We start from the raw sequence: 60948 nt of genomic DNA on the forward strand, positions 1-60948 counted from the left end.
AACAAAATGCCTCATATAAAGGCCTCATAAAACCCGAGTTGAATTCTTCAGGCAAACTCGGATAGCACCTCCTCCATGACCCCTTCCCTGTTCCACCCACCAGGCACATTTGCTGACCATATCCCCTCTCCAGAGCACATGGTACTTTCTACATGGTATCTACACTTAGACTGTAATTGAATACCTACGGTCATGGACTTTACAACTCATTTCGTGACTCCCACTACAATTGTCCTGCATCAGGACACTAATAAATGTTGGTGGGACACTTTGAAGCCTCAGAAATCTAAGTAGTCATTCCAACATCACTAATCCTTTTTCAAAACATTTTGGAAGTTCTTTTGGAACTATTTTTCATATTTTTAAAGTATTTCCAGTAATAGCATATCTTGACCTTCAAGTTAGATCTTATTTTATTTTAGAAACTGTCAAAAGTCAAGCAAAGTCAAGCCTGTAGCTCTATACTTTCTCTCTTCTTTCCTCCCTGATGCTAAAGAATGGTCCCTTTTCCTTCCCAGGGCAACCATTCCACAAATAAACGTGTAAAATGAATGAAAAAGTGAATAAGAGAAGTGGGAGATAAGAGTGCATAAGGGTATATTTGTTCAAAAGTCAGGGATGTGATTATCAAACTACTATAATCAGGTTCTATCCTAACCTTGGCAACCCACATCTTTGACAATGAAGAGGAAAGAGTACCAGGCCCCTACGTGCCCCCAGGTACACTAAAACTTTCCCATTTGCCCCAAGAAGATGCCTTTGCAGATGAGAAATGATGGTGCAGAGACCTGATCATAAATGTCAGAAAAACTTGAATTGCCCATGAATTTGATCGAGACAGAAGAAATTAATCTAGGCTTAACAGGAAACAGAAGTTACTGGACTCTTGACAAGCCAATAACTACCATCCATCTTTTATGTCTGCTACTACCTCAAGCTCCAAATAAGTCAGAACTAGAAACACCTTGAGCAAAGATCCCAGTCTAATGCTTAAGTGGCCTTCAAAAGAATCACTTCCCTGATCTGCCTCGCTTTCCTCCTAGATTTCCAAGGGCCTCTGGCATCATGAATACCATTCCCTGGTTCCCTAACACCCATCTTGCTCATTATTTTCTAGTAAGCGTCAAGCTTGATTGTGTGTCTAACCTTTGAGAGGTCAGACCTCATAGTAAGCCTTGATGAGAAATCAGGATCAGGGAAGAGAGAAGGAGGGATAGAATATACTACACTGGATTTATGTACATTAACACATGTAATCCACACAACAACCCTATAAAGTCTGTATTGTACCAGAAAACTCAGGCTCGGAGAGCTTAAATATCTTGTCTAAAACTTCACATCTCTACTGAGGGCAGAGCCTGGATTCTAGACAGTTATGGGACTCTGAAGTCCATGTTAGTTCCACTCTATGTGACCCTAAATGTAGCTTACACCAGTAAGATCAACTTCATCATAGGGCTTATCACTAGCTTTGAAGACCAATTCAGTAGAATTTTCAAAATGCTTTATGAGCAATTATAGTGTCATGAGAATAATTTGATAAATTTTCAGGGTCACTATTTGAGAGTCATTTGAGTTTCTTCTCTATATATATGGAGTCTGAGTAAGGGAAAAAAAGATCTAAAAGGGTGGGGGCAGGGGTGCTAACAGGGCTGAACCTTACACATGTTGACCAGAACAGATAACGTTAGAATTTTATTTCTCTTTTTCCAGACAAATCCAATAAAGATGTCTGTATCTGTTATCTAAAATCACCTTGAAAGGTTTGCCCCCTCCCACCTTAAGTGACTTTGTACAGAGCACATAATTCAACTTTAGTTCTGACAGCAAAGTTATTTTCTTTCAATGTTTTTATAATATCATTCAAAGCAAGTTTTTTATTTTATCCTTGGCAACTATAAGCAGAATGTCAACAATGCTCAACGTATTAGGTATATTAAAGAGAAAACACAATGAAACTCTAAAGACCTTGATTATTGGGGCAATGAAAAATTCATGCCCTGCTCTGGTGGAGCAAAGCTTTGGCAGGGTTAGTAAGATGCCTTCAAAACATACCGATGAATTTTCCAACCTGCTGTTTCAGATAAGTGTTTTTCATTTTTCTGTTTACTTGTGTTTGATAAGTTTACTGCATTGATTCCAGTTGTTTGCAACACCTTGAAGGCAAAGGGTGTTACAGCATCCAGGGTCCTCCTGACTCACTATTGCTTTTCTAAGGAAGGTTCTGGTCATAATACATCAGATAGCAACAGAAAATATCCCACTCTGTATCATATATTAACTCTTCTCTGGAATAAGTAAATATACCTACCAAAAATGCCCGATGAGAGAGGGGCCTGTGTGGCTCAGAGAGTTAAGCATCTGACTTTGGCTCAGGTCATGATCTCATGGTTCACGAGTTCGAGCCCTATGTCGGGTTCTGTGTTGACAGCTCAGAGCCAGGAGCCTGCTTCAGATTCTATGTCTCCCTCTCTCTCTCTGCCCCTCCCCTGCTCACACTCTGTCTCTCTTTCAAAAGTAAACATTTTTAAAAAAATAAAAGGTATGAAATCAGAAAAGGAAATATGTGGCATTGGCATATTCAACAGCAAACACTAAGCAAACAGAGTAAAACAGTTACAGAAATATGAAGGGGGAAATGGTTCCTTTGCCTCAGGAGTTTAAAAACTAGAGTTAGAAACTAATATATAAATTCTGAGTGTATTCCAAAAAGAGCAAAAACAAACATGAGAGAAAAGATGAGACACCAGAACTTGGAAAAATATTTCAAGGTGGACAAAGCAGTTCTGCCATGAGAGATCTCTGGAGCTTTTCAGCTTCTTATACAGGCTCCAGTACATGGCCTTTTCCCCTCACTGGTGAGCCCTCCGTGTCACGTCATTTTCTTTTCCCAAACCCTTCCACCTAATTCATTCAAACAGAATATATAGAAAGCTCAATAGAAGCCAGGTATTGTTTTAAGCAATGAAAATGCAGCAAAAATATAAAACAAAGTATTTAAGAATGTGTATAACAAAAATATTTACCCTCATTCAGATTACATTCTCATGGGTGAAGACAGACCATCAATAAAATAGCTATAAAGTAGACAGACCATCAATAAAATAGCTTCATATTCTAGAAGGTGGTAAGAGGTTTAGAGAAACAATAAGCTGGGAAGAAGGACAGGAAATGCTGGGAGTGAATAGGTACAAAGTCAAATAGAATGGTCAAGGAAGGTCAAGTAGGCAGAATGATGGCCCCAAAACATGGCTACATCCTTATATAACAAAAGGGGTATTGCAGATGTGATTAACTTAAGGGTCAGGAGATGGGGAGATTATCATGGATTATCTAGGTGGGTTCAGTTAAATCACAATGTCCTTATAAGGGAAAGAAATAGGTAGAAGATTCAGAGGCAGGAGATATGACACTAGAGGTTGGAGTGACAATTGCTGGCTAGAAGTGCCATGAGCCACGGAATATGAGCATCCTCTAGAAGCTGGAAAAGGTAAAGAAATGGATTCTCACTGAAAGAAAATGTGCATTCTTTTAAGTCACTGAATTTGTGTTAACTGGTTAGAGCATTAATAAGAAACAAAAACAGAAAATCTCCCTGAGAAGATGACTGAGGCAGACTCTGCAGATGTCTGGGGGAAGGAGGCAAACAGCAGAAAAATGCCCTCAGGAGAATCATGTCTAGCCATGTTCATGGAGCACAGCAACACTAGGAGTGGGGTGAACAGGAGGAGACAGGTCAGAGGGTGGGTTAGGTCAGCTCATTTAGGGCCTTACTGGCCAAAGCACTTGGGCTTATTCTGAGTGAGACAGGGAGTGTAGGGATGGCTATGAATATTTATAGAAATTCTGAATACTTACAAGAAGAATAAAAGTGACATGCTGGTAAACCAATGGGGGGGTGGTGGGTGGATTTGTACAATTTGCTGACTCCTGTGATGTAAATACTCTCACCATGCTTCTTTTCAAGCTACCAATAGTTATCAACTAGTAATCAAATATATAAGAAAGGATTCAATAAAAATCAGTGAGAAGATATCTGAGTTTGACAGATGCCAGATTCTAGACTCTAATTTTGCCTTACTTGCTCTGCCCAGTGATTAAATGATGATTTAAAAAGAAGCACTTGTACTCCCTTATCAGAACATTGCCACCAAATAAATAGGAGACATACTTTAACTAAATACAGTCTTGTCTATTTTTCATTATGCTCAACAGAAACATTATCTGAGACTAGCTGCATGAAAGGATATAGTGGGTAAAAAAAAAGTTTAATATATATTGGATCAATCAAAAGGAAAAAAGTAGAAGGAGAGGAAAGAAAGGTTTGGCCAAGCCAATGAAGAAACTACACCTAGCAGGCCCCAGAGAAAAAGAAATTCTGACATAAAAATATACAACCTTAGGGGCACCTTGGTGGCACAATCAGTTGAGCATCTGACTCTTGATTTTGGCTCAGGTCCTGATCCCAGGGACAAGCCCCATGTTGGGCTCCATGCTGAGCATGGAACCTTCTTAGGATTCTCTCTCTCTCTGTCTCTCTCTCTCAAATAATAATTTTTAAAAGCATACAATCATAGTTTAAAGAGACTCCCTATTCTATGACTATATTTTACACAAGAGGAAAGTGGAATGTATGTCAAATGCTGTGATGGCCTGAATAGAAATCATATGTAGGTTGTGTCCTAGGAAAACATGATCCATGATGGCTCCTAGTGACATATCCATTACAGTCATACCCCTTCTTTCTCTGGCAGCCAATATGGTACAAATCGTGATTCTTGAATTAATATAACTTAATACAGCTCAGCACCCTGACTTAAACCTTGCTTCTTCATTCAAGAGGTAGAAGGTAGATGATTAGAATTGAGGATGGCTCAGGACCGAGGACTGCAGGGGAAGCTGCAGGGGACAAAGGGGAGAATAGAAGCAATAAAGGAGAAGAAAGAACATAAAAACCATCAATTTCCCTCACTGCATCTGGCCCTTGGAGTTACGAGCCCAGAGGTCTTTTATAAGGTCTTGAAGTAGCTTCTGGCCTCTCTTCATTACTCTTTCCCCACCATAGATTTAGTACAAATAAATAAATTTTTGACATACAGATGCATGAGTAGGTGGTAGGATTTTAGGGATCCTTCAACCAGTCTAAATTCTATTTTCTATGGAGTCATATGGATTAATAACCAGTGATCTTTGACATTTTTGGTAGCCTACAGCAAAGTTTTAGTTATCTTGGTTTTCTCCTAGCTCCTAACTAAGGTTGAGTGTAGAGGGTTGAAGTGATAAGAGGAAGAAGCATTCCTGGATTTCATGTATGGACTTCTTAGGAGTTCTTCAGGCCTGAGTTGGGAACCAAGAAGGATCCTAGAATAGTGCTGAAAAGGACAGACTGAAAGCAGAGTGCCTGGGGAACACAAATGACCAGGTTCCACCCCAAATCAATCATTAAAGTGTATCTGATAGTGGAGCCCAAGCAATGTGTTTAACTGTATCACAAACAGCATAGAATTCACCATCTTAACCCTTTTTTAAGTGAACAACTCAGTGGCATAAGTACATTCACAATGCTGTGCAGCCATCACCGCCATCCAACTCTGGGACTTTTTTCCATCATCCCACACAGAAAAGTTCTGTACCGACTCAACAATAACTCCCCAGTCCCTCGTGACCTTTATTTTCTGTCTCTATGAATTTACCTATTATTGGCACTTCATGCAAGTGGAATCATATAATATTTGTCTTTTTGTGTCTGGCTTACATCACTTAGTACATATTGTCAAGGTTCATCTGTGTTGTAACAAGTATCAAAATATTCTTTTTGTGCATTCTCACCACTGTTATTCAAGATAGTACTGGAAGTCCTACCAACAGCAATCAGACAACAAAAAGAAGTGAAAGCATCCAAATTGGCAAGGAAGAAGTAAAACTTTCACTCTGTGCAGATGTCATGATATTCTCTATAGAAAACCCGAAAGACTCCACCAGAAAAATTACCAGAACTGATACACCAATTCAGTAAATTTGTGGGATACAAATTCAACATATAGAAATCTGTTGCATTTCTATACACCAAAAATAAAGCAGCAGAAAGAGAAATTAAGAATCGATCCCATTCACAAGTGCCCCCCAAACAATAAGATACATAGGAATAAACTTAACCCAAGAGGTGACAGACCTGTACTCTGAAAACTATAAAATACTGAGGAAAGGAACTGAAGACAACACAAAAAAATGGAAAGACACTTCATGCTGATGGGTTGGAAGAACAAGTTTGTTAAAATACTACCCGGGACACCTCGGTGGCTCAGTCAGTTGAGGGTTTGGCCCTTGATTTCTGCTCAGATCATGATCTCAAGGTTTTGGGATCGAGTACCACATCAAGCTCTGTGCTGAGCATGGTGCGAACTTGAGATTCTCTCTCTCTCTCTCTCCACCTACCCGTCTCCCCTTCTCATGCTCTCTCTTTCTCTCTAAAATAAAATTTAAAAGAAATTAATGTCTACACTACCCAACGCAAACTACACATTTAATGCAACCCCTATCAAAATTAGCATTTTTCACCGAGCTAGAATAATCCTAAAATTCATATTGAACAACAAAAGACATTGAATTGCCAAAACAACCTTGAAAAAGAAAAGCAAAGATGGAGGCATCACAAGTCTAGACTTCAAGTTATATTACAAAGCTGTAGTAACCAAGACAGTATGGTATGGCACAAAAATAGACACATAGAACAATAGAACAGAATAGAAAACCCAAAAATTAACCCACAACTATATGGTTAATTAATCTTCAACAAAGCAGGAAAGAATATTCAATGAAAAAAAGAGTCTCGGGGCGCCTGGGTGGCTCAGTCGGTTAAGCGGCCGACTTCAGCTCAGGTCATGATCTCGCGGTCCGTGAGTTCGAGCCCCGCGTCAGGCTCTTGGCTGATGGCTCAGAGCCTGGAGCCTGTTTCCATTCTGTGTCTCCCTCTCTCTCTGCCCCTCCCCGGTTCATGCTCTATCTCTCTCTGTCTCAAAAAAAATAAATAAACATTAAAAGAAAAAAAATTTTTTAAAAAGAAAGAAAAAAAGAGTCTCTTCAACAAATGGTGTCGGGAAAACTGGTTAGCTACATGCAAAAGAATGAAATTGGACCACCTTCTCACACCATACATAAAAATAAATTCAAAATGGATGAAAGACCTAAATGTGAGACAGGAAATCATCAAAATACTAGATGAGAACATAGTCACCTCTGCCGTAGCAACTTCTTTCTAGATATGTCTGCTGAGACAAGGGAAACAAAAGCAAAAATAAACTATTAGGACTATATCAAAATAAAAAGCTTCTGCACAGCAAAGGAAACAACTAAACTAAAAGGCAACCTATAGAATGGGAGAAGACACTTGCAAATGACATAGCTGATGAAGGGTGAATATCCAAAATACATAAAGAACTTATAAAACTCAACACCCAAAGAATGAATAATCCAATTTAAAAATGGGCAGGACATGAATAAACATTTTTTTAACTTTTATTTATTTTTGAGAGAGACAGAGCATGAGCAAGGGAGGGGCAGAGAAAAAGGGAGACACAGAATCTGAAGCAGGCTCCAGGCTCTGAGCTGTCAGCGCAGAGCCCGATGCGGGGCTTGAACCCACAGACTGTGAGATCATGACCTGAGCCAAAGTCAGATGCTTAACCAACTGAATCCCCCAGGCGCCCCATGAATAAATATTTTTATAAAGAATACATATGGATGGCCAACATACACATGAAAAGATGCTCAACATCACTCAGTATCAGGGTTAAGGCAAATCAAAACTACAATGAAGTATCACTTCACACATGTTAAAATGGCAAAAATCAACAACACAAGAAACGATAGGTATTGGTGAAGATGTGGAGAAAGGAGAACCCTGTTGCATTCTTGGTGGGAATGCAAACTGGTGCAGCCACTCTGGAAAACAGTATGGAGGTTCCTCAAACAGTTAAAAATAGAACTACCCTACAACCCAGCAATTGCACTGCTAGGTATTTACTCAAAGAATAAAAATACTAATTCAAAGGGATACATGCACCCTAATGTTTATAGCAGCAATATCTACAATAGCCAAAGTATGGAAACTGCCTACGTCTACATTGACTGATAAATGGATAAAAAAGATGGTTTGTATAGAGAATGGAATATGACTCATCCATTAAAAAAAGAATGAAATCTTGCCATTTGCAACAACATGGATAGAACTAGAGAGTATAATGCTAAGTGAAATAAGTCAGTCAGAGAAAGACAAATGACATATGATTCCACTCATGTGGAATTTAAGAAACAAAACAAATCAGCAAAGGGATAAAAGAGAGAGAGAGAAGCAAGCCAAGAAGCAGACTCTTTTTTTTTTTTTTAATTTTTTTTTTCAACGTTTATTTATTTTTGGAACAGAGAGAGACAGAGCATGAACGGGGGAGGGGCAGAGAGAGAGGGAGACACAGAATCGGAAACAGGCTCCAGGCTCTGAGCCACCAGCCCAGAGCCTGACGCGGGGCTCGAACTCACGGACCGCGAGATCGTGACCTGGCTGAAGTCGGACGCTTAACCGACTGCGCCACCCAGGCGCCCCTAAATGAAAACTTAAAAAAAAATGTTCAGTCCTTTTTATGGATGAATAATATTCCATTGTGTGTATACCATCTTTTGTTTATTCATCTATCCATCAATGGACTTTTGGGTTATTTCTACCTTTTGGCTATTGTGAATAACACAGCTATGAACATGAGTATAAAGGTATTTGTTTGAATCCCTGCTTTCAATTCTTTTATGTATATATCCATTTATGAGTGGGATTGCTGAATCATATGGTAATTCTATGCTTAACTTTCTCAGTAACCAACATACTGTTTTCCACAGCTGTTGCACCATTTTACATTCCCATCAGCCATGCACAAGGGTTCCAATTCCTCCACATCTCTGCTAACCCTTGTTGTTTTCCATTTTTTCAATGATAGCCATCCTAATGAGTATAAAACGTGTTTTTTAAATGCCACTACTGTGAGGCTAATGTGTAACCAAGGGGGGAAAAAAACATGGGTCTGAGACTCAATTTTTCATCTGCATAAAATGAAACAAACAAAATCCATCTTGAAGAGTTTATATGATGATTAAATGAGTGCCCAATAAAAGGCAAAGAACAAATGTTGGTCCCTCTCTCATCCGCTTAGATTTTTACTAAACTTCCTCCCTCAAAGTCCAGAAAAACTCTGTGAAGTTTTAAACCATGTAGATTTGACATCGGGCTGATTTTAACCTCTGTTTACTTTATCTATAGATCTTGCGGCAGATGTCAAATATGTCCTCTGTTACATCTAAATGGCACTACACCTGCACCCAGCGTCCCTCTCAAATTAAGTACTCATCAGCTCTATTATTAAATAAACAAGGAGCAGCTGTAATGCTCATGGAACCAGTGGGAATACACTTTAAAATTATAACTCTGCCATGAATGTGAGTTTACTGAATAACTCAAACAAGTTGTCCAGCTAATTTAGTAGAATACTTTGGTACCGTAAAATCCCAACATACTTGGCAAATAGAGGCAAAACAATATTTGGCAAGTAAAGCCTATATGTATGACACCTTAGAAATACTTTCAGTGATAAGCGCTGAAGGTGTTTATTTTTAAGAGTGTGTTTTCTTTCATCTCTCAGTCACAACTGTGACTTAGTTCGTTGGTTGCACATTCATAGCACATCCTCTGCAAAATGCTGAAGATCTGCAATAATGTTATGATTGGGCATCTGATAGAAAGCCTAGAGGACCACAAACCAGTCAGCTATTCAATATCCAAAATGTTTGCAACAAAACACTAGACAATTGACTTGCAACAAAGCTAAAATCAAACTGCATTAAAGAATAGGTGTTCTAGCTGGACTTTCTACAAAGCACTCCACAACCATTGGTCAATGAAATATTGGAAAACCCAAACAGCTCGCCTGCTATGTGTTTATCCTATGATGTCACAATGTGGCAAACCAAAACAAAACAACTATATAAAGTGATTTTCGGGGTGAGGTCAAAAATTTGTTAACACAAAGAAAACCTCGTGCCATTTTCAATTTGCTCAAATTAAACAATTCACAGATTTTGCGGGCTCCTCTATATAAACCAAAACTTCCGTTAGGGTCAACCTTAGGTAAAGTTCAAAAGCAAACAGCTTCTGATCAGTATGCTTCACTTCCCTAGCCTCCCTCCCTTATCTTTCACTTCCTTTCCCTTCTGGGTGTCACAGATGCTGTGAATTAATACATTAGGTCACCTAATGTGTACTGGCCAGTTGGGGAAGTTCTCTGTAAGGAACTAACACTGGGGCACCTGGGTGGCTCAGTTGGTTAAGCATCTGACTCTTGATTTCAGCTCAGGTCATGATCTCATGGTTCAAGAGTTCAAACCCCATGTCAGGCTCTGTGCTGACAGCGTGCAGCCTGCTTGTGATTCTCTCTCTCCCTCTCTCTCTGCCTCTCCCCTGCTCATGTTAGTTCTCTCTCAAAATAAAGAAGTAAACATTTAAGAAAGAACTAACACTTAGGGGCTCCTGTGACTCAGTCAGTTAAGCATCTGACTCTGGATTTCAGCTCAGGTCATGATCTCACAGTCGTGAGATTGAACCCCACGTCAGACTCTGTGCTGATAGCATGGATCCTGCTTAGGATTCTCTCCCCCTCTCTCTGCCCCTCACCCATTCATGCTTTCTCTCTCTTTCAAAATAAATAAACATTAAAAACAAAAAAAGGCTAACACAGGCTGAAGTCTAAAGCAGAGCTTCTCAAACTTTCCTGTGTATGTGAATCACCTGAGTACTATGTTTTAGTGCAGATTCTGATTCATCAGAGCTGGAGGGGGAGCCCGAGTCCTAACAAGCATCTCCACAGGGCCATGCTGCTGGCCTTGGACACCACTTAGCATATCAAGGATACAGGTAAATGCTAGCCAACGAAGGGAGAGTGAGTTTATCACAGCACAGGCAGCCCAGACAAGGCCAGCTCACGGATCTGAGAGCAATGTGACCGAGACAGACGAGCACTATTGTGAGAGGTGAAGCCTGTCAGTGTGTGAAGTGCCTACTGGGTACTAGGCACGGGGCTAGGCTCTGGGTAAACAGCAATAAATAAGGAAATCCTAGTCCCTGTACTCTTAGAGCTTGCAATCTAGCAGAATTACCTTGCGGGTGGGAAGCCACTAAAGATTTTTAAACAGAAGAGACGTGATCTACTTGAAATCTTTAAGTGTCTGGATGCTCTGTGGGGAATGTAGTGGAGGGGCACAAAGTTGAAAAGAGGAGTTTACGTTTGCTGACCAAGTAGGAGGTGTCAACAGGGATGGCAGGAGATTACTTTAGGACGTGATTTTGAGGTAGAATAGCAAACAGTTACGGTGGAAGGGTGGCAGGAAGAAGGAAGCATCAAGGATTACTCCTCATTGCTGGCAGAAGCAGGTAGGTGATTTCTAGGAAGAATAAGACTGGAGAAGAAATAAACTAACAGGAAGGAATAGATACAGAAAGAGGCATAAGTTTGGGGGCAGAACTCAAGAGTTCTTGGTTATGAGATGCTTATAAAAATCCAAGTGGAAATTTTAAGTAAGGACTCGGACATAATGTTTAGGCACTTAACCGGAGAGGTCTATAGGACAGATTTCTAATTCAGCATTTACAGTTTGGAGGCACAGAAGGAGGAGATGGGGGGAAAGTCTGACTCGGCCAAAGAAAAGGAGCCAAGTGTAGAGTAAAAAAGGCACCCCCCTCCCCAAAGAAGAGAGTTTAAAACTAGAAGACGACTGCTCTACTGAATGTTCCTGAGATCCCACAGAACTTAAAAACAGGAAGGCTATTGGTGACTTATGGACTCAATTGTGTTCCCCCAAAATTCACATATTGATGTCCTAACCCCAGTACCAAAGAATGTGACTGTATTTTGAGACAGGGTCATTAAAGAGGTAATGAGGGTTAGATGAAGTCATGTAGATACGTGAGAGACCCAACCTACACACACCTTGATCTTGGACGTCTAGCCTCCAGAACTGTAAGAAAATAAATTTCTGTTGTTTAAGCCACCCAGTCTCTGGTATTTTGTTACAGCAGCCCAAGCAAACTAATTTAGTGACCTTAGCAAAAGTAGTTTAATGGACTTGGTGAAAGTGAAAGCCAAGTTGGTCTGGAAAGAAGAGTGAAATGAAAATGAGAAAGGGGAGATAGCAAAAGTGGAATATTCTCGAGGAAACTTCGTCATGGAGGGAGAGGATAGATGGCTTGGCAGCTGGAAAGGCACGCAGAGTCGAAGGAAAGGTCTCTCTCCCAAGATAGAAGACACCATTTTTTAGATGAAGGATTTATTTACGACAGAAAACATGGGGACAGCAAAAGATTGAAGATGTGCATGAGAAGTGGAAAAGCAATGAGCAGAATCCCTGAAAAGCCAGGAAAAGAAGGCACCCAGAGATCCTCTAGAAAGCCTATAGAGGCATCTTTCACCTGACAAAGGATACTTTCTCCATGGCCCCAGGACTGCAGAAGCTCATAAATGGCAGGTGATGTTATATGTCATTACAGAGCTTTATGCCTTTCAATAAACTTGGCTGTATGTGATCTAAGACGGTCACTCTGTGAATTAAGTGGGGCGAAGTTACCCACATCTTGCACATGAAGAAAGAAGGGGCAGAAAGAGGAAATGGCTCGCTTGAGGTCACACAGAGGGTTATTTACCCTGTCAGCTTTAGATCCCAGGGCTCCTGACATCATTTCATACCAGAAATGTAGACTGAATTAGAAACAATGTCAGTTATTATATTTTTAAATCTCAAAAATTAGAAAATTCTCGGTAAGATTTTTATTCATTAACAAAGTACAAATCAGGGGGTTAGCCCCTCAACACATTTTGTGACACAAATCACAAGACACAAGGGAGGTTCCCTTTTCAGCTTATTTGCAAGAATTGAATAGCTCTGGGTCAACCAGAGGAAACTCAAATAGAGGGAGATTATTTTGGAGGGATGAAACTAAAGCTAGTGCAATAGGTGAGCGAAGTTCTAATTAAGTTAAAATGATGAAGTTAAAAATGAAAGGATTTCATTTTCGGGAATTTGAGATTGGGGGGAGGGGGATACAAATGACACAGAATCAGAAGGAGGGGGGCAGGGAATATGGGAACCATCAATTAGAAAAGCTCTTCAAATTCAAATGGAGTATTAAAACCATGGAATCCCCAGGACTAAACCCCAACTGGGAAAAACTCTGAAGAAAATGATCTCCCACCCCCACGAGAGAGCAAACATGATTTAGGTAAAAAGCTTTGAGTTTTATGGCTGGGGAGGTAGCAATAAAGAAAATGAACTTCCTGCCAGCGATCCTTTTTCAAGCCCTGCCAACTCCTGTGTCTGGGGAAACTATAAAGAATATCCAGCCTCATGTTAAAAGAATTGCTGCAGATCTGCAGCTTACCTGCATTCAAGCGTCGGAACATCCGTGAGCCTCTTCCTAGCCCGGCCTGGAAGGGGTGGGCCCAGGAGACCCCGTGCTGTTCTTTACCTTCAGCTACACTGTCTGTGTGTCAGCACAACCAGGGCCATGGGCAGTAGGTGCTAGAGAGATACAGATTGCTGAAGCAAACAGCTGATGAAAAGCAGAATCTTTTCTCTTTAGCACCAATACCAATACCATGAAGCATGTTTCTTTTGGAGCTTTCCAAACCACTTCAAAAGCAAGCTTTCTGGTCTGGATCAAGAAAGCCAGGCAAATTGTCCCCAAGCGCATAGCCACCAGCCAAGATATTGCTGAGGGAAGGCAGCTGGGGACCAAGACTCAGGCTATAGTGCAGTCTTTCTCAGGGCTCTGTTGAACTCCAACAGGCATGGGAAGCATTTGAAGAGAGCAGAGTTGATTTTTGTGATCTTTGGGTAACCCAAACTTGCCCCATTCCCTAGACTCCTAGTACCACCCTTCCCCTGCCTGTGCCTGCTTCCTAGGGGCCTGCCCGGCTCGCCATCCCCAGACTTGTCTTTTGTCCCTGTCCCAACTGAACTGTGCCTGTTTCCTTTTGGACTTTACAACTAACTAACTGATCTGGGAAATCTGTTAAGTGAACTTTGGTTAGCTAGGATACAACAGGAAGTTACTCAAATAAGAGGGGTGAAAGCTATCAGCAAAAGGGAGAAGGGGAAGGGACAAAAGCAGGGAAGGAATGTGTTTTGTGTTGCAGAACCAACAGTTCTGGCCAAGGAAATGACCGGCTGGGTGTTTCACCTGATAGCCCCTTCTGTGAGCCAGTTTGAGCTGGATGGGAGCTGACGACCTGCACAGAAGCCCCCCTGAATTGTCCTGAAGTTACCTTTAGCTCATTATAATACAAAGATCTCCTCCTATGGATGGGGTTTTCCATCATTTTTTGAGCATACTATGTATACACTGGCATGTTGACACACGAACATGCACAACTGAACCAGAAGTACCTAAATAACAGAGTATGTGTAAGTTCCTTAATGTATATGCAAGCTCCCTGCCTCCACCCCCTAATATACTGAATGAAAGCTTCCTGTACTGACCCCATGGGCACACCGTGCTTTGAGAGCTATCTCCCTGTCTCCTCAATTGTAACAAGTAATAAAAAGTCCTCCATCCAGCACTTCCTTGGGTTGTGTTCCCATTTGATGCACCCCAAGCAGCGAACCCACCCCTTGAGTTCAGTTACACTCCTAACCATGGTTTCATGAACACTGAACATGGACAGGTTTGCTAACAATTACCAAACTCAACCCTGCCTTCTTCACATTGTACCAAGGCCTGTTTAGTTTGAACAAAACTCTGACACCTAAGTATAAGACCTGAGTTGGCTTTTTACCCCTCTCTTTCAGTCCTTTCTTTACTTTCTTTCCTTTTTTTTTTTAACTTTTCATAGAAATTATTTAATTTAACCCCCAAGGGAAACTTGTATGACATTTGAACTAATATGGAAAGTCAACAGGACAAAGAATTTGGAGACAGACTTTCAGGACCCCACAAACGACATGAAGTTTACCTATGAAACCCTCCCCTGTGCCTCTCTCAAGCTCCAAATCTCTAATTTCAGCCACAAAGTTTCACATGGTAGTTCCTTCCTGTGAAATCTACAGTTGAAGATTAATTCCTGAAAACCAAGGGCTTTGAAGAATCAAAGAAAGAACTTTCTAGTGAAAAGATGGCATAAATATGGTGGTCCAGAGTTAGCTGAAGTGCTGCAAACCTCAACACCATCTTTTGTTAGCTGCAGTGCTTAGTGTCTCTGAACCTAGATTTTGTCGTCTCTAAAACAGATCTAGTAACATGTACCTCAGAGTATTATTGTGAGGGTCAAATGTAAACATACTCAAAATTACTTAATATGGCTAGCACTTAACATTCCATAAATATTAACAGGCTTCCAAGCTCCCATCTCCAAATACTGGGATTTCTGGCAGACAAGAGAGGGTTCCCAGTGGTCCTCCAGGTGGTGGTCTAATTTACTGCTATCCAATCAGACCTAAGCACCACTTTATGAAAGTCTAGAATTCGGTGGAAAGCAAAGGGGGAAATAATCAACATCCCTACAAGAAGATGGTAAAGGATTGACCTTCTTAATTCTTTCACCGTACTTTTTTTCCTCAAACCTCCATTTAGATTTCCATTCCACAAAGGAAATGAAATTTGTTATCATGGAAGTGGTTAAGATGGTATTTGGCCAGGGAACAAATTTCCCCACCATGTCCCAAAGAAAGGTGTATAAACAACGCTTTATTACTCCCCAGAGACTTTCCCCAAACACAGAGAGAGGTCTAATGGGCTGAACTTAAGGCTGGAAGGACTCTGTTACTAACGTGGTCTAATGCCAAAATAGGCCAGAGACCTTCTCCCTCTACTTCTCCCCATGACCAAATGAACTCTTAGATCTGGCCACTCCACTCTAGTACAAGAAAGGACTAGAACACCCATCAGAGAGGAGGACAAGGAAGACGGCCACACAGAGACTGGTCTTGATAATGCCAGGGGAACCTGCCTAGGCTTTGGATTTTTGCTTGTTTGTTTGTTTGTTTGTTTGTTTGTTGTCTTCCTGGTTTTGATTGTGTGTTAGAAGGGAAAGCCTTCAGATGATGATGCTTTTGCATTGACAACCACAGAACTGGTTCTTCTCTCACCATGAATATTGAAGTTTGGAAAGACTTTCTTGTCTGCTTTATGGTGCCCTATTCACAGACTTAAAAAGCTGCTACCCAAAAAGACATAAGATTTCAAATGAAAAGATGTTAGCACTCTCAGAGACTTAAAAAGTATTGTACGAGAATGGTAAGTAGGCTCTGGAATCAGACAGACTTGACTCAAATCCCAGCTATACCACTTATTAACTGTGCAAACTTGGGCAAGTCTCTCAAATTTAGTTCCTCTGCAGAAGTGGAACAGTGAGAGTGGCTGACAATAGGGTTTCGTGCAGCTCAAATTATATAATGTACATAAAGCACTTGGCATTAGCTTTGTTCATAAATTCGACTGTATGATTTCAAAGCACATGCTTTTACCAACAGTCTTATGAAGCCTCCTATAATAGATTAAGCTATTAGGAGGCTTGTGGATGTCATTCTGTAAAAATTCTGTGAATATAATAGGGTAAGAATAAACAAATCTTTAGAGGAAATAGTCCAGTGTGCCTTGTTTTTAACAAGTCCAGACAGACAATTTGGACAAGAACCAAGGCACAATTTTTTAAGTCTTTTTCTAGAAGCTAGGTTTTTATCCAAGGGACACTGGTTGTTACTAGATAAAGGTGCTAAGAACTGCATGTTTGCACCCTCCCCAAATTCATAGTGGGAAGCCCTATGGTGTTAGAGTCTGTATTAGGAGGCTGGGCTTTGGGGAGGTAATTAGGTTTAGATGAGGTCCTGAGGTAGGGAATGTGTAGTGGGATTAGTGTTCTTATAGAAAAAGGAAGAGACCAGAGTCCTCTGAGCCAGGTGAGGACACAACAAGGTAGCTACCAGGAATCCTAGAAGCAAGTCTCACTAGATGCTGGATTTGCCTTGATCTTGGACTTCCCAGTCTCCAGGAACGACAGAAATACATGTTTATTGTTTAAGCCACTCAGTCCATGGCAATGCCCAAGGAGGCTAAGGTTTAAGGATTCTCTTTTTTTAGAAATCCAGTCTAGTGAGTCACCTGTCATCCTGATATGTGGTTTCCTCCCTCCTCTCTTGAAGTGGACACTCCAGAACTCTCATTCCACAGAGTCAAACCTCTAATCCACATCTGAAGAGTCTGTCTCTGCTCTTCTGGGGTGCTTCTACCTAACATAGACAACCAAAGAATGTGTGTTAGGGAAAGGAAACATCTCCATGTTCCTCACCCCAGCATCTGTAGATAGCACCTCTAAGACTGCTTAACCACGCCCATCAGAATGAGATCACAGAGTCACCAGAAAGTCCAGACTGTGGGTCAGCCCTGCCCTCAGGATGTACATAAGCACCGTGGTTAGCACTGAGCACTGAACATCTGGCCATAATCTCTGGCCAGTGAGTGGCCTCTCTCTCCCTGTTCTGATGCCAGTCAGCCTGATGCCCAGTCGGCCTTGGCCTTCACTGAGTTCCAGTCCTGCTGTGACTCCGTCAAAGTCAGAACATGATCTGCTAGCTCCCAATCCAGGGTTTCCCTTCAACTCCATCAGTACATATATTAAACAACTAGGCTTGCTTTATTTTCGTTTTCTCACTCTGCTACTTCTTAGAATTCTACATTTCGAGAACCCTGACCTCCCTACATTCCATAATCCTCTGGAAAGTGACACAGCAAACATGCTGCATTCACAGTGCAAACAGAAGCTGATTTCATTTTTCCATCATCTGAAAAGCACATAAGGTAATTTCTAAACCAGCAGTAAAATCTATTTATAAAGAAAGCTGATTTGTTTTCTGCACTTTCTAGCACAGAGGTTCAATTTATTTCCTTACCATAAAAGGAGCCATTACTTTTTTTAAACAATCATAGTTAGTGCATTTTAGAAATGTTTTAATTTCAAAAAAAAAAATCAACTTGCAAATTACAGTGTAAATAGCTTTCTTAAAATGGTCCCATTTTAGACCCAGTTTGCTGATTGATGATTTTGCTATGCTTCAAGGCAGATGATTTCACAGTCATTGGGTATATAATATAATGATGCTTTTATAAGGCTGTTAGTATCACTAAAAACATAATAATTATAAATGAAATTATAAGGCAAAAAGGCATACCCTCACTCTAACAATGCTGAATTGGGGGCTAACTTATTGCTAAAATTTGTGTTTCTACAAGAAAAATCCTACACATTCTTTCTATGGGACAAACCTAATAGCACCCTGAAAACTAAATAACTATAAAACAGGAACTATGGCAATTTTTTAGAGTACCTTGGGTTCTTGGGATCTGCTGCCTTGTGTTACTGGAAAGGAAACAGCAGCCCCTTGTGGACAAATAAGAAAGTGGATACATTTTAGTCCAGTAGTATCAGGTTGTATTTAAATTCCCATTTTTTACATGTGTGTAGTCCTTTCTCCAAGAGATGTAGGTCACATTTATATTTAAAGGGTAGCATAGTGTTGCTTATAGAGATTTATAAATGATCCTAAAATGTATTCAAGGGGACACATCACCTGAATGTAGCTACATGGACTATCTAAATTCCAAATTTGGAAGGGGAAATTTCCGATTTCTTTGAATATACCGAAACTTAGACGACAGGAAAGAAAGCCTTTAATTACTCAGACTCAGTGATGCCTATTCCCACAATTCCTAGTTTATGGTAATATTATAATCTAAAAAGCAAATTCTAGCAACAATAGCACAAAAGGAAAGGGAAGGAAAGGACAGCTGAAACTCCACCTGCACCCTCCTAAACTCCTCCTCCCCTCCCCCAGCCCACAGTCAACAACAACAAAGCCCCCAACCTCCCCTTTACCCCTCATCTCCCCTCCCCTCTGTGCACATGCAGGTGGGGGAACACTGAGTGACTGGTCAGAACATTTGGAAGTTGCTTTCTAACCAAGGCATGAAAGAACGCTACCCTCCTGTCCAGTGGGAATTGCCCCTTACGTCATACCTTTAATAAGACATTCCCCTCAGCCTGACTAAACTTGAGACAGACTTCTTCCTGACACTAGGCCCCTGACCTCCCTTCTCTTAGAACGTTCACGTTAGAAAACTTGTCACTATAAATTATTTCTGTCCTTTTTGAGATATAAATCATTTTTAAAGCTTCCTGCCACTTTTACAACCCAGGAATGTCTTTCTCAAGGATCTGGGAGCCATTCCTTTGAAATCTAATCCTCACAGGAGTATTTCTACCTCCCAGTCTCTGTGGAGAGTATGAGTCTAACTTTGGAGGTGCCTTGATCCATGTTATAAAACTACCTCCTGTTATGGAGATACAAGAAAGCTTGTTTTTTCCTTTGGTTAAACTCAGTTAGCAAACACAGATGGCCCATGATCTCCCTTGCACCCTACCTCTTAAAATCCCCAAAACCCTTTGTTCCAGTGATATGGAATTCAGACTGGATTCTCATGTCTCTCCCTTACTGCAATAGCCTTGCATAAAGTCTTCCTTACTGGTTTAGCTTTGCTGCCATATTTTCTTTGACACCTTCCACCCTCTCCAACTAAAATTTATAATCCAATCTTTATAGGATGCTACGCAACCAACCTTGACTCTTGAACATGCGAAAAGTATCTTTTAGGCTTTTAAAACCCAGATCAACCTCAGTAAGTTGTTTCTCAGAACTATCATCAGGTTATGGGTTTCAAGTTCTTACCTTGGAATTGATAGGAACACTGATTTTTAATAAGTTCCTACCTACTTTTAATTTCTGCTATCATACTCCTAATGCTTTCCATGGCACTGGATGCCTTTAGTTGAGCAACAGAAAAGTCAGAACAGAGCACAGAAAAAAATCTCACCAATATATCTCAAAAAGTTACCTTCATTCAATATGGAAAGCTTTGCTTAACATTCTTAACATTCCTATGAGGTATATGCTATTATACCCCTATTTTACAGGAAGGTAAGATTTTTAGTTTGTAAATAGCCAGGTTAAGGTCATGTAGCATGATACATATGGCAGGAACGCAAAGAAGCAGTTGCACTAGAAGTGGGGGAAGGAAAAGGGTTGATGGGATTTATCTAGGTTGGTTAGGAAAGGAAAAAAAAAAACAAAACTAGGAGGAGCCATATTCTTGTTACAAAAAGGAATTGTCAGAATCCTGGGGACTCAAAAAGATAGAGGAGAAGGTGAATTGACAGTAAGAAAAGCAAGAGTGGAAAAGAACAGGGACATTAGAGACCTCAACATTGGAAGTAGGTTTCGGTTATAGAAGAGTTAAGTTTATAGCCAAGGGAGCGTGTGGTTCAATTGAAGAGGAAGTAAAAGTCAATGGAGGATTAAATTATAAAGCATAATACACTGCTCGACATATGGTAGATTCTGCAGAAATGTTAATAACCTTAAGAAAATCAGGAACTTCAAGTCTATTTACAGATAGTAAGCCATTTTCATCATATTCACATACATGGACATATTAGTATTCTCTCTAATGGGGGAAATCATTCAACAACTTTGATTACAGGCTATGAAAAGGATACCTCAGATCATGTCTCGTTAACCACAATGTATTAGAATTGCCAGAGCAAAATATTATAGGGAAAAATTGTGAAAGATTTTCAAATGGACCAAAGAGATTCACCAGATGTCTTCGGTGGCAAACTCCACCTTGGATAGCAAAACCTTTAGGGTTATCTGATTCTATGGGGTCCCTGAGCCTTTCTTGTGTTTGAGGTATTTGTAATTCTGTAAATTGCAGACCACTGATGGCAATATAAATGATTCTTTTTTTTTTAATGTCTATTTATGTATTTTTGAGAGAGAGAGAGAGAGTGAGAACACAGGCGAGGGAAGGGCAGAGAGAAAGAGGGAGACACAGAATCCAAAGCAGGCTACCATCTCTGAGCTATCAGCACAGAGCTTGATGTGGGCCTCGAACCCACAAACTGTGAGATCATGGCCTGAGGGAGAGTTGGACGCTCAACTGACTGAGCCACCCAGGTGTCCCGCAAGACAAACGATTCTTGTGTATAGACAAGAAAATGACTGACTTCCGATGGAAATATAATTAATTTTCTTCTTCCCTCCACCTTGCATCAGGAAGTCAGTTTTAACTCTATGGAAGCAAATCTATTTCAGTGTTCCCTACTGCATAGATATGTGTAGACTTTTGAATTCTCCATAGAACTCATTGTAACATCCTATTAGATTGTTCATTAATTACTGAGTTAAATAAAAACCTTTTACAAGTGGTGTTGTATATATAAATATTTGTATATATAAATATAAGCAATTTTTATTATTCTTTTATTTTTTCTTTAGTATAAATGGCTGAATTTTATTTTTTTATTTTTTAATATAATTTATTGTCAAATTGGTTTCCATACAACACCCAGTGCTCATTCCAACAAGTGCCCTCCTCAATGCCCATCACCCACTTTCCCCTCTCCCTCACCCCCATCAGTTTGTTCTCTGTATTTAAGAGTCTTATGGTTTGCCTCCCTCCCTCTCTGTTTGTAACTTTTTTTTGGCCCCTTCCCCTCCCCCATGGTCTTCTGTTAAGAAGATATGGATCTCTTAAGATCTGTTAAGAAGATATGTGGATCTCAAGATCCACATATGAGTGAAAACATATGATATGTCTTTCTCTGACTGACTTATTTCACTTAGCATAATACCCTCCAATTCCATCCACATTGCTGCAAATGGCCAGATTTCATTCCTTCTCATTGCCAAGTAGTATTTCATTGTATATATAAACCACATCTTCTTTTCCATTCGTCAGTTGATGGACATTTAGGCTCTTTCCATAATTTGCCTATTGTTGAAAGCACTGCTATAAACATTGGGGTACATGTGCCCCTATTCATCAGCACTCCTGTATCCCTTGTATTACCCACTTTTAAACAATTGCTCTCATTTAAACAATGATTATCCTCTTTTAAACAACATTCCTTTAATGTTACTAAAAATGTAATTCCTGTTCCCCACTAGACCTATTGAATTAAAATCTCAGCCTTAAAGCCCAAGAATATGTATTGTTAGTAAGCTCTTCAAGAGATTTTAGGCATACTAAAGTTTGTTCACTGCTGAGGTCTATTAATATAATCCCTTAGTATCAAACAAATTATTATATTTATAAATCCATTCTCACCAAAATACATTTTTGGTTAGCAAAAAATGGAAGAAACCCTTTTATTCAATAAGAGTGAGATCAGTAATGGGTAGCTTAATCAAACATTTCAGTTAAGAGGAGGAATCATTAAAAGTATTACATGTATACCTACAAAACTTACTTTTAACTTAAAAGCTACCTGTGTAAATAAATTTGCCAATATTTTGATACAGGTTCAAAGCTTTGTATAGATTCACTGGAGTTTCTTCTTCCAGAAACCATGCCAATGATGCACTGTCCTTGCTTTCTAGCTTCACGTTCTATAAAGTGAAAACTGGGGCAAAGCAATCCAAGAACTGGGTCACGGATTTTACAGTTTTTTCCTATTTGTTTCCAGTTGTTTGCCTACAATTTAATCTAGCAGCAACTGTTTTATTGTCTCATCTTTCCAATGTATCCAGCTTATTTTTTAGAGAAACAACAGTACTCTTATTATATTCATTTTCTCAGCTTATACACTATTTAATTAAATTATCTAATTAGCTAATCATCTAATCATGGTAGCAGGAACAAATGACATAAATACATTTGCAACAAACACAACTGTGTTCTAGAAAATATACAAGGTGTATTATGGGAGCAGAAATATATGGCCATAAGAGACCAAAAAAAAAATGAAGAGTACCTCAAGAGTTTTCAGCTTGCAGAGGACATTAGTTAGTATGCTTTATAAGAATACCAGAGAACATTGGTTTGTTGGGTGAATCAGTTAGTGGAGCTCAACTAAAGGAGTACCTACTGCGTCCCAATTTCTGAAGGAGATACTCTAGGAAAGGAAGTTGTTTGAATATCTTTTTTAAAGAAAGTATATTTACTTAGTTACCTACTTTATTTTTAATTAATCAAAGATTTATAAGGCTATGCATTAGAGATTCTAATCAGTATGAGATAACCAACATTAATATCCTCTGTTGACTTCATACTGAATAGAATTAAAGAAAATCATCCATATTTTAAAAATCTGTATAGCTTTATCTTTTATGAATGTATAATTTGTTGACATTCTAAAAATATTAAATACAACTTTTGGATATCGCCAGACCTGACTTCCCATTCTTACATTAAAGGATTCCTTAGGAGTTTGGGAGATCATCCAGACAAACAATAAATATGGACACAATGGACTTGAACTACACTTCAGACCAACAGATATTCCATACATACTTTAGACTTAGTAGACATACACAGAACATCCATCCAACAGCGGCAGAATGTTTATTCTTTTCAAGCACACAGAACATTCTCCAGGACAGATCAAAAGACATAGCAAATTTAAGAAGATTGAAATCAACTATCTTTTCTGGCCAAAATGGTATTAAACTAGAAGTAAATACAAGAAGAAATCTGAAAAATTCACAAATTTATGGAAATTAGGCAACACACTCTTAAATAACCAATGAGTCAAAGCAGAAATAAAAAGATAAATGGAAAATATCTTGAAGCAAACAAAAATGAAAATACAACATACCAAAACCTATGGAGGTAGCAAAAGCAGTTCTAAGAAGGAAGTTTATAGTGATAAACGCCTACATTAAGAAAAAAAGAAAGATCTCAAATAAAGATCCTAACTTTACATCTGAAGGAACTAGAAAAAGAAGAACAAATTAAGCCCAAAGTTTTCTGAAGGAAGAAAATTACAAAGATTAGACCAAAAATAAATGAAATACAGACCAGAGAAACATTAAAAAATAACAACAAAACTAAGATCTGTTTTTTTTAAAAGATAAATAAAATTGACAAACCTTTAGACAAACTAATAAAGAGAAAGAGAAAATTCAAATAAATAAAATCATAAATTAAAGAGGAGACATTGCATCTGTTACCACAGAAATACAAAGGATCATAAAAATCACTGTAATTATATGCCAACAAATTGGATGACCTAGAAGAAATGGCCAAATTCCCAAAAACATACAACCAACCAAGACTAAATCATGTAAAAATAGGAAACCTGAATAGTCCAATAATAAGATTCAATCAGTAATCAAAAATCTCCCAACAAAGAAAAGGCCAACACCAGATGGTTTCCCTGGTGAATTCTACCAGAAATTTAAATAACTGACACCAATCCTTGTCAAACTCTTACAAAGAATTGAAGAGGGGGGAATACTGCCAAAGTCATTTTGTGAGGCCACAATTACCCTGCATCAAAGTCAGATAAAGACACTACAAGAAAAGAAAACTATAGGCCAACATCTCTGATGAATACAAATACAAAATTCTTAACGAAATATTAGCAAACTGAATTCAACAATACATTAAGAGAATCATATGTCATGATCAAGTAAGATTTATCTCAGGTATGCAAGAATGTGTTAACATACACAAATCAATATATGTGATATACCACTTTAGTAGAATGAAAAATAAAAATCAAATAATCATGTCAGTAAGATGAAGAAAAAGCATTTGACAAAATACATCCTTTCATGACAAAAACTCTTGACAAATTAGCTATAGAAGGAATGTACCTCAGATAAATAAGCCCACAGTGAACATCAGTCACCAGTCACAAAGGTGAAGGTAGAAAGCTTTTCCTCTAAGACCAGGAACAAGATAAGGGCTCTCGCTCTTGCCACTGCCATTAAGCATACATAGAACTTGAAATCCTCACCAGAGCAATTAGACAAGAAAAAGAAATAAAAGGCATCTAAATCAGAAAGGAAGAAGCAAAACTGTCTTTGTTTGTAGATGACATCATCTTATATATAAAAAAGCCCTAAAGACTCCAGGTGGGGGAGTGGAAATGTTAGAATTAATCATTGAATACAGTAAAGTTGCAGAATATAAAATCAACATACAGAAATCAGTTGCATTTCTATATGCTAACAACAAAATATCTGAAAAAGAAATTTTTAAAAATCCCACTCACAATAGCATCAAAAACAATAAAATACTTTGGAATAAATTTAACCAAGGTTAAAGATCTATGTGTATACTGAAAACTACGAGACTTTGATGAAGGACATTGAAGAAGACACAAACAGGGGAGCCCAGGTGTCTCAGTTGGTTGATCATCCAACTCTTGATTTTGGCTCAGGTCATGATCTCATGGTAGTGGGATGGAGCCCTATGACAGACTCTGTGCTGAGTGTGGAGCCTGCTTGGGATTCTCTCTCTCTCTCTCTCTCTCTCTCTCTCTCTCTCTCTCTGTCTCTCTCTCCTTCTCTCTCTCTCTTTCTCAAAATAAATAAAAAAGCATTAAAAAAATTTTTTTAATTAAAAAAGAAAACACAGGGCACTTGGGTGGCTCAGTCAGTTAATTGCCTGACTCTTGATTTCAGCTCAGGTCATGATCTCATGGTTCATGAGATCAAGCCCCACGTCAAGCTCTGATCTGCACACTGATGATGCGGAGCCTGCTTAGAATCCTCTCGCTCCCTTTTTTTCTCTCTGTCTCTCCTCCTCTCACACTCTCTCTCTCAAAATAAATAAATAAACTTTTTTTTTAACTTTTTTTTTCAACCTTTATTTATTTTTGGAACAGAGAGAGACAGAGCATGAACGGGGGATGGGCAGAGAGAGAGGGAGACACAGAATCGGAAACAGGCTCCAGGCTCCGAGCCATCAGCCCAGAGCCTGACGCGGGGCTTGAACTCACAGACCGCGAGATCGTGACCCGGCTGAAGTCGGACGCTTAACCGACTGCGCCACCCAGGCGCCCCAATAAACTTTTTAAATTAAAAAAAAATTTAATTAAAAAAAGAAGATACAAACAAATGGAAAGAAATCCTGTGTTCATGGAGCAGAAGAATTAATATTGTTAAATGTCTATACTACACCAAAGCCATCTATAGATTCCATGCAATCCCTATCAAAATTCCAATAGCATTTTTCACAGAAATATTTTTAAAAATCCTAAAATTCATATGGAACAACAAAAGACCCCAAAGAGCCAAAGCAATCCTGAGAAAGGAATAAACCTGGAGATATCATACTTCTTCATTTCCAACTGTACTACAAAGCTATAGTAATCAAAACAATATGGTACTGGCATAAAAAAGATGTAGACCAATGGTACATAATTGAGAGCTCAGTAGCAAACCTTTGCATATACTACAGTCAACCAAAGTTTCACAAGTGAGTCAAAAATATTCAGGATAAAAGGATAATCTCTCCAATAAATGATGCTGGGAAAACTGTATAATCAGATGCAGAAGAATGAAATTGGACCCCCATCTTATGTCATTCACAAAATCAACTTGAAAGAAATTAAAAAATTAAACATAAGACCCGAAGCCAAAAAACTTAGGGAAAACATAGTAAAAAGCTCCTCAACATTGAGCTTGGTAATGACTTTTTGGATATGACATGACACCAAAAGCACAAACAACAAAAGCAAAATAAATGGGTGAGATTATATCAAACCAAACAGTTTGTGCACAGCAAAAGAAACAATCAACAAAATGAAAGGGCAATCTAAAGAGAGAAAGAAAAATATTCGTAAATTGTATATCTAATAAAAGGTTAATATCCAAATATATAAGGAACAAAATATATAAGGAACTCATAAAACTCAATAGCATGTAAAAAAATAAATAAAATCCTATTAAGTGGGCAGAGAAACTAAATAGACATTTTTCCAAAGAAGACATACAGATGGCCAACCGGTACCTGAAAAGATGCCCAACATGTCTAGCCATCAGGGAAATATAAATCAAAAGCATAATGACATACCATTTCACACTTTTTAAATGGCTATTATCAAAAAGACAAAAAATAACAAGTGTTGGGGAGGAAGTAGAAGAAAGGAAACCCTTGTGCTCTGTCAGTGGGAATGTTTTCCACTATAGAAAACAGTATGGAAGTTCCTGAAAAAATTAAAAATAGAGTTACCATATGATCCAGCAATGCTGCTTCTGAGTATATATCCAAAGGCAATCAGTATCTCAGAGATATCTGCACTCCCATGTTCATTGCAACATTATTCATAATAGCCAAGATATGGAAATAACCTAAGTGTCCATCTGGGGATGAATGGATAAATAAGATGTGATATATATACACACATACACAATGGAATATTTACACATACACAGTGGGATATTATTCAAGCCATGAGAAAGAAAGAAATCTCCCGTCTTCAACAACATGGATGGGTCTTGAGGGCATTACGCTAAGTGAAGTAAGTCAGACAAAGAAGACAAATACTGTATCATCCAACTTATTTGTGGAATTTTTTTTAAAAAGCAAACTCATAGCAACAGCAGCATGGTGGTTATCAGGGGCTGGGAGAGTGAGGGAAATGGGGAGATGCTGGTCAAAGTGTACAAACTTCCAGTGATAAGATATAAATAAGTTCTGGGGATCTAATGTACGGCATGGTGATTATGGTCAACAATAATGTATCATCTCCTTGCAAGTTACTAAGAAAGTATATCTTAAATGATCTCACTGCAAAAAACAAAAACAAAAAACGTAATTATGTGAGGTGTTGGAGGTCTTAACTAGTGATACTGTGGTAATAATTTATCAAAATATAAGTGTGTCAAACCAACAACTTAAACCTCTACAAGGTTGTATGTCAACTACATCTTAATAAAGTTGGATAAATAAATAAATAAATAAATAAATAAATAAATAAATAAATAAATAGCTATGTTGCTGTGATGCTTTAATGAGAAACAAAAATAACAGACACTTTGAGAACAGATTAACACCAACAAAAAAAAGTCTTCAGGAGCCTCAGGATCTTAGATTGGAAGCCACTGCTCCATGTAAACAAATGAATAAACAGACAAATAAATGAAAGCCGGAGGGAAGAAGGATGAGCACATCTGAAAACTGTAAACTCATCAATGGAAGCATATTTTATTAAGTAATTTGTCAACTTTGGGGTGCCAGATCCAACAAGATACCAAAATGGATTCATGGTGATACGACATTTAGTAAGATTTTATTATATCTCACTGACCATATTACCAACAGCATCCTGAAATGTTCTGAACGTCTGACTTAATTCTGTGAGCAATTCTCTTACCAGTTACCCTACACACTCCTTAATCTTAATAGAAGGAATGATGCTGGGAAGGAAAAAAATTACAGAATAAAAGTTGTTTATTGTTGTTTTGGGCTCAGATGAGACAAAAGTAAACAATATTTCTTAAAGGATTCTGAAAATCAGGATGTCAGAAAAAACTTAATATAACTATAGATGTAAATTGAATGGATGGTATTTCCTGGTAGCAGCAGGATGTATAACAACTATAGCTTTAATTTCATTAAATAGAGTGAAAAGTCACTATAGACTTGTGGCCATTATGGGCTACCTTCATGTAGTCTTTTTTTTTCCTTCTCAGTAAAAAAACTTAGCTAATCCAATTTTAAAAACATAGTATCTTTTGTTTGGTTGGTTCTTTTTATCATTTTATTTAATTTATTTTTTTTAATTTACATCCAAGTTAGTTAGCATATACTGCAACAATGATTTCAGGAGTATATTTCTTAATGCCCCTTACCCATTTAGCTCACCCCCCCACAAGCCCTCCAGTAACCCTCAGTTTGTTCTCTATGAGTCTCTTCTGTTTTGTTCCCCTCCCTGTTTTTATATTATTTTTGCTTCCCTTCCCTTGTGTTCATCTGTTTTATATCTTAAAGTCCTCATATGAGTGAAGTCATATGATATTTGTCTTTCTCTGACTAATTTCACTTAGCATAATACCCTCTAGTTCCATCCACATAGTTGCAAATGGCAAGATTTCATTCTTCTTTGATTGCTGAGTAATACTCCACTGTGTGTGCGTATATGTGGGTGTGTTTATATATATATATAAAGGCAAGGAGATTAGTATCTCAAAGAGATATCTGCACTCTCATATTCATTGCAACATTATTCATAATAGCCAAGATATGGAAATAACCTAAGTGTCCATCTGTGGATGAATGGATAAATAAGATATGATATATATACACACATACACAATGGAATATTTACACATACAGTGGGATATTATTCAAGCCATGAGAAAGAAAGAAATCTCCCGTCTGCAACAACATGGATGGGTCTTGAGGGCATATATACATATATACATATACACACACACACATACATACCACATCTTCTTTACCCATCCATCCATCGATGGACATTTGGGCTCTTTCCATACTTTGGCTATTGTTGATAGTGTTAAAAACATAGTATTTGTAACAGTCCCATGGCTTTTGACATAATTAATGCCTATCAATTCCAATAATCTCGGCTCTATTTCCTCCATTTTTCCTTCTGCATCATAAATACTTGCTGATTTTTTTTTTTTTTTTTTTTTTTTTTTGTATCAGATCTAAATGTTTCTCCTCTGGGCACCTGGTTGGCTCAGTCAGTTAAGCGCCCGACTCTCGGTTTTGGCTCAGGCCATGATCTTGTGGTTTCGTGAGTTCAAGCCCCACATTGGGCTCTTCACTGACAGTGAGAAGCATGCTTGGGATTCTCTCTTTTTCCTTCTCTCTCTGCCCCCTCCCACTTGTGCTGTCTCTCTCAAAAAACAATAAACTTAAAAAAATTTTTTAATAAAAAATAAATGTTTCTCCTCTGTTTTTCTTTTAATCCAAACAACAGAACGGGATTTTAATGAAGTTAAAGGAACTCATCTGGACCCAATGCAGACTTTACTGCTCTCATGCCGATTTCACTATTCAATGTAATCTTTTGCCACCAGAAAACTGAGGAAGAAAGTACAGTATCCCTTGTCGAATGGATTGTTTTACCTTGCTTTTAAAAAATCAATGGAGTAGTTTATTCCTTCCAGAAAAATCAAGAAATAAAACTTGGAAATGTGAAACATGTTGTTCGGTCTCTGCATAAGGATGCTAATAGAGCATAAATAACAACTTAAATTTTCATTTCAAATGAAAGATCGTTTTTAAGAGGAGAAGGGTTAGTAATTTGTTAAAAGCCTTCCATTTAAATTGCTGCAGCCACATACAAGGATTTTCATTCACTTAAAGCCTTTTACAAGAACACTTTAAAGCATAATTGGTTTCTCCCCTAAATCTAGTCCGAAGTCACCGTTTACAACTGAACATCAAAGAAGATTTCAGACATGATTCTGAAGCTCTTGCACTTTATAAAATGCTGTTTGCAACATTAGATTTCTAACATCTTGGCTTCCTGTTTTATCACAGCAGTAGGCTGCATTTCTCTCCACCCCTACACACTCCTCTTCTCATTTAATATACAATTTGTCTGACTATTCTTACCCATCTTTAATTATAAATATGACAGAAGTATACAATACATATAATATATGTATACATATTTTATCTAGTCATATTTTCCTTTTAAAAAATATTTTATTTTTAGAAGGGATAGAAGTTTGGGAAACAGGCTTCTCCAGCTGCCAGCAATGAATACACAAAAGTAGGTCAGTGTTTCCCAATTTGCGTGACCATAAGAATCACTTTTGACATTTGTCGAAAAATAGGGGCGCCTGGGTGGCTCAGTCAACTGAATGTCCAACTTTGGCTCAGGTCATGATCTCACAGTTCGTGAGTTTGAGTCCCGCGTCAGGCTCTGCGCTGACAGCCCAGAGCCTGGAGCCTGCTTTGGATTCTGTGTCTCCCTCTCTCTCTGCCCCTCTGCACTTGTGCTCTCTTTCTCTCTTAAATACTAAATAAACATAAAAAATAAATGTAAATACATGTTCCTGGATCCCAAGTGTGATCTTCTGAGTAAGAATTGCTAAGTGAAGGCCCTGGGAATCAGTATCTTAAACAAATATCTTCAGTGGTTCTTACCAGTGAAGTTTGGAAAATTGCACAAGGATCCCTGTCATTGAATAACCTTGAAAACTTGGAACTGTTGCTGAAAAACACGTGAACAGAATTTCAAAATCCTCCCTGTGCTGAAAACAGTGTTTCTTCACACCTCCTCACCCTCCTCAACTTATCAAGAACCTAGAAGACTCACGTAACTCCTGAAAACCACTGACACCTGGGAGGAGCTGAAAATGACATTAATGAAGAAGAAAAGCAGCTGTTTAACTTAAAAACTGAGGATGAGAGTAGAAGAGTCATGAATTTATCTTGATTTTCGGGTAAAGCATCGTCTCAGGTTTCCACAAATGAAGTTGGTCTCATTTTCTTCTTCTGTAACTTTGTGCTGTACCTCTATGCATATATAGTGGCTGAGCAAGACCGAATGAAATCCAGAAGTGCAGAATGTACCATCCCTTACTTACCTCCTGTGCAGCCGAACAGTCAACAGCAAACTGCTCATACCTCCTCTCCACCTACTCTCTAGGTCAAGCCAACTTCCCTCTCCACTGCTCTGCTGAAAACGCTTCCCCACCCATCACTTGTAGGTTAACTCAGGGGCCGTCCCTCCATCGTGCCCTCCTGAACACCTTCAATATTAAGTGATATTGTTCTTTCTGGAGTTTTTGATTTCTGTCATTTTACTGTAACCCTGTTATTTCCTTCTTTTTTATCTTCCTGTCTTCATTTTTCTTTCTCCCCCCCTTGCTATATGGTTGTATGGCTCAGTTCCTGCTCTTCCGGTTTCTCCACATTCATTGCCTCAGAACAGGCATCCATTCCATGTTCCCAACATTTCTGAGAATGTGATGACAACCACATAACAATAACAGGCTGGTGACAGTCACAACTAATATCTACTGAGTGCTTGCAAGGACTCTACATGAATTACACCATCAAATCCTCATAACCTTCAGAGGTACTATTACTAACCCAAGTTTTAAGAGATGAGGAAATTGAGGTTTTGCCAAATGTCACTTAGAAAAGCCAACAGGAGCACCCTCTTATCCTGTCTTTTCTGTTCATGGCTCTGGGAACTTTTTCATCAAGACACAGATTGTTATGGTATAAGACAAAGGGAAGTATTGTGAAAATATTGGAAAAGATGTGATAATAGTACACAAGGATACTAACCTACTAAATTATTGGCTATGGTTTTGTTTTCTGAGTCAGGTAAGATGGACCCATCCTGAATCTATGGTGCCACCAGGAATCATGAGTTTAACTATGTCTCCTAAGACTTTGAAGCCAACTGGTGCCCTACATTATGTAAAGAGCCACAGCTCCAGTGAGAAGGTTTCAGTATCACTTACACAACTCGTCACTGCTTTGAGCTGGTCTCAGCCTATCGACAACCAATGTTGTTTTGGAGCGGCCCTTGTGCTTTCTATTATGATTGCTAGATGCCCTTCAACAACAACAGGAAACTTTGAAAAAAAAAAACTAGAAGTTTATTACTTATAAGACTGGAAATCACACAGCACATCTGGGGCCACACAGCGAGGTCCCACAGGGTAGGAGGAGTGGGGAAGGTGAGCACACACGTATGTGCAGGTCAAGGGATTCTGCTTTTATTGGAGTCAGGGGTGGCAGGCTAGGGTTTTTGTAGGCTCCCTCTTTGTTGGAGAATTTAAAACCTAAGAGTTCAAATTTCAAGAGCAGGAAGAGAAAAGGAAAGTGGCCCAAGTGATCAGTTATTGAAATCAACCAAGATCACAAAAGAGTCTCAGCGGGGGGCCATGGCATGGCTCTTTATCTGGTCTTGTGGCTGTCAATGTGTTTATGTGAGATAACTGTCTTTTCTCAGTTATTTGTATTACCAAAAAAAAAAAAAAAAAAAAAAAAAAAAAAAAGGCCAAGGCTCAGGGCTTGCACTACACATGCTGAGTGTTGCAGAATAACCATCCTGCGGTACTGCTCTATTCATCTCACCCCCTTTATTTAATCCCCCATGACTGCTTTCTGATTTCCTGCAAATTCTTTAGCTACAAAATGACCCCAGTCTGCCCTCTCACTTCTGGCTCCCACCACGGTACTCTGCAAGCCCCGTGCTCCGATCAACAAGGCCACTGACTGCTCCTTTCACAGCCCTGCACTATTCCAGCTCCATGCCTTTGTCCTTACTGTTGCCCCTATCAGACATGCCTATCCTCTCCCGTCTCCATCTGTTAAAATCTCACCCGCACTTCTCAGATGTCACTTTGACTATTAAGCTTCTTCTGATCCCTAGGACAAGATAGGAGCACCTAACTCCTGCAACATGTGGCCACTACATCCTGCTATAGTATTTTGTTTGTCTTTCTCAGGGCACTTGGAGAGCTAATAATAGCTAACATTTGTGATGCAGTTACTATTTTTATCTGGAACTTTGAAAAGGGTTTTACTGACTCTCTTAATCTTCATCATAATTCCAGCAGGTATCATCCCATTTTATAGAAGAAGAAATGGAGATACGTGGAAGTTAAATAACTTACCCAAAGTCTCATAGAAAGCCAGTTATGACTACCTGATCCGTCTGCCTCCAGAAGCTATACTACATGCTACACTGCTTCTTGTTGCATAGTATTTACTTCGATGAAGGCCCTGAAGATCAGGCCTTCCTCTGAAAGAAGAAAGAAATGCCTCAAATACACAGCCTAACCTTACAGGAAAAAGAACAGCAAATAAATCCCAAAACCAGCAGGAGAAGGGAAATAATAAAGATTAGAGCAGAAATCAATGATATTGAAATTAAAAAAATAGATTGATGAAACTAGGAGATGTTTTTTGAAAGAACTAACAAAATTGATAAACCCCCAGGCAGGTTTATCAAAAAGAAAAAGGAAAGGACCCAAATAAATAAAATCACGAATGAAAGAGGAGCGATCACAACAAACACTGCAGAAATACAAACACTATTAAGAGAATATTATGAGCAATGATATGCCAACAAACTGGGCAATCTAGAAGAAATGGATAAATTCCTAGAAACATATAAACCACCAAAACTGAAACGGAAAGAAATAGAAAATTTGAACACACCCATAACCAGTAAAGAAAATTGAATCAGTAATCAAAAGTCTCCCAACAAACAGAAGTCCAGGGCCAGATGACCTCCCAGGAGAATTCTACTAAACATTTAAAAAAGAATTAACACATATTCTCTTGAAGCTGTTCCAAAAATTAGAAATGGAAGGAAAACTTCCAAACTCGTTCTATGAGCCCAATATTAGCTTGATTCCAAAACCAGACAAAGACCTTGCTAAAAAGGAGAACTACAGACCAATTTCCCTGATGAACATGGATGCAAAAATTCTCAAAATACTATCAAATCAAATCCAACCATACATTAAAAGAATTATTCACCATGATCAAATGGGATTTATTCCTGGGATGCAGGGGTGCTTCAATAACCAGAAATCAATCAACGTGACACATCACATTAATAAAAGAAAGCGTAAGAACCACATGATCCTCTCAACAGATGCAGAAAAAGCATTTGACAAAATACAGCATCTTTTCTTGATAAAAACCTTCAAGAAAGTAAGAACAGAAAGAGCAGACCTCAACATCATAAAGGCCATATATGAAAGGCCCACAGCTAATATCATTCTCAATGGGAAAAAAACTGAGAACTTTACCGCTAAGGACAGGAACATGACAGAGATATTCACTTTCACCACTTTTGTTCAACATTGTACTGGAAGTCCTAGCCTCAGCAATGAGACAAGAAAAAGAAATAAAAGGCATCCAAATTGGCAAGGAAGAAGTCTTTGCAAACAACATGATACTCTACATGGAAAACCCAAAGGATTCCACCAAAAACCTACTAGAACTGATACATGAACTCAGCAAAGTCTCAGGATATAAAATCAGTGTTCAGAAATCAGTTGCAATTTTATACACCGATAATGAAGCAGAAGAAGGAGAAATCAAGGAATCGATCCCATTTACAATTGCACCAAAAACTATAAAATACCTAGGAATAAACCTAACCACAGAAGTAAAAGATCTGTAAACTGAAGACTATAGAAAGCAAATTAAACAAGTTGAAGAAGACTCAAAAAAATGGAAAAACATTCCATGCTCATGCACTGGAAGAACAAACGTTGTTAAAATGTCTATACTACCTAAAGCATTCTACATATTCACAGCAATCCCTATCAAAATAACACCAGCATTCTTCCCAGAGCTAGAACAAACAATTCTAAAATTTGTATGGGATCCAGAAAAGACTCCCAAATATACAAAGTAATGTTGAAAAAGAAAACCAAAGCTGAGGGATCACAATTATGGACTTCAAGATGTATTACAAAGCTGTAATCATCAAGACAGTCCAGTACTGGCACAAAAACACACATATAGGGGTGCCTGGGTGGCTCAGTTGGTTAACCATCAACGCTTGATTTCAGCTCAGGTCATGATCTCATGGCTCATGAGTTCAAGCCCCATGTCAGGCTCCATGCTGAGAGCACGGGGCCTGCTTGGGATTCTCTGTATCCCTCTCACTCTTTGCCTCTCCCTCTCTCTCTCAAAATAAATAAACTTAAAAACAAACAAAGGAGGGGCGCCTGGGTGGCTCAGTCGGTTAAGCAGCCGACTTCGGCTCAGGTCATGATCTCATGGTCCACGGGTTTGAGCCCCACGTCGGGCTCTGTGCTGACGGCTCAGAGCCTGGAGCCTGCTTCAGATTTTGTGTCTCCCTCTCTCTCTGACCCTCCCCCGTTCATGCTCTGTCTCTCTCTGTCTCAAAAATAAATAAACATTAAAAAAATTTTTTAAAAAAACAAAGGAAAAAAAAACAGACACAGCGATCAATGGAAAAGATTAGACAACCCAGAATTAAACCCACAACTGTATGGTCAACTAATCTTTGACAAAACAGGAAAGAATATCGAATGTAAAACAGTCTCTCCAGCAAATGGTATTGGGAAAACTGGACAGCGACATGTAGAAGAATGAACCTGGACCACTTTCTTACACCATACACAAAAATAAACTCAAAATGGATGAAAGACCTAAATGTAAGACAGGAAGCCATCAAAATCCTAGAGAAGATAACAGGCAACAACCTCTTTGACCTCAGCCACAGCAACTTCTTATTTGACATGTCTCTGGAGATTTGAAATCTTTGAAAAAGCAAGCATGAACTATTGGGACCTCATCAAGATAAAAAGCTTCTGCACAGCAAAGGAAACAATCAACAAAATTAAAAGGCAACTGATGGAATGGGAGAAGATATTTTCAAATGATATATGGGATAAAGCGTTAGAATCCAAAATCTATAAAGAACCAAAAAACAAATAATCCAGTGAAGAAATGAGTAAAAGACATGGAATCTTCTCCAAAGACATCCAGATGGCTAACACACACATGAAAAGATGCTCAACATCACTCATCATCAGGGGAATACAAATCAAAACCACAATGAGATACCACCTTACACCTGTCAGAATGGCTAAAATTAACAAACTCAGGAAACAACAAATGTTGGTGAGGACGTAGAGTAAAAGGAACACTTTGCACTGCTGGTGGGAAGGCAGACTGAAATGCAAACTGGTGCATCCACTCTGGAAAACAGTTTGGAGGTGCCTCAAAACATTAAAATAGAGCTATCCTATGACCCGGCAATTGCACTATTAGGTATTTATCCAAAGCATACAAAAATGCTGACTCAAAGGGGCCCATGCACCCCAATATTTACAGCAGCACTATCAATAATAGCTTATGGAAAGAGCCCAAATGTCCATCAATGGATGAATGGATAAAGAATATGTGGTATATATATACAATGGAATATTACTCGGCAATCAGAAAGAATGAAGTCTTGCCTCTTGCAACAATGTGGATAGAACTAGACTATATTATGCTACGCGAAATCAGTCAATCTAAGACAGATAAATATCATATATTTTTACTCATAGGTGGAATTTAAGAAACAAAGCAGATGAATATAGGGGCAGGGAAGGAAAAATAAGATAAAAACATAGAGGAAGGCAAACCATAAAAGCCTCTTAAATACAGTGAACAAACTGAGGGTTGCTGGAGGGGGTTTGGGTGGGGGGGGCTGCTAAATGGGTGCTGGACATTAAGGAGGGCACTTGTTGGGATGAGCACTAGGTGTTATATATAAGTGATGAATCACTAAATTCTATTCCTGAAACCATGATTACGCTATATGTTAACTAACTTGGATTTAAATTTTAAAAAATCAAGTATGAATTATACATACTTAGATATATCACATAGACTATGATAACCCATAAGAATGTTGATATTTAATCTAGTTATTAATCATCTTTAATAATTTGTTTTAGTGGGAAGTCGTTTCTGGCATATTGAAATTCAGTAACTCGATAAGAATTGTCTATCACATTTAGGTATACTGAGATAATTTTGCTAACTTCAGTTTATCACTATTTACTGATATAATTGAATAGTAAATAGTATCTAATTATGCATTTTTATAGGCACACTGTTTAATCTGTTACTAGCTAATAATTTTATTATGGAAACCAACTATCCAAACATTACAAACTATAAGATATAAAATTATAGGTTTGACTTTGAAAAAAAAGAAGATCAGGCCTTGAGTCGAAGCATCTTTTGTATTCTCTATCACCAAGCACACAGTGTCTTTGCATCGATAGCTGATATATAAATAAGTAATGGACCTCCAGTGGCCTCCATGATATGATACTCTTTACCCATAGAATTTTCTTCCTCCTGTTTTTCTACCACAACTCCTCCTAAGTAGTCAAGTCTAACTCCTAAATGCTCCACTCTCTTCATTATCCCACAGCTAAACTTCAGGCTTCAGAATCTTAACACGTTAACAGACATTTACACAGGGTCTACTCTGAAGCAGGCATTGGGAGGGGTATAGGTGAAACAAAGATGGGTAAGCTACATATGTTCCTGCCCTGAAAAAGCACACAATTAGCTACAGAACGAGTAATGCAGGAGATCATTCAAAGATGGTTTTTGGGAGTGTTAATCTGAAAAATAAAAATGGATTTATTCAACAATAATTTATCCAAGAATTGCAATTTGGGGTACACAAGCTATGGCAAAACCATGGGCAAGTCCAACAAGCAGAGAAGAGGAACATTATTTTGTGCAGAAGGAGGAAGCTGGAAGGCATTGTTCTGAACAAAAGTCCATTGGGGAAAAAAAGCAGAAGTCCTGGTGATGATGGTTTTTAATGGGCTGAGTTGCAGGGGTAGTGATATCTTGTAGGAGATGCAAAGTACATCTTTCCCTTGCTGGGGCCTATAATTGGTGATCTTTCCTGCTGATGATTCTTCTTTTGGGTTCTGTAATTGACAATTCTTCCTGTAATTGAAGTCGAGGGGTAAGGCTTCCCCTTCTAACTTGCTCTACTCTCCTCCTTTCTCCATTTTAGTGAGGCTTATCTTTATTAACATTCACAGGAACAAATAATGCCTGAGTTTGTCTTAAAGACTGAAAAACAAGGCCAAGGGAAGAGTGTGGGAAAAGAGGAAAGGGCAGCATTCGAAGCAAACAGAAGTAAACACAGAGCATTCAGACATTTCCAAGGATTTGCTGTAACCTGAACTAAGATGGCAAAAGGTTAAGTGGTGGGAAAAGAGGCCAGACTGTCAATAGTTTATTGAGTGATTCCAGGATTTTCCCTCCCAAAGGTAATAGGCTGCCTTAAATAGATTTCAGATAGGAGAATAAGCAGCTTTTTCTCTAGAAAGATCATTCGGGTAGCATTATAGGAGATGGTTTGGAAGCGGGAGAAAATGGAATCAGAGAGGTGAACTATAGAACTGTCGAAGAGATTGGAGCAGGCAGAACTAGTGACAGACACTGCGAAAACATCTCTCAAGACCCACCCTACACAGAAAGACTTCTCTGATTCTGTTAGTTTTCAACGTCCACCTCCCACCCCACCTCCACCCACGTTCCTACAGCGCTTGTGAAATCTGCGGCCCAAATTTATGTACGTGATTATCTTTTATTTTACTCCCTAGCTGTTTCCTGTACATTACTCAAGTCTCCCTAGTTAATACAAGAAAAGTTTATGGAATTGAAATGGCTTGTAAGTCGTCCAAGGCCCAAAAATGCATTCTGCCGCGCCAGGTAGTCAGGCCCAGTTCATAGCTAGTAGAAGGAGGAGCACTGATTGAGTCATTTCACCCTCTTGCCCATCAAACTGTCGCCCACCCGGGTGGCCTAGCAGGAGAAAACCACAAGAGGAGCTGAGGTGCCAACCACAGCTATTAGACGCTTTACGCCCACCAGAGGGCGCTCTCTCTTCGAGAAGCCCCAAGCAAATGAACCCTGACGTATTTCGGCCCTCTGCAGTTGCCGTAGTCCCAGAGAGTAAACAGGAAGTAGAATTCAATGGTCGGGTGAAAAACACCGAGGACTCAGAAGGGATTCACTCCCACGGTAAACTTGCGCTTTCCAGGGAGTCTACCCTCTGTTTCTATTTTTGGCACTCCCGCGCGCGTGCCAATTCCAGTGAAGGTATTTTGCCCTGAGCCCGCTCTCACCTCTTTATACAGTGTCCCCAGAACCATGGCCGAATACTCCTATGTGAAGTCCACCAAACTCGTGCTCAAGGGAACCAAGGCTAAGAGGTAAGACCAAAGTTTGTGCGGGAGTTTGTGCGTACTCCGCCCTCCCCTCCCCCGCGGAGACTCTTGCGGAAGCCTTAAGAGATCTGTTATTCATGCTCCCAGCCCCTGGGCCTGGCCCCTGGTCCCACAGGGATTGATGCTGCGACTCCGTTCCTGGCACCTGGACAGACCTGGACAGACGCCGCCCCAGAGACGCGCCATGACTGTCGCGCCTTCAAAAGGGAGGAGAAAGGAGAGCGAGACCCAGGAGCCACGAGTTTGGGTGCCTTGATAAGGTTCCCCTCCAGACCTCCGCATGATGGGGTCTTAGTCTTATGATGTAGGCCATAACAATGAATTCCTTTATTAAAAGCCATTATTTTCACTCTTGTCTCCCGCCTCCCCCAAAAGATTCTTAAATTTTTTTTTTTTAACGTTTATTTATCTTTGAGACAGAGAGAGACAGAGCATGAACAGGGGAGGAGCAGAGGGAGAGGGAGACACAGAATCTGAAACAGGCTCCAGGCTCTGAGCGGTCAGCCCAGAGCCCGACGCGGGGCTCGAACTCCCGGACCGCGAGATCGTGACCTGAGCCGAAGTGGGCCGCCCAACCGACCAAGCCACCCAGGCGCCCAGATTCTTAATTAATTTAATACAATATGCAGATGTGCGTTTTGAGAGGGATATGGGCTCACATCTCGACTGCCACCAATTGCGACTGCCACTGGTGACTGGCACCAGTTTTGCGATTTGTGGCAAATTCGTTAACATTCTTGAACTTCCATTTACTCATTTATTAGGAAATATTAGTGGTACAAAAAAGAATTCTTAGGATTAGATACCATGTACAGTAACTAGAGCCAAATGCAAGCAAAGGTTGTAGTGATTTATAATTAGTAGATTTTTAGGAAAAGGTATCTGCCCATTCCAATCTCCACCTCTCTTTTTACCTGGCCGGTTTGCTCAGGATTGATTATTCATACAAGCGTAAAGCATTTCATCCTGTCTCAGGGACAGTGTTTGGTACTTTTAGGTAAGATGAACGTGTCAAGGAGCAAGCTGAAACCTCTGCCGTTGGGAACTCTGCCTCGGAGTCTGGAATCACAAAGAATTTATCCGGAATAAATCTGAAACTTGTACTCTCTGATTTTACAGGAGAGATGGGAGTTAACTTCTGAAAGTTTATGTTATGGTGAAAATACAAACAAGTGTATCTTATAATTATCACAACTCTATCTTAATTAACACACATACAGCACTTACTATGTGCCAAGGACTATTCTAAGCATTTTGCTTATAACTTTTTTTTCAACCACCCCTGGATTTTTTTCTTTCTTATTACTGAGATATAATAGATATACCATAAAATTCACCTTTTAAAGTACGGTTTTGTGGTCTTCACTGTGTTCACAAAGTTCACCACTATCAAGTCGCAGAACATTTTCATCCTCTTAGAAGGAAACCCCATAATCATTAGCTGTCACTCTCCATTTCACTCTTCCCCTAATGTGCTTTCTGTCCATATCAGATTGTCTGTTCAGAATATCTGAAATAGAGTCCTACAGTATGCGGCCTTTTGTATCTGACTTCATCCACATTGTAGCATGTATCACTACTCTTATTTTTATGGCTGAATAATATTCCACTGTATAGATACAACACATTTTGTTTATTCATTAGTTGATGGACATTGGGTTGTTTCCACTTTTTGGCATTATGAATAATGCTGCTATGAATATTGTTATAAAATTTTCGTGTCGACATGTGTTTTCATTTCTCTTAGGTATATACCTAGGAGTAAATTGTTAGGTCATATGGTAACTCTGTATTTAACTTTTTGAAGAACCCCAAACTGTTTCCTAAAGTGGTTATTCCATTTTACATTTTTACCAGCAATATATGAAGTATGAGTTAACTCTCAGTCCTCACAGTAACCTTAAGAGCAGTTAAATTATTATCCTCATTTTATAGGTGAGAAACTGACAAGAGATTAAGTAGTTTTCCAAAAGTCAGAGAGCTCAGAAATGACAGTATCAGGATTAAAAAGGCAGTCTGGCTCCAGAGTCTGTTCTCTTAACTATAACACAATACATACAGGATCAGAAGTGAGTTCTCAGGATTAGAAGAGGGTATATCAGTGTAGATAACTGTAAATCAATAACTCATAAATCTATGGTCAGCTTAAAAGATTCCTCTAAGATTCCATTTTGTGATACTTAACATCAAATTCATATTTCTAAACTCATCTATATGAATTATCTCCTGCAGTAAGAAGAAAAAGAGCAAAGAGAAGAAGAGAAAAAGAGAAGAAGATGAAGAAACTCAGCTTGATATTGTTGGTAAGTTTTCTCTACTTTTTAAAAATTTTTTACGTTTAGATTTACTTTTGAGACAGAAAGAGACAGAGCATGAGTGGGGGAGGGGCAGAGAGAGGGAGACACAGAATCCCAAGCAGGCTCCAGGCTCTGAGCTGCCAGCACAGAGCCCAACACGGGGCTTGAACCCATGACCACGAGATCATGACCTGAGCCGAAGACCGACGCTCAACCGACTGAGCCACCCAGGCGCCCCATCTACTTTTTTTTTTTTTTGAGAGAGAGAGAGAGAGAGAGAGTACGAGCAGGGGAGGGGCAGAGAGAGAATCCGTGAGCTTGATACCACTACCCGTGAGATCATGACCTGAGTCAAAATCAAGAGTCAGATGCTTAACTGACTGAGCCACCCAGGTCCCCCAGTTTTCTATACTTTACTCTGCAAAAAGTTAACACAGGTTGAGATGCCTTTAAAAATATTTTCTTAAGGACACCTGGGTGGCTTATTCAGTTGAGCATCCAACTCCGGCTCAGAGCATCTCAGTGGCCTGTAAATGGTACCAGAGATAAACTGACCCAAACACTTTTAACCAGCCTGTTTTCTATTCAGTCCTTCTATCCTTTCCACATCTATACTTTAAGGCAATTTTTTTCCTCTTTTAAAACTGGGCCAGTTGCATTTTGAAATTTCATAAATTATGGCTCCTTTACATTTTATATGAAATGGTATAAAGCTAATATTCTAGAAAATCTCACTTTATTTTGAAATAGCAAATCACCAATTCTCAAATTAGAGTAAATATTTTGGCTAGATATCTAGACATGGAGCTGCTATGTCAAAAGATAGGTGAATATTTAACTGTATAAGAAACCACCAAGAATTTTTGAAAGTGTTTGCGCCATTTTATACCCCTCACCAAGAATTAATACAGTTCTGTTATCAGTCTTTGCTCCCAGTCTGTGGTTTGACTTTTAATTTGCTGAAATGGAATTTTTCTAAAAGCAAAAGTTAGAAATTTTTTTCAACTGTAATAAAGTTCACACGTAACATTGTATTAGTGTTAGGTGTACAACATTATGATTTGATATACATATACATATATATATAAGTTTTTAGTTTTTATAAAACTTTGTTACCTTTTTTTTTCTATTATGGCTACCACCTTACATCTTCAGTCTAAAAAATTAACACCCCAAAGTCATGAAGAAATTCTTATATATTTTCTTTAAAAATCTTCATAGTTTTAGCTTTGACATTAGATCTGTGATCTATTTCAAATTAATTTTTGGTATGGTGTAAGGAGTCAGGGTTCTTTTTTTTATGTTTATTTATTTATTTTGAGGGGGTGGTGCAGGGAGAGAGGAAGAGAAAGAGAATCCTAAGCAGGCTCCACACTCTCAGCACATTGCCAAACCTGGGGCTTGAACTCACAAACTGAGATCATGACCTGAGCTGAAATCAAGAATTGGATGCTTACTTAGCTGTGCCACCCAGGCGCCCCAGAGGTTCTTTTTTCATTTTTTCATATTGATATCCAATTGTTCCAGCACCACTGTTGAACACTTCCCTTTTCCATTAAACTTCTTTGATATATTTGTCAAAAATCAGTTGACTTTATATGTGTTGACATATTTCTGTTCCATTGATTTGTCTGTTATTCTACTGATACATTTGTCTTGATTACTGTCACTTCATAATGTTTTGAAATCAGGTGATGTCTTCAAGGTTTATCCATATTGTAGCATGTGTCAGAATTTCCTTCATTTTTAAGACTGAATAATACTCCATTGTGCACATTGACCACATTTCGTTTATCCATTCATCTTTCAATGGACACAGGGGTTGCTTCCACTTTTTGACTGTTGTGAATAATTCTGCGATGAATATGGCTGTACAGATACCTCTTCAAAGTGAAGCTTTCAGTTCTTTTGGTCATATATCTGGAAGTGGAATTGCTGGATCATATGGTAGTTCTGTTTTTAGTTTTTTGAGGAAACTCCATACCGTTTGCATAGTGGTTGTACCATTTGACATTCCCACCGACAGTGCATGGGGGTTCCATTTTCTCCATATCCTCACCAACACTTATTATTTCTGGTTTCATGATAATACCCATCATAATGGGTATGAAATGGTATCTCATTATGGTTTCAGTTTGCATTTCCCTAGTGATTAGCAATATCAAGCAATTTTCATGTGCTCATTGGCCATTTGTATATCTTCTTTGGAGAAATATCTATTCAAGTCCTTTGCCCATTTTTTGAACTGAGTTTCAAGTGTTCTTTATATATTCTGGATATTAATCCCTTAATAGATATGTGATTTACAAATATTTTCTCCTATTCTGTGGGTTGTCTTTTTACTCTGTTGATAGTGTCCTGTGGTGCACAAAAGATTTTCATTTTGATGAGTCTAATTTGTCTTAGTTTTCTTTTGTTGTTTGTGCCTTTGGTGTCCTATGAAAGAAATGATTGCCAAATCTAATATCATGAGGCTTCTACCATATGTTTTCTTTTAGGAGTTTTATAGTTTTAACTCATAAATTTAGGTCTTTGATCCATTTTGAATTAATTTGTATATATGATATCAGGTAAAGTCCAACTTCATATAAGTAAAAAATTTACTAATTTTTTATTGGTTACAAAAAGCCTTCCCTGTTTAGGTGAATAGGAAATCTTGTGCAGTGTGATAAATTCAATTTTTAAAAACTTTGTTGTATGGAAATTTTCAAACTAATACATAAGTAGAAAAAAATAATGAAATTCCCATGTGCCCATACCCCCGTCATTAGTAATGATCATTATTTTGACAGTCTTGTTTCATTTACATACTTTACGACTCTGAAATAATACCCTATACACACTTCTTTCTGGAGAATTTTTATTTTATTTTATTTTGTTTTGTTTTATTTTTTTAAATGTTTTATTTATTTATTTTGGGAGAGAGAGAGTACGCATGAGCAGAGGGAGGGGCAAAGAGAGGGAGAGAGAGAATCCCAAGCAGGCTGTACACCATCAGCGTGGAGCTTGACACAGGGATCTGTCTCATGAACCATGAGATCATGACCTGAGCTGAAATTAAGAAGTGGACAACCAACTAACTAAACCACCCTGGCATCCCCTGGAGAATTTTAAAGTAAAACACAAGTATTATGTCATTCTATCCATGTATACATAAATGTACATTGCTTATAAAGTCAGTCCCTCTTTCTCTTCTGTTCTGCTCTGCCTTTTAATACATAACAGTATGTCATTATCAGACCTAACAAAATTAATAAGAATTCCTTAATGTCCATCTAATATCTTATTAATGACTGATACATTTCTTTAGCTAAGGTACAATTTAGTTTCATACTCAACAGAGAAAATGTGAAAGCTTTTCCTCTAAGACCAGGAACAAGACAAGGATACCTACTCTTGCCGCTTGTATCCAACACAGTATTGGAAATCCTAGCCAAAGCAAGTAGGCAAAAAAGAAAAAAGAAAGAAAAAGCATCTAGATCAGAAAGGAAGAAATAAAACTGTCACTGTAGACTGATGATATGATCTTATATATAGAAAACCCTAAAGACTACCAAAAAACTGTTAGAACTAATAAATGAATTCAGTAAAGTTGCAGGATATAAAATAAACATACAGAAATCTGTTGCATTTCTGTACGTTAATAATGAATTACCAGAAAGAGAAATTAATCCCATTTACAATTGCACCAAAAAGAATAAAATACCTAGGTAGAAATTTAACCAAGGATGTGAAAGACCTGTACTTGAAAACTATGACAGTGGTAAAAGAAATTGAAGAGGACAGACAAATGGAGAGAGCCCATGCTCATGGATCAGAAGAATTAAACTGTTAAAAGCAATTACCCCAAGGCAATCTGCAAATTCACTGCAATCCCTATCAAATTTCCAGTGGCATTTTTCACAAATAATGAATAAACAATCCTAAAATTTGTATGAAACCACAAAGACCCCAGATAGCTAACAAGCTAAAGAAAGAATAAGGCTGGAGGAACCATACTTCCTGATTTCAAACTATATTACAAAGCTGTACTAATCAAAAAAGTTGTGTATTAGCATAAAAACAATACATAGATCAATAGAACAGAAAGAACAAAAAGCCCAGAAACAAACTCATACAATAAACGTAGAAATGCATATATCTTTTTGAATTAGTGTTTTTGTTTTCTTTGAGTAAATACCCAGTAGTGGAATTCCTGGATGGCATGGTAATTGTATTTTTAAGTTTTTGAGGAAACCCCATACTCTTTTCCACAGTGGTCGTTCCACTTCACATTCCCACCAACAATGCGCAAGCGTTCATTTTTCTCCACATCTTTGCCAACACTTGTTATTTCTTGTCTTTTTTAGTTTAGCCATTCTAACAGGTGTTAAAATCCTATATCTTTGTGGTTTTAATTTGCATTTCCCTCATGATTAGTGATGTTAAGCATTTTCTGCATTTCTGTTGGCCATCTGTATGTCTTATTTGGAAAATTTTCTATTCAGGTCCTCTGCCTATTTTTTAATTGGATTATTTGGATTTTTTTGGTGTTCACTTGTGTAAGTTCTTTTTTTTTTTAATTTTTTTTTTAAGGTTTATTTTTTATTTTTGAGACAGAGAACGACAGAGCATGAACAGGGGGAGGGTCAGAGAGAGAGGGAGACACAGAATCTGAAACAGGCTCCAAGCTCTGAGCTGTCAGCACAGAGCCCGACGCGGGGCTCAAACTCACGGACCGCGAGATCATGACCTGAGCCAAAGTCAGATGCTTAACCGACTGAGCCACCCAGGGCCCCCCCCCCTTTTTCTTTTAATCTTATTTTTTTAAGGTTTATTTTTTATTTTTGAGACAGAGAGAAACAGAGCATGAATGGGGGCGGGTCAGAGAGAGAGGGAGACACAGAATCTGAAACAGGTTCCAGGCTCTGAGCTGTCAGCACAGAGCCCGTTGTGTAAGTTCTTTATACAGTTTGGATATTAACCCCTTATTGGATGTATCACTTGCAACTAGCTTCTCCCATTCAGTAGGTTGCCTTTTTTGTTTCGTTTCGTCGATGGTTTCCTTCACTGTGCAAAAGCTTTTCATTTTGGTATAGTCTCAATAGTTTAATTGTGCTCTTGTTTCTTTTGCCAGAGGAGACATATCTAGAAAAATGTTATCTATGACTGATGTCAAAGAATCGAGAGGGATGGATACTGGCCTGTGTTTTCTTGTAGGAATTTTATGGATTCGGGTCTCACATTTAGGTCTTATTTTGAATTTATTTTTGTATGTGGTGTAAGAAAGAGGTCCAGTTTCCCTAGTATCGTTTGTTGAAGATTGTCTTCCCCATTCTATATTCTTGCCGTCTTTGTCATAAATTAATTTACCATAAAAGTGTGGCTGATTTCTGGACTCTGTTTTGTTCCATTGATCTATGTGTCTGTTTTGATGCCAGTATCATGTTTTTATTACCACAGCTTTGTAGTATATCTTAAAATCTAGGATTGTGATACCTCCAGCTTTGTTCTTTTTCAAGATTGCTTTGGCTCTTCGGGATCTTTTGTGATTCCATAAATTTTAGGATTATTCTAATTCTGTGAAAAGTGTTAGTATTTTGACAGGGATTGCATTTATGTGCAGCATGGATAGGGGAATAGGTGAAAGAGAATTAAAAGTACACTTACCTTGGGGCACCTGGGTGGTTCAGTCGGTTGAGCGTCCAACTCTTGATTTCGGCTTAGGTCATGATCCCACAGTTTGTGAATTCGAGCCCCACATTGGGCCTCTGTGTTGACAGTGTGGAGTCTGCTTTGGATTCTCTGCCTTCCTTTCTCTCTGCTCTCTCTCTCTCTGCTCATTCGTACTCTGTCTCTCAAAATAAATAAACATTAAAAAAAATTTTTTTTTAAATAGTACACTTATCTTGAGCACTGAGAAATGTATAGAATTAATTATTATAGTGTACATATGAAACTAATGTAACACTGTATATTAATTATACTTGAATTTTAAAATGAATAAAAAAAAGAAACCCATTTCTATTTGTATATCTAGTGTATATAGCTTCTCATTTTGTTTCTAATCTAAAATCTTGGTTAAGAATACTGTGCTAGACCATAAAAAAAAGAATGAAGTCTTGCCATTTGCAACGATGTGGATGGAGCTAGAAAGTATCATGTTAAGCCTAGTAAGTCAGAGAAAGACAGATACCATATGATTTCACTCATATGTGGAATTTAAGAAACAAAACAGATGAACACAGGGGAAAAAAGAGAAAGGGAGAAGCCAGAAAACAGACTCTTTAACTATAGAGGACAAACTGAGGGTTGCTGGAAGGGAGGTGGGAGGGGGCATGGTGACAGGTATTAAGGAGGGCGCTTGTTGTGATGAGCACTGAGTGTTGTATGTAAGTGATGAATCACTAATTTATACACCTGAAATGAAGATTATACTGTATGTTAACTAACTGGAATTTAAATAAAAACTCGAAAAAAAATACTGTGCTGGGAAGTCTTTCTGGAGGGTTACATAAGAAACAGGTTATTACAGTCATTGCCTCTGAAAAGTAATCATGGATGGGTGGGGATGGAATGAAAGAGACTATTCTCTATCATTTTGTGTCTTCACATGCTCTGCTATCTTATGTTAGAAAAAAAATGTAATCTTCATTGTGGTGGTAGTCATATCTATACACATACATATATAAACACCCAGATGAGTATGTGTAAAACTGATGAAATCTGAATAAAGCTCATGGTTTGTATAAAGGGTAATCTCCTGGTTTTGATATCGTACTATATAGTCATGCAAGATGTTACCACTGGGAGAATTGAATAAAGGGTATAGAGATTGTTCTGTATTGTTTCTTACAAATGCAAAGTCGAAAGTTTTAAAAAATAAGTTACAACAGCAAGAACAAATAACCTTGTATCAAATCTAACAAATTTAAAATACTGATTTTACTTTTTAGGAATCTGGTGGACAGTAACAAACTTTGGTGAAATTTCAGGAACCATAGCAATTGAAATGGATAAAGGAACCTATATACACGCACTTGACAATGGACTTTTTACACTGGGAGCTCCACATAAAGAAGGTTTGTGTCTAGTAGAAGCAATGAGAGGGAAAAGACCACTGACACTATATATTTTATGACATTCATTCACTTAGGCCAAATTCTAACTAATATCCAGTATATTCCAAAGAAACAAATCCATTGCATTTGACTCTTCACCTTTTTTCCTTCCTTAATATTTACCACATATTGACAGATCCTTCTTTTTTAGTTATAAACATTTGAAAACATTCTATATGGTTCCAGAAGAGTATCTCTAGAAATTGAAAACAATATGAATAATTGAAATTGAAAGGGAAACCTGGTTGAGTCAAAGCTTTGATTCCTTTATTCTTTGGACCTTTTACCAAAACTAACCTGGAGCATTATTGACAACTTAAAGTTTTGTTATTCCTTCTAGCACACCAGAATAAGCACTAATGAGATATGAAGTAACTAAAGATAAGAAGCAGTATGTTTTGGTCTGAATGTCCATCCCTTGAATAAGTTAAAGCATTTACTTTTTAAATATTAAGTGCTTATTTGTCTATGTACTGAGTGCATTTTATATATATATTTTTTTTTTAAGTTTATTTATTTTGAGAGAGAGAGAGAGAGAGAGAGAGAGCACACAAGCAGGGGAAGGGCAGAGAGAAAGAGAGAATCCCAAGCAGGCTCCACATCATCCACACAGAGCCTGATGTGGGGCTCGAACTCACTAACTGCAAGATCATGACCTGAGCCGAGATCAAGAGCCAGACACTTTTTCTTTATTTATTTAGGAGCCGGACACTTAACCAACCATGCCACCCAGGCATCCCTGTACTGAGTGCATTTTAAAACACAAAAAGAAAATAACTTTTTTTAATGTTTATTTATTCTTAGAGAGAGCACGATGTGGGAGGGACAGAGAGAGAGGGAGACACAGAATCCGAAGCAGGCTCCAGGCTCTGAGCTGTCAGAGCCTAACACAGAGCTCAAACTCATGAACTGTGAGATTATGACCTGAACTGAAGTTGGATGCTTAACGCATTGAGTCACCCAGGTGCCCCAAAAAGAAAATATCTTATAAGCCTAAGCATCATGCTGACTTACCTATTCAGGATGTAAAACTAATATTGTAGTTATAAGAGATAAAGTAGATCTTGATACTTTGAATCTGAGTAGTATATTGTATCAAAATATCAAAATACTCTTAATTAATTTTAAGAGAAAATATTTTTTTTAAAGCTGAAGAATATCTTTACATGTATATTTGTAACAAATGTCAAATTATTTCAAAATGCTTTTTTCTCCATAGTTGATGAGGGCCCTAGTCCTCCAGAGCAGTTTACAGCTGTCAAATTGTCTGATTCCAGGTAACTAAGTTGAACTATAATTAATAACCTTTTATTTTTTTTCATTTTATTCACTGAAAAATTCCAATATATAGCTAATTAATTAAGTCAACTTAATTCCACAGAGTAATTTTGAGCTAAAAAACAAAACAATCTTTTTCAAGTGTATTTTGTGAAATTTTAAACTTACAATATGTATATATCCCATATTTAGGTATTATTAAATTTCATTTGCAGTTACTGTGTCTTCGAAAGAGAATTAAAGCTCCAAATAAAAGCATACACGATGATTCCTAGCAATATATAATATTAGGCTAGAAAAAAATGAAGATTAATACTGTCACAGGCCAAATAAGATGTAGATTAGAAGAAAGATCATGTGAAGGAAACAGATATAAGACACAACGGAGTCTGATGTTGCTGTGATATGTAAACTCACTGGTCAGAAGTCAAGAGATAAACAGGAAGATAGAAGAAAGGAGATTGTTAAAACCAGTAGAGAATGTTACATAGTCATAAAAAGCAAAAGAATATTTTACTCACTAGTTTTACAACCATTTCATAAGCTGACTTTTTATATTCTCACAGTGCAAAAGTACAGAATGATACTTTGGGTAGTACACGCAGAAATGGAATTTCAGTATTCTAATAATTAGCTGCATCAACATGATAATGATTCGTATTATATTAACTATAAGTGAATATAAAATCAATCCCTTGGCATCATAAAGGATTGGTAAACTAAGAAGTTAGAAACCGTATTTTTTTCTTTAAAAAAATCACATTATTACTTCTATACTTTCAGTGGCAAATAAGTATGGTGGAAGAATAAAAGCAGAAGAATAATCAATAAACACTAACTTCTTTACAATTGGGGGAAAAAACATAAAAAGGGCAAACGAAAATATTTGCAATAACCTTAACAAGCAATGAATTTTTATTCTTCACATGTGTGTACAGGATTCATAATACTAAGAAAAAAAATAGACACCAATAGAAAAATGAACAAAAAGATAAAAACTAAAAAGGAAAGAAAAAGAAGTACAAATGTCACTTACAATGATTAAAATATAAAATAGGATACTATTTTTCCTATATCTTATATTCCAGTTTTTTTTAAGTTATAACATTAAAAGATCTGTGGTAAAACAATACTCTCCTGTCTTGAGGTGAGAATGTTAAGTTGATAGAATTTTTTTTCTGGGAAGTGACTTGATAGCATGCAACGGGAGCTTTATAATTAGAATATAAAATTATGTCGAGAGAACTACACTTTCTGATATGGTAGTCACTAGGCACATATGCTTTTGATAATTTTCATTTTTAAATTTTTGGATTTTTCTGGAATTTTATTATACACACCCACATTTATTTTTATGTTCCATATTTAATTTTCTTTTTCTTAGTCTGTAACATTTCCTTTCTGTTAATTTAAAGAATTGCCCTGAAATCTGGCTATGGAAAATACCTTGGTATTAATTCAGATGGACTTGTTGTGGGGCGTTCGGATGCAATTGGACCAAGAGAACAATGGGAACCAGTCTTTCAAGATGTAAGTGCTATTGTTGTTTATAATAAAGCTTCTTGTCAAGGTAAGATACAGTCTTTAACAGTCAATGAGAGTATATATTCCAAAAAAACAACAAAAAAAGAATGTAATAATATCATACATTGGAGAAAACCAATACAAACTCATAACCTTAAAAAGATGTCACAAAAAACGATGTCAAAAAATAGTACAACACAGCAAAAGAAATAATCAACAAAATGAAAAGACAACCTATAAAATGAGAAAATATATTTGCAAACTGTATTTCTGATAAGGGATTGATATCCAAAATATTTTAAGAACTGATGTAACTCAATATCAAAAAAACAACCCAGTTTTAAAAAATGAGCAAAAGACCTGACTAGACTTTTTTTTCCCCAAAAAAGATATATGAAAAGCCTACAGGTATATGAAAAGATGCTCAACATTGCTAGTTGTTAGGGAAATGCGAACCAAAAGCACAGTAAGATGTCACTTCATGACCCTTAGCATGGCTATCTTCAAAAAGACAAGAGAATAAATGCTTTTGAGGATGTGGAGAAAAGGGAACGTTTGTACATTGTTGGTGGGATTGTAAACTAGTACAGCCAAATGAAAAACAGTGTGGAGGCTCCTCAAAAAATTAAAAATAGAATTACCATATGATCCAACAATCTCGTGTCTGAGAATATATCCAAAGGAAACAAAAAGACTAACTTGAAAAGGTATCTGCACCACCATGTTTATAGAGGTATTATTTACAAGAGCCAAGACATGGAGACAAGTTAGGCATCCACTGACAGATGAATGGATAAAGAAGTTGTGGTGTATATATATATATATACATACACACAATGGAATAGTATTCAGCCATAAAAGATGAGTAAATCTTGCCATGTGCAACAGCATGGGTGGACCTTGAGGACGTTATGCTAAGTGAAATAAGTCAGACAGAGAAAGACAACTGTAGGATCTCCCTTACATGTGGGATCTTAAATAATAATAATAATGATAATAATAATAATAATAATAATAAAATAAATCACTTAAATTCAGAAAAAGACATTGGACTTGTGGTTACCAGAGTGAGAGGTGCTGGGAGCAAGAATTAGAGGAGGAAGGTGGCCAAAAGGTACAGACTTACAGTTACAAGATAAATACAGTAAGTGCCAGGGATATAATGTGTAGCATGAGGACCACAGCTGACCTTGCTGCATAATAAAGTGGAAAGTTAAGAGAGTAAATCCTGAGTTCTCATCATAAGGGAAAAAAATTTTTTTCCCATTTTATACTTTCTTTTTATTGTAACTGCAGGAGATGATGGGTCTAACTAAACTTACTGAAATAATCATTTCACAACATGTGTAAGTCAAACCATTTTGCTGTATACCTTAAACTTATACACAGTGATTTTGTCAGTTATATCTCAATAAAACTGGGGGGGAAATAGTGTAACGAAAATAGCAAAAATACTTTTGCCCACCATCATTTCTGTATACCCTTGGTGCCTGGATTCAGTTCTTATTTTTCATTAAAGATTCCAGATTTCTCAGAGGATAGCCCATTTTATGTCTTGGGGCAGGAAAATAGGATAGTTCAGGAATACCTTCTTAGGAGAAATTATGGATGCTTTCAAAAACATTAGAAACTGTGGTAAGAGAACAGTGGAGCAAGCTTATGGCCAGCTTGTGACAATCTGTGCATAAAATAGTAAATAGTGATAATAATGGTTCACTGAAATCAAATTAGTCTATAAACATCTGAGTTCATGGTAAAACTCAAAAGCAAATAGTGTACAAAAAGTTCTAGTACAAAAGAAGGATGAAGATAATATATTAATTTTTATTGATCTTAGTAAATAGGCACTTAGCAATGGAAGGATATTTTGTTAAGTCTATGTCTGTTTATTCAGAATACCTAAGTTCCAAAAAAAAATAATAATATATAAGTTCCTTTTTCTGTTTGTGTAAGCAGTAAGGATTGAACAAAAATATACCAGAGCTAAAACAGTCTCCTAGCTAAAGGAGATACTATATCAAACTATATACAGAGTTCTATATAGCTCTATATATTTAGATCTATACAGAGCTAAAAGGAGATACTGTATTGAGAACAGGAAGGATAGGTAGCCACCAGTAGAAGAGGAGTTTGGTAACTGTGTAGAACCATTGGGAATAGACAATAACGAATTCAAAATAGGATCCCACGGTGTTTCCATATGCCAAACATCCCCCCCAAAAGAGAGAATTATTTATTTATTTTTTTTTTTTTTTAATTTTTTTTTTTTAACGTTTATTTATTTTTGAGACAGAGAGAGACAGAGCATGAACGGGGGAGGGTCAGAGAGAGGGAGACACAGAATCTGAAACAGGCTCCAGGCTCTGAGCTGTCAGCACAGAGCCCGACGCGGGGCTCGAACTCACGGACCCCGAGATCATGACCTGAGCCGAAGTCGGCCGCTCAACCGACTGAGCCACCCAGGTGCCCCAAGAGAGAATTATTTAGACTCATTCCCTCATCCCCTAGGATTAAATCTCTGGGTCAGTAACTTTCAAACTTTTTTTGACCTCAGTCCAGTGAGAAAAAAAATTTTTACATTGCAGCCCAGTACACACATTGTACTTAATACCTATTTAATCTTCGTGTTGTGCTCTTCAATATTTTCTATTTTGTTGTACTTTTTTTTTTTTTTTTTTTTTTTAAATACTGGGCAGGACCCACTAAATTGATTTCATGAACCACTTATGGATTGCAACCCCTTCTAGGTGATCTTACCACTATAGTAAGGTACTTTCAATAAAAAATTATATCAACAGAAAAGACCAGTGTATCATCAGGCCAGCATGATGATAACCCAGATACTACCACTCATACAGAATGTTTGGGAAGTTCATTGCACTTTGTTTTGGGGAAAGACACTAACTTTTAATATTTAAATGAAAAAGACACATAAAAGTTCCTGATGGAACAAGGAAAACTTGATTGCTAAGAGGGATTCAGCTTTAAATTACACTGGACGATACAGCCATACCCCGCACACCAAGCGTCGTCCAGATGGTAGAAAGCCCAGCCCTGGCCACCTTAATAAGAAAATCAATCACATCCACTGTTACTAGCCCTTTTGTAACTGAGTGTGATATAAAGTTATTAATACATTTTGTAATGATTGTATTTGTAAATATTTTGTCCGTGTAAGGTACTCAAAGTTTTGCAAGTCATAATTAAGCCTTATATTTGTTAAGGAAATTTAATTAAATCTCGGTTTAGATACACGAGAAGATTCGTTTTCACATTTTGCCTTTTAGAATCTGTATAACACAGTGGACATTGAACAACTGAAAAGAGTATGACAAGGCATGTGGGTGGCTCAGTCGGTTAAGCGGCCAACTTTAGCTTGGGTTATGATCTTGTATTTGAACCGCGCATGGGGCTGTCAGCACAGAGCCCACTTCAGATCCTCTGTCTTCTCCTTCTGCCCTTTTCCTGTTCATGCACTCTCTCTCTCTGTCTCTCTCAAAAGTAAACATTAAAACAGAGTATGAATATTTCTGGCCACATAAAAAAGTCCCTCAGACATTAATTCTTAACATTCTGAGCAGTAAATTCAAAGGCACCAAAAGTGAGCTTTTATTTTTATATTTTCTAATTATGAAGAAAATTTTACTTAAAACAGTACTATTTGAGTAAACTACTGTGAATTTTATAATTTGTATTGTTTTAAAAACTATTTTTCAAGCTGAACTAAATCATTTATATTCTCAATAGATCTTTGAGGCCAAAGGAAACAATTCTATTTCATCTTTAACAGAATGAATATACTAAAAATGTTTATTGTGGTTATCTTTGAATAGTAAGATTATAGGTGATTTGGTTTTCTTTTCTGTATGTCTTTATTTTCTATGTTTTCTCCAAATTCTTTTTGCTGATTACTTTTAGACTTGGGGGTAAGAGTAGAATTTCATTCTCAAGATATAAGAATTATTTTATAGGTATTCCTGTGACTTTTTTGTTTTGTTTTACAGGGGAAAATGGCCCTATTGGCCTCAAATAGCTGTTTTATTAGATGCAACGAAGCAGGTGATATAGAAGCGAAAAGTAAAACAGCAGGAGAAGAAGAAATGATAAAGGTAATCATGACTTTTTATACATTAATACATGTCACATATGTATCTCTTTAAAATGTTGAATAGTCATTTGCCATCACTTTTAAAGATGTAATGCACAGTTTTTTATACTATGATCCAAATAACCTTTATTTTTAATTATAAATCCCATAACTGGTGGCTGGTTTGTACCATGCGGTAGAAAAATTACTCTGTATCTTACCCCCATGTATTAGTATTTTGCCACATGCTTTTTAGGCCTATATTTTCTTTTTAAAGCCTGAATTTTAAAATTTAGTTTTTTAAATAGGTACGTTCACATGGTTCACAATTTTTAAAATACAAACATATTAAGACATCACTGCTATCCTTCTGTACCTTCCAGAGTTTATAAAAATATGGATATGTTTATAATTTTCTACCTTTTTACACTAACGTTAGCCTCCAATACATACTCCTTTAGAACTTGAGTTTTTTCCTTAACATTGTCTCTTGCAAATCTTCCCTTATCATGATGTATAAAATTTTTTCTTGCTTTTTTAAAAATTAATTAATTTTATTTATTATTATTGAGAAACCGAGCGTGAGTGGGGGAGGGGCAGAGAGCAAGGGAGACACAGAATCCAAAGCAGGCTGCAGGCTCTGAGCTGTCAGCACAGAGCCCGACACGGGGCTCAAACTCACAAACCATGAGCTCATGACCTGAGCTGAAGTCGGACGCTTAACCGACTGAGCCACCCAGGCACCCCTTCTCTTGCTTTTTTAACAACTACATGATATTCCATTTTAAGGATGTACCATAATTGATTTAATCAGTTCCTTATAAATGCAAATTTAGGTTCCCTCCAGTCTTTTGCTCCTTCACACAGTGCTGTAACACACAAAACTTTGAATATTCATCCTTCTTTAGTTGTGCAAGTGTATCTGAGGACACATTCCCACAAGCAGAATTACAAGGTATATGAAAAGCGTTAGTCATAACACTTTGCAGTTACGTAAACAAAACAAAAACAAAGCAGAAGCAAGTAGCTGCAGGCACTCTGCTGAAAGTGGCACATGCATCATCTTGAATCTTCCTTGTGCTCCTGGGAGGTAGCTAGTCACCTTACCTCTGAGGGAATGGCCTGTAGCCCTCCTTATATCCTTACCTATTTTGATCAGTCACTTCATGAAAGTCACACAGCTAGCTACAATGAGACAGGGATATGTACCCAGACCCAGCTGACTGGAAACTGACATTCCATACCACACTGCCTCTCCAGAAATAGGTTGTGAGAAAAATACTGGTGGATTTCTCACTTACCTAAAAGTATGATTTTTGAAGAGAAACGATGCAAATAAAATGCAGTAACTCTGCACTTCATGGAAAAAACAATACTATGCCATATTTGTCACTAATTACAACTGTTTTTAAATATTTAATTTTTTTTATGTTTATTTTTGAGAGAGCATGAGTGGGGGAGGGGCAGAGAGAGCGGGAGACACAGAATCCAAAGCAGGTTCCAGGCTCTGAGCTGTCAGCACAGAGCCCACCGCGGGGTTTGAATTCACGAACTGTGAGATGATGACCTCATCCAAAGTCGTACACTTAACCAACTGAGCCACCCAGGAGCCCCAACAACTGTTTTTAAATGAAGTACCTGTCATATTTCCCTGGGTTCATTTGGTTAGTCAAGTATCTAGAAGCCCTGAGCAGTGATAATCCAAAACTCTTCCCACCTTGCATTTTATTTCGCAGGTTCTGCTAGTCTGTATCATCCATCCACCTTTGTAGCCTAACCTTATCGACCAGAGCACATTCCCTTCTGCTGAAAGTAGTATTGTAGTATTGTCACATGCACTGGCCAGTAATCTCCCCAGATCTGTAAGGACCCCACTAAGCAGACCTGTCACACACGTGGCATTGGTGCATGCTTTATTGGTCACTGCTTTCTAAGCAGTCTTGGAATTGGGCTCGGGGTCACAAAGCTCACTTCAGAGATGTAAATCCTTGGAGATAGAATCCCAGTCCTTCAGGTTGCAAATTGCCAATTTCAAGGGCCTGACTTCTGTCCCCTTCTTGCCCCATTCCGTAGATCCCACTTGCTGTATCAGTTTATGGCATGTGATAGTAAATATCTGTCACAATTTATGAGGACATAAGGAAGATTTAGAAGGAGTGTATTCCAATTAGGTAAAAATGAGTTGTGTAATGTTACAAATTTTAATGGATTTGTGAATAGCCTATGCAAAGTAAAGTAACTATTATCTTAAATTTTCAGTGTTATAAAATAAACACTACAGAATAATTTGAATATTTACTTTGATGCCACCATTAAATTAAATTATTGCCTAAATGCTCAGCAGGATCTGATCTATAAAATGTTTTTCTAAATAAATTTCTCTGTGTCTGATGCAAGGGCTCTAGAGAAACATATAATAGCAATTATTTATATAAATCATATATATATATAAACATATATACAAACATATCTAGAACCTGTCTTTTTCTGAATCTAATTGCTAAGTTGATTGTTTTCTTCTTTTGCATAAAAAAATCATCTAGAGGGTTCTTAAGAAATAAGTGGGGAAGGGGAAGATTCATGTATAACCTGTTGAGTTCTCTCCATTGTCCAGATTAGATCCTGTGCTGAAAGAGAAACTAAGAAAAAAGATGATATTCCAGAAGAAGACAAAGGAAATGTTAAACAGTGTGAAATCAATTATGTGTACGTATTATTTTCCTTTTCGACCTTACAGATTAGACGGGTCCTTCTCAAGGCCTGAAAGACACGAGGCATAACAGACTCTAGGACAAAGAACTAGGCTGAATGCTTTTCTTTTCTCAAAGCTTCAGTTTTCCTAATTATCCTGCTGGCTTTCAAAGCTAAAGTCACTTGGGTTAGTCTGTACTCCCTGTTCATTAACAGAATGACTATAGCTTATTAGTACATGATGCTGACCCAATGTTCCAGAGCCAGCACTCGGGACCCCGGCCAACACCCCTCAGTGAAAGGGAGGCCTTGTAGTGCTGCGCAGGCCACTGCCCTCTGCGGGGAGGAGCGCTGAGGTCATCTCTGCAGCTGAAAAGCTGTATGTCATTAAAGAAATACAATTAATTTTTTTAAATAAATGAAAAACTTTTAAAATATTTGTAATTTCATGAGTAAACATGTATGATCAAAGTTTGAGGTGGTTTTCAAGAAAGGCATTTTCTTAACAGAAAGAAATTTCAGAGCTTCCAAGACCACAAACTTAAAATAAGTAAAGAAGACAGTAAAATTCTCAAAAAGGCCCGGAAGGATGGATTTTTACATGAAACACTTCTGGACAGGTAGGTATATTTTTACTTATTTCCAGCCATTTTCAGGATCCAGTAGAAATGGCCTATGTGTAACCAGTGTTCTTTTTCAGTTATTACACTTCTTAAGTTTTCATCTTCTAATTTGTGAACATGGTAATGTTACTTACAAAGGACATCATAAGTCTAGGAAAAGATTACCAATAAAGAATATCTAAAAATAGCCAGGTTTCAAAAACTTACATATTTTGTGGTAAGAAATTCAGGTTTGACTGAAACTCCTTCATGAATTTATTTATCATCATCTTTTTATAACTATTAGAAAGAAGTAGTTAAATTTCAAAACTCAGTGGGTTCTAGTAGAGTAGTACAGCTTCCTAAAAATGAAGTAAAAATGAATCAGTTTAAAAATTATGAAGTATTAAATGAAATGGAAGCACTTTTACCAAGTTGAATTTAGAAGTGTGCAGGATATTTATCAGAGCACGTTATTAATATTTATCTATTGCTATTCCTTTTTAGGTAAGTAATGTCCTAGATTTATAACATAAAAAAAATGAGTAGAGAGGGTTGGCTGTACATTTAGAACTGTAAATCAAGTAAGCACCAGAAGGAAAGAGAATGTGGTAATCTGCCACTCCTTCAAGTCCTGTGTTGCAAAATTAGTCTTAAAACATCTCTTTACATTACTTGATAAAGATGATGCTTCATCATATATTTCCTGTTAACTGAGTTGATCATGTTGTTATCTGAAGTTAGTAAGTGATGTAAGAATTTTTCCTGCTGAGAAAGCATGTATCTGGTTTTAAGAAATAAGAATAGGATGTAAAAAAACAATACCAGAATGTGGACACAAAAGACATAAGGTCCGTGTGTTGTAACTTTTACCGCTTATGAAAATAGAAGATTGCCACCCTGTTAAATAGAAGTTTAGGGCATGCTTAAATTCAGAGGCAATTAAAATTCTATTATGGATTGAAAAAGCTCTTAGGCAACATTTCTTCAAGATTAGGAAAGGCTTTCATAAGAACAGAATGCATTTAGTATGAAACCTAACATTGAAAAGTTAAATTTTAATTAAAATATTTTGATATAAATGGGATGGTGATATAAAAACCAAATTGAGAACACAATTTGAGTTTGAGTATATATTTAGTAGCTGACTATATATGGAATGTTTTACATAATTTTTATCATTTGTCTTTGTTTAAACAGGAGAGCCAAATTGAAGGCTGATAGATACTGCAAATGACCAGAATTTTTGTTTCTGTCTCCCCCTATTGTTTTTTTTTCTGAATAAAATAATCAATGGAAGTGTTTTTACAGAGGTCTTGGACTATTATGGAATTACTGCTGAAATCGTAGCTAGTTTAAATAAGATTAATCAAGTTTAATTGAGATATTCATGGATGTACTTTTTAGTTAACTGCAGTGTTTCACATGGAATTGAAACATTGAGTACATACTCAACATGCCACAGAATTTTTTTTTCTTTTCTACATTTTCTGCCCTAAAGCATGAGGTGCTACTCTATGAACCTCATGTTGCCTGTGAAGCTTATGGAATGAATATCTTACTGCTTTACAGTATTAGTTTATATTACTTACTTTCTACCACCAGTGCTTCATTGGTACCTTTAAAAGGAAGCTAGAAACTCCCAATCCAGTCAACAAGGCTTTGATTCTGCTTTCTAAATATTGCCCAAATCACACAAACCAAACAGATTATTAGACAGAGGCGTTGGGAGGAGAGAAAGAAAT

The 60948-nt window shown here is 37.7% G+C and overlaps 1 protein-coding gene across 2 annotated transcripts; it reads left to right on the plus strand.

Moving 5' to 3' along the window:
- Positions 1–39285: 39285 nt before the first annotated feature.
- FRG1 (FSHD region gene 1) lies at positions 39286–60507 on the plus strand. Of its 2 annotated transcripts, XM_006930586.4 has the most exons (10): positions 39286–39418; positions 39535–39609; positions 41857–41927; positions 48857–48982; positions 50241–50298; positions 51715–51829; positions 55828–55932; positions 58525–58616; positions 59111–59221; positions 60404–60507. In XM_006930586.4, the coding sequence occupies exons 2-10, from the start codon at positions 39548–39550 to the stop codon at positions 60438–60440; spliced, it is 777 nt and encodes a 258-aa protein (XP_006930648.1). In that variant the 5' UTR covers positions 39286–39418; positions 39535–39547; the 3' UTR covers positions 60441–60507. The 2 variants fall into 2 exon arrangements, with proteins under 2 accessions (XP_006930648.1, XP_003984667.1); XM_003984618.6 differs by having other exon boundaries at positions 39342–39609.
- The last annotated feature ends 441 nt before the right edge of the window (positions 60508–60948 follow it).

The sequence above is a fragment of the Felis catus genome, chromosome B1 (genome assembly GCF_018350175.1).
Source record: "Felis catus isolate Fca126 chromosome B1, F.catus_Fca126_mat1.0, whole genome shotgun sequence".
In the NCBI taxonomy this organism is placed as follows: domain Eukaryota; kingdom Metazoa; phylum Chordata; class Mammalia; order Carnivora; family Felidae; genus Felis; species Felis catus.

Bases quoted from the DNA above. Each gene is read 5' to 3' on its own strand.
- FRG1 (XM_006930586.4), top strand. From the start codon at position 39,548: ATGGCCGAATACTCCTATGTGAAGTCCACCAAACTCGTGCTCAAGGGA. The intron at 41,928-48,856 runs GTAAGTTTTCTC...TTTACTTTTTAG, and splicing joins AACTCAGCTTGATATTGTTG to GAATCTGGTGGACAGTAACA. The intron at 50,299-51,714 runs GTAACTAAGTTG...GTTAATTTAAAG, and splicing joins GTCAAATTGTCTGATTCCAG to AATTGCCCTGAAATCTGGCT.